General features: G+C 32.6%; 4 protein-coding genes and 1 long non-coding RNA gene across 8 annotated transcripts; 2 read left to right on the plus strand and 3 right to left on the minus strand.

The window, feature by feature from the left end:
• Positions 1 to 9,422: 9,422 nt before the first annotated feature.
• On the minus strand, positions 9,423 to 9,788 carry LOC131625098 (uncharacterized). The gene has a single exon (XM_058895994.1). It carries the CDS (start codon positions 9,786 to 9,788, stop codon positions 9,423 to 9,425), a length of 366 nt encoding a protein of 121 aa, XP_058751977.1.
• Positions 9,789 to 32,936: 23,148 nt separating this feature from the next.
• On the plus strand, positions 32,937 to 35,077 carry LOC131625139 (uncharacterized). 2 transcript variants are annotated; one of them, XR_009290747.1, is made up of 3 exons: positions 32,937 to 33,542; positions 33,630 to 33,670; positions 33,916 to 35,077. It is a non-coding gene; the product is annotated as an uncharacterized LOC131625139 (long non-coding RNA). The 2 variants fall into 2 exon arrangements; XR_009290746.1 differs by lacking the exon at positions 33,630 to 33,670 and having other exon boundaries at positions 33,916 to 33,988; positions 34,191 to 35,075.
• Positions 35,078 to 39,237: 4,160 nt separating this feature from the next.
• On the plus strand, positions 39,238 to 39,895 carry LOC131625140 (protein CYSTEINE-RICH TRANSMEMBRANE MODULE 1-like). The gene has a single exon (XM_058896032.1). The coding sequence runs from the start codon at positions 39,305 to 39,307 to the stop codon at positions 39,539 to 39,541; it is 237 nt and encodes a 78-aa protein (XP_058752015.1). The 5' UTR covers positions 39,238 to 39,304; the 3' UTR covers positions 39,542 to 39,895.
• A 716-nt stretch (positions 39,896 to 40,611) lies between these two features.
• On the minus strand, positions 40,612 to 42,255 carry LOC131625099 (uncharacterized). Its single transcript, XM_058895996.1, has 2 exons — positions 41,719 to 42,255; positions 40,612 to 41,478 (listed from the first exon to the last, which is right to left on the minus strand). The coding sequence occupies exons 1-2, from the start codon at positions 42,253 to 42,255 to the stop codon at positions 40,612 to 40,614; spliced, it is 1,404 nt and encodes a 467-aa protein (XP_058751979.1).
• Positions 42,256 to 47,191: 4,936 nt separating this feature from the next.
• Positions 47,192 to 55,618, minus strand: LOC131625141 (eukaryotic translation initiation factor 2 subunit gamma-like). 3 transcript variants are annotated; one of them, XM_058896034.1, is made up of 9 exons: positions 55,364 to 55,618; positions 54,933 to 55,051; positions 50,072 to 50,133; positions 49,685 to 49,797; positions 49,496 to 49,598; positions 49,155 to 49,382; positions 48,838 to 49,056; positions 48,333 to 48,593; positions 47,192 to 48,227 (listed from the first exon to the last, which is right to left on the minus strand). In XM_058896034.1, the coding sequence occupies exons 2-9, from the start codon at positions 55,036 to 55,038 to the stop codon at positions 47,919 to 47,921; spliced, it is 1,401 nt and encodes a 466-aa protein (XP_058752017.1). In that variant the 5' UTR covers positions 55,039 to 55,051; positions 55,364 to 55,618; the 3' UTR covers positions 47,192 to 47,918. The 3 variants fall into 3 exon arrangements, with proteins under 3 accessions (XP_058752017.1, XP_058752018.1, XP_058752016.1); XM_058896035.1 differs by having other exon boundaries at positions 54,933 to 55,064; XM_058896033.1 differs by having other exon boundaries at positions 54,933 to 55,048; positions 55,364 to 55,617.
• Between the last annotated feature and the right edge of the window lie 7,752 nt (positions 55,619 to 63,370).

Here is a 63,370-nt window from a genome sequence, read left to right on the forward strand (position 1 = left end):
TAGTACCTTGACGAATTCCGTGCCGCTGGATACCCGAAACTTAAGTTGGAAGAAATAAAAGAGGATTTGTGTCATTTTTATATTAAGCGCTTTTTCATGTAGGATTTGTGTCGAATTGAAGTACTATAATATTATTGATGTTGTAACGATGTATATATATAATTTTGGATATTATAATGGTATTATATTAGTATATATATATATATATTGTCTTACTGATGGCTGAAATAATATCGTCGAAAATAAATTACAGGTCGAAAATATTACAGGCTGAGAACATATTACAGGTCGAAAATATTACAGGTCGACTGGGAGGATTAAATTACAGGCTGCACATTAAAATACATCATTTAGCTACTAAAGCGCTTTTTAGAAAGCGCTCTTAAAGGCCCACATACTAAAGCGCTTCTCTTTAAAAGCGCTGCCAAAGATTAATAAAAAAGCAAAAAAAAAAAAAAAAACGCAACATACTAAAGCGCTTTTGTAAAAGCGCTCTTATAGGGGGAGCTATCAGAGCGCTTTTTCTGGAAAAAGCGCTCTTAAAGCCCACCCTATAAGAGCGCTTTTACAAAAGCGCTTTAGTATGTTGCGTTTTTTTTATTTTTTACTCTCACAGGGGGGCCTATCACAGCGCTTTTCTGGAAAAAGCGCACTTAAAGGGGGGCCTACCAGAGCGCGTTTTCTTGAAAAGCGCTCTTAAAAGGGGGGCCTACAAGAGCGCTTTTTCCAGAAAAGCGCTCTTATAGGGGGGCCTACCAGAGCGCTTTTAAAAGCGCTTTCGTAGCCTATGCCAGCGCTGGCTTTGGCAGCGCTTTAAAGCGCTGTTAAAGGCCAAAAAAAGCGCTCTTAAAAGCCTTGCGCGTTGTAGTGTCTAACATAAACATCTTCCAATCTCTCATATTTTATTGAAGTGGAGCTTAGAGATGATTAGCTAGAGTTTGGTGAAGACAATGTGCTAGATTGAGAAATTCGGTATATATTTTATTGATGTGTGCATTCTGTTTTGACAAATTCCACAAATTGAACCAAATCATAACAAGTAATGAGCATAACATAAACAATGACAACATTAAATATAGGTATATTATATATGTATTGAATCAATTTGATTTTACATTCTAAACGACAATACATACAATGACACTAGGTCGGGAAGAAGGTAGCGACCGCATTCATCAAAGCATTATCTTGGTCGGTAACAATGACACTAGGCATATTCTTTTGATCAACCAACAAAGACTTACATATTCCCAAAGCCTATGTAAAGTTATCTTCTTTCTCACATTCCAAAAAAGCAAATTCAACCGAATATGTCTTGTTTGTGGAGGTCACACCAACAATTTCTAGAAGCGGAAGCCTATACTTGTTGGTCTTGTACGTCGAATCCATTACAAGAACGGTTAGAAATGTGTCAAACAACTTGATACTTTCGGGATGAGTCCAAAATATGTCACGCACCGTAACTTTGTCTTCACACGTTCGGAAGCTTGAAACGTATTGGTTATCACCCAAAAGTTTCAAAAGGTGTTGCATTTCCGACCTCGGACCCATTTTCATGACTTTAAGATTGTACCGTCCATTGCATACCTGCTTGATATTTGAAACACTCTCCGGTTTTTTTCGCTTCAAATCGACAAGTATGTTTCTCGGCGCCACTTTGATTGTCGATAATTCCGAAATAACATCCTTCTCTTTGCGAGACAACCGACATGCAATTGGATGTCCGTGTAGCTTAGTTTCCAAGGCATGATTATGAACTCCACAAATGACGCTAAAATGCCACAAATCATCAATCCTACGAGTTACACGCAACTTAAACGGACACGCACACTTTCTCGATCCCGTGTCATCGTGTTTTAACACCCGGTTTGTTGGTACATACTTCCCACCCTTCTCACAATTCAATACAACAAAAGCTTTCCGTATACTACTTCCATTGCCGGACCTTAATATCACAATGCCAAATCCAAGTTTACTAGCTTCACTTCGGACTCAATCAAGCAATTGTTCACGACAAGCGAAACTCATATCATTTGTAAATTGTTGTCGAACATCCACCACAACGGTAATGGTTTTAACATCGTTAACCGGCTCTTTAGGCCCGTTATCAACGCTGACCTATTCCCGAACTTATAACTCATCGACGACAATATTGTCCGGATGCACCATACCTAACATATGCACAAATACAAAAAAATTGTGTTAAAGCTATTTTTTAAATTTCTCCCAGACCTTATTTCGGAAGTGCATTTCCGAAATTTGTTAGGTGGTTTATTTCGGAAATGTACTTCCGAACTGACACAATTTTCTTCATCTTCAAATCAGCAACAATGTAATGGAATAAGAGATTAAATGAATAATGTTTACCTCAAATTGTAGCTTTCTATGCTCCCTTTATTATGATCAACCGCTCGAAACTTGATTTGGGGACGAAAAATAGATTGAAAATAATGGAGGTTTTGGAGAGGGTTTATGTTTTAGTTTGGAGGAAATTGATGAAATAGTGAAGGAGGAAAAATGTTTATGAAGAGTTTTTTTCGGAGATGCATCTCCGAAAAAACACATGACAGTTAAAATCCAACGTTTAATTTGAAATTTAAGTGCTTTCGGAGATGCATCTCCAAATTCTAAAAAATCTGAAGAAAAAAAATACTTCGGAGATACATCTCCAAAGCAAGAGTATTTTGGGGCCACAGAGGGGTCTATAAAGAAATTATCTTTAATAAATTTCAAAGTGACTTTTGGACCTGTCACCCCACACTTATATATGACACTCCTCAAAGATAATGAAAATACTAAAATAGTTCAAACTCAAATTTTTTCATTTCACGAAAGTAAAATATCGATTTTTTTAAATTCATAGGTAGATCTTGAAAATTTGGAAGTGATATCAGAAATTTCGCAAGAGAGTAAGAATTTTCGGTGATTTTGAGATATTTACGGTACAAAATCACGAAAATTTTCGGAATTTCTTATCGGAAACTTCAAAATTTTTGGTGCTTTTTTGATATATTTGTATCGGAAATTTAAATTTTTTCGATATTTCAATTTTTATTCAAAAATATCGGAAATTGTAGAATTTCCAGTAGTTCATTTTTTTTTTTAAATTTTGGAAATTCCATAATTTTTCGTAGTTATTTTTTAACTAATTTTTTTTGTCTTTTTTATTTGTTTCAGTAAGGATCAGGGGTAAAGACGGTATCGTTGCAGGAAGGTTGATTGATAGGGCGGAAGCTCAGGTCCGGAGGGAAGAACCAGAGGCTTCCCAACTACAGGCTGGAACACATCCTCCGACCGATTCTCACATAACACGGTTGGCTGAGTAGGCGCAGTTCTGCGCATCCTGACGCCAGATTGCTAGAGTTGCTACTACTGTCAACAAAATCCTGATCGTTGAAATTTTTTGAATGAATACACTACAATATTTCAAATGTATTAAATTTCCGGTACATAATAGTACATTTGAAATTTTTAGTAAAAATTTAATCATACCGAAATTTTCAAATATACTACCAAAAATTTTAACGTATCAAAAATTTCATATGAACTACAAAAAAAATTAAGTTTTCATTACAAAAAATTTCATTCGAAAAAATTATTCGAATATCACCACGAACATTTTTAGAACAATGAAAAATAGAAGGGTGTTAGATAAAATTTTGGAGTGGTAAATAAAAATCTCGACTTCTTGCAACAGTACTTTTTCTTTAAGCCCTTAGGCCTCATTTGCCTAGCCTATGGGCCTGTGTTAGACAAGGTAGTTACATCAACAGAAACTTGTTTTAATCTCTAACATACATTATCAATGTAATATCAAACTCAATAATAATAAGAGGATTGTAACAAATGCAATCCGAAGCTTTTGAATGAAAAGTTTAACAATGTACATTCTCTATTGTCGGTTAATATTTTTTATTTATTTATACCGAGTTTATTTAATAAATAGTGAAAAGTAGATTATTTATAAATAACTTATTCTATAGTATGTCCAATATATATATATATATATATATATATATATATATATATATATATATATATATATATATATATATATATATATATATATATATATATATATATATATATATATATATATATATATATATATATATATATATATATATATATATATATATATATATATATATATATATATATATATATATATATATATATATATATATATATATATATATATATATATTGGCGGAGCCAAGACCCCAGACCAGCGGGTGCAAGATATTTTTACACGTTTTCAGTGGATTTAAATAAACATTTTTGTAATTTAAAATTATACATGATAAATTTGATTCGAGGATACTTAATTTATAAAAAAATACTATAATAATATTTAATAAATATTTAGTTATTACTTAAATCGATTACAATCAAAAATAATATTTTACAAATTTTATTTATTATAAATTATATGTATACTGATATTTTCAAATTAATTAAATCAAATTATTAAGTAATTTATATATATTTAATTTATATTTTAAATCAAACATACATAACTTAGGAATGTAGTTTTTTTTTTTAATTATGTTTTTGACAATTTCTTTGATTTTGAGATAAATTTAGTTGAGATGCACAAAAATAAAAAAATTTGATTTGCCATGTTATTGAAATCTAGCTCTCTGTTTGACTCAACTAATATATTAATTAATAGTGAATTTTTTTAAAAGTTTCAAATGAATTTTTTTGTTTAAATAGTTATTCTTAAAACGTTATTTTAGGTATTTCATGTATTTATGGAAAAAAATGGATATCAAATTTTAAAAAATCACTTAATTTTGAAACTATTTCAAATAGATTTTCATAAAAACATTAGCAGCGTATTCGAGAATGCTGTAGAAAAGTTTCCAAAAAAAAAAAATTATGGGGACTATGAGAGAAGGAGTACAGTGCAACAAAGAATGGTACTTTGATTCTGGCTGTTATACGCATATGATGGGTAGGAAGAATTGGTTTGTCAAAATCTATCAAGCCACAAAGAATAACGTGAAATTCGCAGATGACACCACTTTAACAGTTGATGGGATCGATGATGTTTTGATCATGATAAGGAATTGTGGACATTCCTTAATCAAAAATGTATTGGACATTTATGGAATCAAATGTAACCTTCTAAGTATTGGCCAATAACTTGAGAAGGGTTACAAGATTCACATGGAAGACAAGACTTTGTGTGTTATGGACGCAAACAGGGTTTTGGTCCTTAAAGCTCCTATGACTACTAATAGAACTTTCAAGATTTAGTAGAAGGTGGTGGAGCATAGGTATCTTGCTACAGCGTCATATCAAGATGAGTGGTTGTGGCACTATCGTCTTGGGCGTCTCAATTTTTGAGATCTCAATGCGTTGCAAAAGAACAGAATGGTAACTGAGTTTCCATACATCAACTTTCCAACTGAGATTTATGCAGAGTGTGTGCAATCAAAGCAACACAAGAGTAAATTCAGCAATGATGCAGGCTGTAGAACCATGCATGACCTTGAGGTGGTGTATTGTGATGTATGTGGGTTGATTCAAGTTTATTCGTGTAGTGACATTAAGTACTTTGTCACTTTTATTGACGATTATAGTGGAGAGCTATGAACATACCTAATCAAGAGAAAGAATGAGGTGTTTGAAGTCTTTAAGAAGTTCAAGTTCATGGTTAAGTGACAAAGCGGCCACAAGCTTAAAGTTCTCAAAACAGATGTTGGAGTCGAGTATGTCTCAAATGAATTTGGGAAATTTTTATCATGAAGAGGGGGTAATGCATGAGGTTGGACCGCCCTATACACCGCAGAAAAATGGGGTTGCCGAGAGGAAGCACAGTTGATTATGTTAAAGGGGAAGAACTTTCTGAAAGAGTTATGGAGAGAAGCGGTATCCATAACTTCCTATTTGTTGAATGTGTGTCCTACAAAGAAGTTTGAGAAGATAACATCGAAAGAGACATGATCTAGATTCAAATAGAATCTAAACCATTTGAGAGTTTTCAGTTACGTGGCATATCACATGTTCTGGGTCAACTTAGAAAGAAGTTGGATGACAAAGGGGAGATGATGATACATGTAGGGCATTACCCTACTCGAGGTTACAAGTTGTAAGATGTTGAAAACATGAAGATTGTGATTACTCGGGATGTCATAATCGATGAATTAAAGCAGGTGAAACTTCCTATAACTGGTTACAAACAATCGTTGACCGGTCACATTCAGACGTTAACCGGTTACAGGAAAGCGTTAATCGGTTACACACACGATTTTTTGAATTTTGGAGAATTTGAAATTGCAAAAAAGTCAAGTGTCAAAGCCAAAACAGATGGAAATGTGAGACGACCAACTAGGCAAAGAGGTTTGCCTCGAGACTCCAAGATTGTGAGATATTTCGCAACAACAAAATCAATGATGATGGTGATTTCTTCCATTTTGCACTTATGATCGAATCCGAGCCCATTAATACGGAAAAGGCCTTGAGTGATCAAAATTGGACTTGTGCTATAAAGGAGAAGCTGGAATTGATTGAGAAAAACAATACTTAGGAGTTGGTTGATCTACGAAAAAGAAAGAAGCCGATTGGAGAAGACAAATCCCAAAGGTGAAATAATCAAGCATAAGGCTCGATTAGTTACAAAGGGATTCTTGCAAAGAGTAGGTATAAAATCTAACGAGGTATTTGCATCAGTTGTTAGGATCAAAATCATAAGGCTAGTTGTTGGCATTGCGAATAACAATAATTGGTCTATCTTTAAAATGAATTTGAAGTTCGCGTTTTGAACGGTTCACTTGAAGAAGAAGTGTATGTAGAAAACCCCCTGATTTTGTTGTGAAAAATCAAGGGGGGAGGTTCTACAAGTTAATAAAAATGCTATATGGTTTAAAGCAAGCTCCAAGAGCTTGGAATAAATGGATATATGGTTTTCTAGTTACGGTTGGCTTCAAGAAACGTGTGTCAGAGTATGAAGTTTATGTGAAGACGTACGCAAGTGAAGGTGTGATCATTATTTGTCTATACGTAGAAGATTTGTTGATCATGGGTAGCAACAAGAAGAGTATTTCTAAGTTCAAGAGTGAGCTTATGAAATTTTTTGAGATGAGCGACCTCGGTATCATGACATACTTCCTTGGCATAGAGTTCCACAAGTAAAAAAGGGGACTATTTATGCATCAAAGGAGATATGCTATTGAGATATTGAAGTGTGATATGGAGCATTGTAATGTTGCTATTACACCAGCTGAACCAAGGTTGCAGTTGTCCAAGAATGAAGATGAGATGAACATATATCCTACTCAATACATAAGGTTGATTGGATCATTACGTTACTTGTGCAATACATGACAAGATTTGACGTTTAGTGTCGGAATTGCATGTAGATTCATGGAGAGACCTTGTCTCAATTGGTAGCAGTCAAGAGAATCCTATGATACGTTAAAGGGTTAATTGGCAGCAAAATTCTCTTTCCCGCAACGGATACGAGAAAAAATGCAATATGCTTGATTTTATCGATTCCAATTATTGTAGAGATAAAGATGATAAAAAAATCTACAACTGGATACATCTTTATGTTCGATGGAACACCAATCTCACGGTCTTCGAAGAAGAAACCGATAGTTGCGCTTTCGTACTGTGAGACCGGGTATATTGTTGCTTCGTTATGCGTGTGCCAAGTCATATGGCTATTGAATCTATTGGAAGAGTTTGATAGTAATGAGGGTGAGACTGTCATACTCTTGGTTGATAGTATTTCAGTCATAAATCTTGCTAAGAACTCAATTGTCTATGGGAAGAGCAAGCACACTGAGACGAAGTTTCAACACTTGAGGAAGCTTGTTAGTGAAGGCAAGTTAAGATTGAGATATTGTAGAAGTGACGACCAAGTTGCTGATATGTTGACTAAGGGAGTCATAAATGATGTGTTCAAGAGGTTAAAGATAAGCACAAACATGGAGAACTTGGAACACTTGAATTAAGGTGGTTTGTTGGATAAAAATTTAATAATTCAATTGCTGTAATCGATTAACACGGGGGGCGTAACTATTTACAGCTGGAGAATAATCACTTCTGGAGACCTGAAAAAGTTGTTTTGAGTTGTGGTAACAGGTTATACAAACACATTAACCAGTTACAACTGTTTTGTATAGTTTTCTATTGTTCAGTAGTAACCGATTAACATGTTGTGCTAATCGATTACATGCATGAATTTTGGCTTTTTTTCTTTTGTTATTTAAGGTTTTGTTTTAGGTCTCAATTGCTGAATATATTACTTATATAAATGTTTTGGAGACATTTCAAAATTAATGTAATAATGGAATTATATGTTCCAACAACTTTTTATATTATTATTGTAGATATTTCTAAAAATAACATCAATAGTAAAAAAAAATAATTTCACGTGCATTAATGCGTTCCTCCTTCTCAAGAAAGAACATGTCATTTCTCATTTAATTTTCACATTGTATTCACAAGAAAATGTGCTTATTCTAGAGGAACCACCTTAGCCATTAAAGATGATACGTTTGCAGTTTGTCAAATAAGGGAAAGAGTGTTTTGTCTATACTATTTCTTGACCCATTTGTGACACCAAAAATTTTCTTTGCATTTATTAGCCAATTTTCTTTTTTGGGTTCCATTGGGAACACCAACCCTTATCGGTGCACAAAACAAAAAATAATTGATCAAGATGAGTCATTAGATGAAAAATTGTGCAACCATGCATGTGAGTAGAAATGAAAGTTTCAACTAACTTATTGGTGTTTAGTAGAGTAGGTCATGAGTTGATTAGGACTTGAATAAATTAAAAAGGTTAAATCCAAGTCATAAAAGCTAAAGCTGGTTGGGATTGATTGAGTGAAATTTCCCCTAGATAAAGCAAAAGCCAAAAGCTACTATATATTGCACTAACGTGACATCCTAAACCAACACATATGATGAAAATTGTTTGTTGTTTATGCTTTGTGATATTTGACTGCAATATCATGACAATATTAATGTAATTTGTAAATGCTTTGTGATATTTGACTGCAATATCATGACAATATTAATGTAAAATATTATGATGTATTAGAACTTGCTGTATTTTATATATTTTGATTAGTAAACATTATGAAACACATAACCCCGTTGTTGATAAGGTATGAATGGGCCGGACCCATACTTGGGATAAGTGAATTCCACCTAAAAATTTGGGAATTTCTTTATTGACCCCTTAATTTTTTTAGGGGTCTTTGGAGAAATTTCAGTTTTACCCTCTCAGCTTAGAGATGCATCTCCGAATGTACTGTCTTTCGAATTCATCCATTGATGTGTTTCGGAAGTACATATCCGAAATGATGATTTTCAGAAACAAAACCTAAATCCAGAGAAGTTTAACATAAATTTAACATAAATGGTCCAAATTACATAAATATTGAAACATAAATTTAACATTACATATTGTTATAAACGGGTAGCTGAGGACGTTGCAACATTTTAATGACATCTTCAAATCTCCGAATCTTTGCATCGACTTCAAGTGGACCCTTAATGGAGTATCGACGAAAAGTACTCCACATAACCTTTAAATCGTCATCAGTCTTCAGTGTAAACTGGGTGAATTGCACATTTCCTTCAGTGTCAAGTGATGGTGAACGATACTCGAGTTTGACTACCTTCATATTTTCTGTATATTGCAGGAGAGAATTGAGTATGGTAATCAGCTCGGCGAGAGGCGTGTCTTCGGAGAAGCTAAATTGAAGTGGTGGTTTCGCACCATTGAAGTAAATAAAAGCAATGTGAGGATATGTTTGGGTCATCTCTGATTTGTGGTGTGTGATATTGAAGAAATCGTTTGCATACCCTATTTATAGAAGATTTGAAGCAATTTGGACCAAAGAATTCTTATTCTGTGTCAGGGCATGTTTCGGAAATACACTTCTGAATTTACCCTTTATTTTTTTTACGAAAATAAGTATTTTCGGAAATGCATATCCGAAATATTCCCTGAAGATTTTTTAAAACAATTCGCATATGCATTTCCAAATTATGCAGAAGCAGAAACAAAATTTATTTATGCAGAATTAGTACCACGGAAACATAAAAACAACTAAATCGGCAAAAGTAAATAACGGTAAAATGTTGAATAAATATATTATATATGTATTAAATCATATAGAGTTTACATTGTGCACGACAATACATACAAAAATGGTTCGATTACATTCTAAAATGCACCGAAGGAATATTCACTACTTAAATCTAATATTGGTTCTTTCTTCAACTTCTTCCTATTTGATTCTCTCTCAAGCTCCGACAATTTGGTGAACCATGTCATTATTTCCAAAAGTGATCCGGTCAATTTCCGACTCTTTTGTGAAATATGTCGTCCACTCCACTGATGTAGCCGGAATAGGACACCCCAGTTTCAAATAAACCTGAACAAAATGGAGCGATATAATATATCCAATACAAATGATGTGGCCGGAGGGGTCTTGAGATGGGCGACTCCGAAGTGGTAAAAATGTCTCTGAAAAACGATATCTCGTCAGATTGATACACACCCTGTCATGCACTTGCTATAAGATGACTCATTTCAGGGAAGGCATCCACTTTTCAATTGGTGTGGAACCGGTAACACATGGAACAAGAGCATTGTGAATTTTATCAAATCCTTCCTTATTCCCATATAGTCGTGTGTAAGCTTCCCTATGCACCTTCAACTTCGAAATAAGTGGTTGTCGCACAATAATGTGGTTCTTCTCTTCTTTACCAAGTAAACTAGATACGACCCGAAACCCGCAATTACCATCACCCCCCACATATACGATCTTTTCAATGTGTTTGTGCATAAAAAGCGACATCTAATCAATGTAAATAATTGGTGGATTCTTAATCGGAGTTGTACGAGGTGGTTTGGAAATGCGAGCTCCCTTGAAAACACTTTTTTGGAATTTTGGGGTTGGAGATCCGGGAAATGTGAATCAACAACTTCATGGGAAGACAGAGTCTGTTTTGTTGAATTGTCATCATGTGTACTTTCCACCTTTTTAGGGGCACCTTTGATTTTACCGGCTGCGAAGGAGGTTTCAAATCAGTGGTTTCTGAATAGGTAAGTTTCCTTAGCTGTTCTTTAATGTGCAATCTCACAGTGTCACCCGCTTTATAAAATCTATCCACGATCACTTCCAACTCGGTTGTGATTGTTATACTCGTGTACCGTCCTTCGTCGAACCATAGTCATCAAATCGAAGTCTATTTCAATGAGCGTAAGCCCGTAAGTTTACCTAATTTTACATCCACACTTCGAACTATCTGGCCCTGTTGTCTCTGCACGCTTTGCTTCATAAAAAATAAAATTCAATCTCGCTCGGGATATGTTAAGAACCAATTGTGAGTATAGAGTGTTATCTTTGAATCGGTGTTCTACCACGACTATGCTCTAACCAAAAGTTGTTTGAATTTTATTATGTTGGTTTTGAAGCATTTGGTTCACCATGTCCCATTCTCTACACAAATCTCCCTTGCTATCACCCAACCATTTCTTCAACGCTGCATGTGTGGATTTGACTCTATTAGTTGTTGTGTTGCTCGATCTGGTGTCATCATGTGTTAACTTCCAAATTTTTGAAACATATTTTCCACCTCTCTTTCATATCATCGTTACAAATGCTTGCCTTCTACTAGTGCCATTGTCAGACTTTCCAATCATAAGGCCAAACTCGAGTTTGTTGTGATGAAATACTAGATATTTAAAAAAAAAACATTTTTTAAAAGTTGTTTGAAGAAATACCAAATATTTCCCAAATATTCGATAAAAATGCTTTGTTTTTTGGTATTTGAATAAGGAATACCAATTTTTTTTAAAAAAATATTTGGTCTGTGCGTACAAGATCTTAAAAAAAATTGATAATCGCTGAAATGTATCAGATATTTTGAAAATCTGATGTATTCTAAAATATTCGTAAATTTTTTTAAAAATTCGGTAGACAGTAGAAACTTTTGAAAAATTCTTAAGTGTTTGACATTCTTAACAAAACAATTAGATAGTACTATAGTTAAGTCAATAAATATACCTATAATGCAAAATATATTACGATAGCAATACAAAACAAATTATGTTAACTTCCTAACTTCATCTTCCCAATACCTTATACGTCCCGCATATGCTGTTTCCCATACTCTTGCACATTCACTATAGTTCTGTTTCCATTGATCAGTGACAGGAGACAATGGACAATCGGGTTTCAACTGAACCTGAACTCAATGATTGTTGTTAACAAAATCAACTACTGTAATCTTATGTCTACTCGCAACTGTGCATGGAGATAACTGTAACGCCTCAATTTTATTTTAATTAATTACCGTAATTTAATTATGTAATAATTAGCAATTGTGTGATATTATTTGGTGTTTTGATATATTTGAGCTACCTTTAAGTGGGATAGGATAGTGGCGTTAAGCATAAAAAACCTTAATAAAAAATCTCATTTCAATATCTCAAACTTTTTAGTAAGCATCAATTTATTTATTTTTAATAGTATGTATTAAATAAATTAAGTTTATCAGTATTTTAAGTAGAAACACCAACTGGTATATCAAATTAAGTTGCATTAAGAAAATGAAATAAGCATGGGTGGTCCTGTTGAATATAGGCCAAACTTCTCTTGTATGACACAAGAAAACCAAATATTCTCTGCACGCCATAGAAAATTATTCCATTTACATTTTGTACATGCAAATATAACCAAATAATTTTCCCTTTTTCTCTTTTTGGGTACAAAATAGACCAAACCATTTTGTCAAGGGCTTTTGAATTGAATGTTTTGGAATATAGTTGGTGGTAGTTGTTTGTTATTGTCAAATTGAACTAAATATTATTATATTAATTAAATATATAATTCAATATTTCTTTATCCAAGTGTAACTTTTACGACTTTTGTAAGAATTCGGTGGAAAATCTAGGATAAGTTCCAATTAGTAGGAAATCTTCCTCTTCCGAATCCCGGCCTCGACTTTTATAAGCGGGTTCGAGTACCCTTAATACTTTTTTAGTAATGAATTTTGCTTATAAAAAAAAATGTTGTTGGTTGCATTGACCAGCAGTGAGCACTATGTCCAGAAAAAAATTGCAAAATGCTATATAATATATAGTTACATATTATTTATAATGTTAAAAACTTCAATCATTCTTTATAACTTTATTAATATATATGCTATCATGATCTCATTCACAAAAAAGAAATACTTCACTCTTTCTTATGTTAGAATATCAACCAGATGAATCGAGAGAAATGCCAGTGAAAATTTTCAATTTACGATCGAAAGAATTGTATATTTAATAGAAGAGAAAATGGAGATGTAATTCAAGTTTTCCTCTATAAGAGAAGTGTAATTTACTCAAATTTTTTTTGTGAAGTAAATCATCTTTAAATCAATATTTTAGTTTTTTTTTTCTTATACAAACTACTCATGAGTTACACCAAATACTTATTTACTTACAAGTTGCATTAGTTCCATTATATGGGCAAAAAGGAATAGTTTTCATTCTATAATGTAATTTCAAGTATATTAAAAGAATAGAAGCATCTATTTTAATAATACTCAAGAGTTAGTTGATTGGGGAAAACTTCTGAAAGTGTGTTCATTTTAAAATTTAAGATTTGAATTCTGTTAGGTATTAACAATAATTGTGATGACTTCAATTCATATAATGTAGAATTCTGTTTTAAAGTGTCCCCGCTAGTAAACAATGAGACTGTGTCTTCTTATATTAACCGGTCGCAAGACCGAATACTAAACTTTTAAAAAAATAACTATGTAAAATTTTCTTGTTTTGGATTGAATTTTTGTTTGACTTAAATCTAATATCACATCATTGATGTCATTTGCTTTCCGTTATGACTTGGTGACCTTGAAATTGCTCTATGGAATGAGGTTGTGTCTATGGTATGACTCCTTAGTTGTTCTGTGAAGTCACGTCACGTGTGGTGTTGATTCTCAGAGGAGCGCACTACATGTTCTCTTCAATTTTGAGTATCATATCCGCCAAGACTTGAGAATTTTACTGTTGTACCAAGTTATAGACATTGATCAGTAGATTGGGAGCTCTTTGCATGCCTAATTTAGTTTGTCGTTGTTGGATATTCAAGTATTAGCAGTTGCAATATAGGTTATTGCGAAGGTTGGCATTGACAAAGTTATTGCATAGGTTGGAAAAACTTAAAGGTCTAGAATGTTCCCCGATCAACTCTTGGAGGAACAAGATCATGTTACTTAGGAATGGTCTGAGAGGTCAGAGGTCACTAGAACTGGATCATCCTCTACTTGAGGAGGTGGTGGAGCCTTGCTAGCTTCTGCGGACGCAACAACTGTGTGATGTTGAGTGACCGATTTATTAATCTTCGAGGCCACCATAGCTTTGTGATCCGTTCGAGAAAGAGATCAGTGTCTTGCGATAAGAAGATTGGTCATTTGTATTTTAGTGAAGAGATTTTGGTTTTTATGGAAAAGTAGCAAGAATCAATAGTCGATTCCCATAGAAAATGTCATTGTTCCGCCCAGGAAACTAGAGATAAGTGATGAAGTGGTGGAATTAAGCTTAGACACATTTGATTAGACTTCCGATGCAATGGAGAATGATTGGTTGAACCCGCAAAATTAGTACCCAACTTTCAATTCAATAAATTGAGTGAAAATATTTTGAAAGCGATAATAATGAATTGAATATTGAAATGGACAGTGTACTCGGATGTCCATGCTTTGTGTAATTTTTTATAAGTCGCTTTGAAAAAAATTGTGTACCAAAGTATACATCGTTTTACAATATCAATGAATCATTATTGATATTTTTCTATTAGACCTTTAAGTATTTATTATACTCTCCATCTTTTAATTATTTAAATTTATCTTTCACATACAATTATTTACATTTATCTTTCACAAGAACGATTGCATTAATATGTGTGAAAAATTAAAACGACTTAGAGTCTATTTGGCAAGACAGATTTTTGAGCTTATAGCTTATAAGCTCAAATGATAATTTAGACCCATTTGATAACGTTTTTTCATCACGAGCTTATAGCTTATTTTGTTAGTTTATAGCTTATTTTTTAGACACTATTTTAAATAGCGTTATAGCTTATAGCTTATTATTTTTTCTTCCTTTTTTCTCAATATTATTTTATCAAAAACTCACTTTTATCCTTTGTAATTTATTTTCATCAAAAATGAAATTACTATATATTAAATATCTTTTGTGTCATTTTACATTTTACATTTATAAGTTAGTTAACCGCTAATTTTACCAAACATTTCAATTAGTTTATCAGCCATCAGTCTCAACCATCAGCTATAAGCTATAAGTCATCAGCTTAAACTATCAACTATCTTATTACTCAACCGCTATTTTTACCAAACAAACATATATTATAAAACAGAGAGAGTATTTTACTCTATATCTTAAAATTAATTTTTTAATAAAAAACAAAAATAAGAATATATTCTGTAACTTCTATACTTCTTAAAATAACACGAGCAAAAAAGGAAAAGTAGTAGCTTCTATTCTTTGAGCAGACGGAACAGATGATCAGTTGGAAACCATTAGTCAAGGCTGGCAGCTACTACAAAGAAGTTCATTTGCTTTTGCTTTCCCAAAACGCGCTTTTTTTTTATTCTATCACCACCCCACAAACATCTATTTATACAATCTTGTATCCCTTATTCCCCTCATCAACTTAATCACACACACTTTTTATTTTTACTTTACAAAAAAAATCTATAGCAACTTCATCATAACACAATGAGTCACAACATCAATCAACAACAACAATCTCCTGGTATGTTTAATATATATTCATGCTATAATAATTTAATGTTTAATAGTAAGAACTTTTATTTTATTAATCTAACTATTAATTAATATTGTTAATTTTCACCAGTGATTGCATATCCAGCAATGGTTGAGAACAAGAACCAAGTTGCTCCACCACCACCAATGGGTTACCCTACAAAGGATGATCCTCAACAAACTGTTCCAGTCAAAACAACTAGTAGGGGTGATGGTTTTTGGGAAGGATGGTAAGCTTAATATTTATCTATGTGTTTATCTTATTTTAATTCATACTTAATTTTTTTTTTTAAATATATATCTGAAATTTTCTTTGGAATTTTTTGTATTTTTTTTGTTTTCAGTTGTGCTGGATTATGTTGCTGTTGTGCCTTGGATTGTTGCCTCTGATTAGGGGTGATCAAAACCAAACCAACCCAATAGAAAACCGCAAACCAAACCAAACCAAACCGAAACCGCAAAAAACCGCATTTGGTTCGGATTAGTTTGGGTCAGTTTTTACAAAACCGCACGGTTCGGTTCGGTTTGCGGTTTGTATTTTGTAAACCGAACCAAACCGAATCAAACCGCACTATGTTACAACCTAAATTTTACTAACTCACATCCAACCCAAACTTAAACTTATTATACATTAGCATTATGATTACGAACAATTTTCTCATCCTTACACATATAATTTCAGTCCCGATCTTCTAAAATCTCTAATAAGATTATCGCACCTTCTTTGCCACATATATCTTCTCTCTTCTTCTATAATCTCTACTCTCTTATATTCTTTCTTTTTCACCTTCTCATTTTTATGTAAATGTTTCGTATTTCAGATTCGTTTTTATCGCATATCTTCTTCTCTAATCTCTCAACACTTTTTTTTTCTTTTTCACTTTCATTAATCTTTCGTCGCTTCTATTTTTTTGTTTCGTTATAATAATTTTTATATTGTTTTATGCTATTATTTTATGTTTAATATTCCACTTTTGTCTAATTTAATTTTTACATATTAAATGAATAATTGTTGTCAAAATATGACGAGTTTTGTTGTTATTTGATAGTGTATGAATGTATAAATACAAAATTATGTTATCATATATATGTGTATGTATGGCTCAATAAAATATTTGTAAAAAACCGAACCAACCGAACCGAACCAAACCGCATTAGTTTGGTTTGGTTTGGTTCGGATTTTTTTTAAAAGCCAACCGAACCAAACCAAATCGCACTATTTTTTCTCTTGCGGTTCGGATGATTTTTTTCGTCAAAACCGCCCAAACCGCACCGCGAGCACCCCTACCTCTGATTGAATATCATATAATTGGATTTATAGATATTTGCTAGTCCTCATTGTTTTTCACTATTATATTTTTCATGCTTTCCTTCTATTAATTTTGTACCTTACCTAATAAGAATCTTTGTTTTTTATGGAATAGTAAAGACTCATTACCTATTTGTACTAATTACGGATATTTAATTTCCTTTCAATGCAATTAACCATTAGTGTTTTAAAAATTAGACCGAAAACTGAAAACTGAATTGATGAAACTTTCCGTTTAAGGGTTAATTGGTTCAACCGATTACATCTACCATCAAACTGTTTATTAAATAAATTAATAACATGAAACTATAAATTTTATAGATATGTCACAGATACTCATATGTTTACAATTTAATAAAATAAATATTTTTAAAATTCATTACAAATTTAATGCAACAATATGGATCATATAAATTATAACACAACATAATTGTACACTTCATTTCAACCTTCATTTAAGAATAGTTTGAACAAATTAAACTAATTTAAACCAAAGTTAAAATAATAGAGATAATAAAATAAAGGGTTAAATATATTTTTGGTCCCTATAAATATCTCAATTTTGGCTTTTAGTCTCTATAAAAAATATATTGACTTTTAGTCCTTATAAAATTACTTTTGCACTCACTTTTGGTCCTTCTACAGGGACTAAAACTGAGTGCAAAAGTAATTTTATAGAGACTAAAAGTCAATATTTTTTTATAGGAACTAAAAGCCATTTTGGATGGTTTTATAGGGACTAAAAACATATTTAACCCTAAAATAAAAAATAAAGTTCAAATAATTAAGAATACCTAAATAAAATTCAAATAGTTTAGAATTAGACGGTTTTATAAAACCGACTCCGGTTCTTTGGTTCGAACAGTTTTGGACGGTTCAATCCAATTTTTTAGTTTTACTCCGATTTTAACCCACTAATAATTTTAAAAGGTTAACCCAATCAGATACTTCTCCAGTTCCCGATCCAACCAGTTGAACTAACCGATTCGATCCAATTTTTAAAACATTGTCAAGAACCTTATGACATATTTATTTTTAAGGTATTTCATAAAAATAAAAACATAAAAACTTAAAACAATTTATGTTCTCTATTGAGTGACTGGGGTTTTGAATAAGGATTTTAAAGACAGTTTTTTTGTTTAAAAATAATTTATGGAATTTAAAATACTGGTAAAGATTTTATCAATTTTAAATTTATAGGATTTTAAATGAGTTTATAAATTTATAAGATTTTAAATGAGTCAAAGTTTTTAAAGCAATTAGATAATTTATTACAGTATTTTCTAACACTATATTTTTAGCACACCTGTTAAATATGCAATTTCACGTGTTAAGCATGACTATAGAATCAATAGAGTCATAGCTGTGTATAGTTAATAGCAAAGTGTATTCGACAGTGCGTCGAATACAGTCTATATAAGTTTGTTAGTTGGTTAGAGATTGTAAGATGAGTAAGCAGTCTCATTATAAATAGGGAGGTACCCTACACTTGTAAAAAAGATAGGAGTAGGGAAATTTACAATTGAGAATTAAGAGCATAGAGAAACTCTGCATATTTGCTAATCCTTCTTCTTCCCCTTCTTCCAAACCCTAATTTCTATTTTCTTCCCCTTTTTCTCTTTAAATAATTCTTTTCTTCTTAAATCATTGTGCAAACAAATCGTCTTGCAACCAATGAGTGGTTGAATCACTCGAGTGAATAGTGAGGAACGAGAATCGTTAATCAATCAAAAAAGTGATTGAATCTTGTTCCGTCAAGAGCGGTTTCCAACATCTTTTATCAAGAGCATTGGCTGCAATTCTTGGGAAGCATAGAACAATGACTTCTCATCCAAACAAGCATTTTCCAAAAAATATTCTGATCTTGAATGGTATGAATTATGATAATTGGTGAGCAGATGAAGGTTGTTTTCTTCTATCATGACATGCGAGTTATTGTAAAGAATTAAGTAACACCAATTGGCGAAAATTCAATGGAAGAACAAAAGGCTACACATAAAGATTTGAAGAAGAAATATTATAAAGCTCTATTTATAATCTACCAACGCGCTGATCCAGAAAACTTTGAAAAAGTTGGTGATGCACACTCATCAAAGGAAGCTTGGGAGATCCAAGTGAAATCTTTTGCAGGTGCTGAGAATGTGAATGAGGCGAGGTTACAAACTCTGAAAAAGAATGCATGAGTTGATTCAAATGGAATAAACTGAAAGTGTGGCTGATGTCTTCCCCAGGGTTACGAAACCGGTGAATCAAATCAAGATATGTGGAGAAGTGTTGAAATCAAGACCGATAGTTGCAAAGATCTTGAGGTCATTAGCTCCAAAATTTGATAACGTGGTAGAAGTCATAGAAGAATTGAAGTACCTGTCAAGCATTACAAAAGAAGAGCTTCAAAGAACGCTTGAATCTCATGAACAAAGAATGGTTAAAAGATCTGCAAGCAAGGTAAAAGGTGATGTTGCTCTGCAGGAATAATCAACAAAAAAAGGTAAAGGAAGTTGGAACGACAACAAAGTTAGAGGTGGTTACAACAATTCAAATGGTAAAAGTCACCAACAAGAAGGAAATTCGTCAAACCAGAGACAGTCCACAAACCAAAGCAATCATAGAGATGGTGAGGCAGGTAGAGGAATAATTGAGAAGAGCTATATTCAGTGTTTCAACTGTCAAGGTTATGGTCATTATGCCAGTGATTGTACAGAAAATAAAAGGAATAATTGAGAAAAATATGCAAGACTTGTAAAACAAGAAGAAGAAGAAAAAGAAATGTTGTTGATGGTCACAACAAAAGAAGAAGAAACATTTAAAGATCACAGGTACTTAGATTCAGGCTATTCATCACACTTGACTGGAAGAAGAGATTGGTTCATCAACATAAGTCCCTCCATGAAGAACAAGGTGAAATTTGCAAATGACAATACCTTAGTTGTTGAAGGTATTGGCGATGTTTTAATCATAAGGAAATATGGCAAAATGTCTATACTTTTGAATGTGTTGTGTATACCAGGCATGAAAAGAAACTTGCTCAACATATGGAAACTGATAGAGAAGAATTATAAAGTATTAATCAAAGATAAGATAATGAGATTTCTTGACTCAGGTGGCAAGTTAATCTTGAAGGAACCCATGTCTCAGAACAGGACCTTCAATTTGTTGGCCTCCTTCATAGGTGTTGACTAGAGAATCATAGATACTCTTTCCAATAATTTGATCATGAATTTTGAAAAACTCTTTGAAAGAGATAGTGTTCGCCATGATGGATTGTGCTTTATAATGAAGTTTATATTTCCTCTTAATCTCAAGTAAGAGTTCTTTTTTGTCTATATCAACTCCTTGCTTATTTATAATTATATTAGACCATCTTTAAGTATGTCCCAAAGATATATTTCTTCATACATGAAGAAACTATATAACTTATCCTTCCAACAAAAAAAGTTCAACGTCTTCATTTAACAAAGTTGGTTTAGACGCTTATTTTTCATCCATGTTTTCTTAGAGGATCTTTTACTCTTACACGACCGTGTATTCAAATAGAACATTGGTGTTTTGATGCTAACTAACGGTGATAAAAACATAAGAAATTGTGTTAATTTTAAATATTTTTTTATATTCTCACGCACAGAGTAGTAATGCAGCCGAAAGTAAAGAGATTAGAGAAGAATACCACATAAAAAAAATTATATTGATTCACCTTGTTAACGAGACGATAATCCAGCCCCCTTTGTTATAAAAGTGTTTGATGCTATTTCTGATATCATTTTTTAAAGAGTTAAATATACAAAGTCCCTCTATAATGTTAGCGAATTCAGGTTTTAGCCCTCGTAAAGTTTTTTTTTTAAAAACCTCCTCGCAATTTCTAGATACCCTCAGATATATTGAAATTTTTTTAAAGTTAAGTATTTTGCTATTGAAAAACATAAAAATAAAAAATTATTATTTCTAAATAATGTTCTAGAGTTCATTTTTTATTATAAAAATGTATATTTATGCGAAAAATAGATTAAATTGTAATAAATTTTTAAAGAAGAATAGTAAAATTCAAACATCTAACCAGCAATAATTTACTCAATTTTTCTTCCTTTTTTTGGGTAACGAATTTACTCAATTTTTTCTAAGGGACTTAAATTTTCTTGGAAGCACATCATCATTGAATCAATTTTATTTGAATACAAAATAGTCAAAACCTACACCAAATACTTCCTTTCTTTAGCAAAATGCAAGTTGCAATAATTAAGTAGCTTCCATTCTATGATCAGGAGAGACCATAAGCTAATTAAGTTCTTATCTTAGAGGCTGCTTCCAAGAAGTTCACTTATTTCTGCTCACCTAAAACACTTTTATTTATTCCTTCATCACTACGCAAATAACTATATATACACATATTCTATACATTATTCTCATCATCCAATTTAATCAAACACACACACTTTTGACTTTCCTTTACAAAAAAAAATTCAATAGCAATGGATCACAACATCAATCAACAACAATCTCCTGGTAAGTTTTTTTTATAGAAATTGAATATACATAAATCATCCATGATCCATCCATGATTTATACATATTCAAAGTTAAGAATTTTTATTGAATTAATCTAATAATTATTAGTGTTGTTAATTTTGAGCAGTGATTGCATATCCAGCCATGGGTGAGAACAAGCACCAAGTAGCTCCACCACCACCTATGGGTTATCCCACAAAAGATGATCCTCAACAAACTGTTCCAGTCAAAACAACTAGTAGGGGTGATGGTTTCTGGAAAGGATGGTGAGTTTAATCATATCATATGACTACTTTATAATAATATATATTTGTTTATATAATCTTATTTTTTGAATTCTTAAAATATATTTATCTTTTTTTGCAGTTGTGCTGGATTATGTTGTTGTTGTGCCCTGGATTGCTGTCTCTGATTGAATATTATATTATGGATTCATTGTTTTTGTGTTTGTCCTCATGGTTTTTCTATATCTTATTGTGTTCTTTTTTCTTCCTTTACCAAACTAGTATTTTTGTACCTTGTCTAATGAGGATCTTTGTATTATATGGGATGGCAAAAACTTATTGTATCTATTTGAAAGTTATGGATCTTTAACTTTCTTGCATAGTGAATTAATTTGATTTGCTTCTTTCATTTGTAAGATATGTTTCAAGTCAAGTAATGACTATGCAGGCATATATAATATGGTTTTTACTTTTATTAATATCAACACCACTTTTCAACAACTGAAATAATCATTCTTGACATTTAGCTAGCTCATTGTTTTAGAATTGGATAAGAATACCTTTAAATATTTGGATAAGATAAACTTATCCCTTATAGTTAGAGTCAAAAAGAAATATTGTGTTTTATACAATCCAATAATGAAAAGTATTTGAGGATTAAGAATCATAGACACTCGCTTATATATATATTTTTTTTGAAAGTATTTATACATTGAGATTGGTAGGGTAGGGTAGGCTAGATAATGGGTCTCGTGTAATTGGGCATTTGCTCAGTACGGAACAGTTGTCCCTAAGACTTATCGAGCATGCTTGACGCTGGGGAAGTCTTCTAGTGGTCGTGACCTGCCTTTGAGGATGTGTTTCCATACGTTGGCTAGCATGTGTTGCTTTGGTTTTGCCAAAGCATGATGCGGATGCGAGCGTTAATTTCAATCACTTTATTGAAACGTTTCTCCTTTTTTTTTGACGTGTGACCTGAAAATGAATGGGGTGATGTGACACATCTTTCTATGTACTCGATTACATTTCTGTTTGGCTATTTTTCCAAGATGACATTTGACCGTTAACTCACCCATGTTACTTGATTTCGATCCGATCTGTTCGATTGTCTTTGTCTATATAAAGATGGAGAGAGAGAGTGTGGAGAAACTTTTTTGCTATCTTGTAGACTGAGTTTCCCCTGTCTCTTTGAGTTCTTCCCTATTATCTGAGATCATTTTCTTCGGGAGTAATTGTTGTTTCAAAATTTTAAAGTTTTAAATCTTCGATTCTTCAGCCTTCCTCCTTACTTTAGTGCTTTCGTCTTTATATCTCAAGGTATCTTTTTTTCACCTCAGCTGTTATTCAAGCATTTACTATATTTTCGTTACAATGAATGGTAAGCATGTTGTTGTCGAGAGCGATTCAGACGATAGTTCCCTTTTCTTTTTGAAAAGGGGAATGGAGTATGAGTCGCATTCATTTCCTTTTGTTAGTGGATATTTTAAACCGAAAAATCATTATGTTGAGTGATGATTCAGAAACAAAAAGGGATTTCAGGAGGATCTCCTTCAAATGAAATTCTTTCTAGGGATTCTTCAGAGACTCCATTTTCAGCGAAGTTTGACGGGACCAAAACCTTGTCGAGAAACCTATGCCTCCTCTTGTCTTGACCGAGGCAAAAATAGAAGCTTCCCGTCAAAGAAAGTAGAGTTATGGAAACTTTGTTAAAACATATCGAGAGCAACTGGTCATGATCCTAGTGATGGTGAAATCACTCGTCATCTGAAGTACCAGGGGAGGCATGATATCATGTCTTGGATCAGTCCTGGTGATCATCATAAAGCTGGTGTACTGGCCCATAAGGGTCTTAGATTAATTTAGTTAGCTAATGCAAGTTGATACCATTTGGTGCTTGTAGAAATAGTTGGGACTCCTTATGTTTTGAACATCGTCGATGTTGTAACCAAAACTGACATTTGTTAAAAGAGTAAGTATTTCCTTTATCGTTTCCACAGGGATTGATGCGATACTACCGCCGTTCTACAGTTTAGTGTATTTGAGCTAAGGTTGAGTAACATTTTGTAACATTAGATGTAAAGAGCATGAAAAGTAACTAAAGACAATAAAATAGGGTTTGAAAATGACTTGATAAAACTGTGCCAAGATTAGTGTTCATTAGTTTGCTTCGCATGTACTATAATAATCATGTATATGAACCTATTAATGATTAATAAAACCAAGTATCCTCTCGATACCGTTTATCTCTAAAGCAATGTCGTGAATATTATCATATTAACCATCAGATGATCTCGCATGTCGAAAATCAACATGATAATCTTTAAAACTCGATACAAGTGATTATCAACTCACAAATCTATCTCTAGAGTTTGTTTATTGATAGATGAATATCCTTTAGGTAAAGATTTGAAACATATCTCTCAATAGTGATCCAAAACAACAAATAGAACATGAATAACAAGATATTCACCATATATTAATCATTAACCAAGTTCATACACAAAAGATTAAAAGAAATACATATTTACAAACTAACTACCTCTAATCTTGACACAAGAAGATGTTTAGCTCTCCATAGCTATGGAAGCTTCAACAACAAGCAACAAAACAAGATTTGGTAGCATCAAACTCAAAGAAAGATGAAGAAAGATGCTTTGAAATCTTGAAAATACACTTGAAATGATTTTTCTCCTCTCTTCTCCTTTGCCCTAACTTGTGGTATAAAAGTGTGTTATGAAAAGTTGGTGGAAAACCCTCAAAAATATCATCTTAAGTGCCTAAACACATGTGGCTAAAAAGAAGGTCCGCTAAGAGGCCTAGGTCCGCTAAGAGGATAACACAAAATATGTGTTTTGTCTTCAGCTTCCGCTTAGCGGGATGGCTCCGCTAAGGGGACCCAAAATGAAGATTCGCCTTTGCCAGGCCCCGCTTGAAGCGAATTTATGAAACTTTGGAGCATAAGCGCGCTTGTGGTCCGCTAAGCGGACCTTCTGATACAAATCTTCTTCTTTTAGCCTTCAAACCTCCTTCCAAGCTCATTCCATCAAAGCCTTTCATTCCAAGCGTGCCAAAATAATCAATACCTATATAAAGGTTAAAGAAAAGTCATAAAACTTAACTTATGTACAATCTAAACAAAATGTTATTTATTTACATAATATTACACTAAAAGGAATCAAAACTTGGTGAAGGAATTAAAACTTGGTGAAAGAGTTAAGAAATACCACAAAATCTATGAACAAAATATGTACAAATAGGATTCTAACAATATCATGGTTGGTAATCCTCTTAATTGGGTGATTCTACCAGTAGACCTCGAGGAGAGGGTATGCAACACTTTTGGGGTTTGTTCGGTTCCTCTATATGAGTGTCTCTTCACCAGGTTAGGGATATGCTTGCCTTTCTCTAATTTTGAGGTGGTCGCAATCGACCATGTGAAAGTTTCTCACTGGTATTTTCATCCTGGAGCTTGGGCTTTCATGATAGTGTTCTAACTTTGTGTCGAGTACAAGTATTGGAAACCTTCCTTAGGGCTCTTTTTCGACCTTTTTTATGTAGCTCGTACTTCACTGAATGATGCCCGGGATCAAGGATTGAGAGGTTCCTTTAAATCATTTTGTGAGTGTGTGAGAGTTTCCTTAGTAACTTATGAGTTACTACAACATTTTTACAATACTCCGGTAACTCAGACAATGCGTTAGGCATACGAACGACCAAGCGAGCTTTCACACTTCCTCTCTTTCACAACTTTAAAGCTTCAGGTCTCTTGCCAAATTATCTTTGACTTTAGTTCCTAACTAGAATCTTGAATATTCTCCCGAATAAGGTTTGATATAACTTCTAAGTGAGCAACATCATTAGAGAGAGAGAGAGAGAGAAAGCTAGAAAAATAACATTAGAGATCAAAGTCCATAACACATCGAAGTCAATTTCAAAACCACCATGATTAAAATGTGATTCGGTATTAGCTAGATTCTTCTATACCTCCAAGCACATATATCCACATTATTTTGTCATTATTCCATCTACCATAAGGCGTATCACGAGAATACCCCCTCAAGGAATCGTCATTGTCATTCTTCCATTTACAGAGACACCTCCCACAGGTTGATTGGGAGAACTCGATACCTCCATCCCAACCAGGGAAGAAACGATAAAAGAGGTTGAACTAGTAACAGGGTCCACGTTTTGATTCTTCCAGAGGCAAGCACTTATGCGACTTCTGATAGCAAAAGGATGGCACTAGGCATCTTCTTCATTTAAAGCATTGCTTGGCAGTCAAGGGATCGTGGAAGGCATCACTAGAAAAATATAAAAGAAAGTCAGAAAAATTTTATGTTACTTATCAAGGATGATATACCTCTCCTCTCTAATGGAGGCCCCAACCAACAAGTGTGTCTCTATGTACCGCTTTTTTTGTTACTTGGACCCTGCCCTAGATTGTGTGGAACTTTCAACAAGCCCAAGCTTTCCCATAGGGAAATTAGTTTATTCTCCAGATAGGTTTCCTCCTGAGATAAGTTATCTTCAACATAAACATAAAACCCAACCTTAGCTAAGAAATGGATCTAATGCCAAAATTTTGGAAAGTTATCCTTACGTTTGCAGGGCATCATTAGTTGAATGTCACACATACTTGCATGGGCCACCTCACTGAGGGGAGTGACCAGGTAGCACCAGTTATTAAACTTATTCACGCTATCGAAGTAGACCTTAAACACCTTCTAGCCCTGCATAAGGGAGATCAAGCCGTGACCACATGTTAATTCAGTCGAACGATGTTGAACGTTAAAAAGGTGGAAAAAATAGTTAAGATTAGAACATTCTTATTGTACTCACACCAATAATGGAAGACTTTGACATAAGTTGAACTCATCGGTTGTAGAGGGGAAAATCATCAGATGATTCAAAATGCCCACCTCAAAGTCATGAAAGGAATCCATAAATCTATCAAAGAAAACAATCATTCGTGAATAGGGATGATGCACCCCTCATATTTGATGCACACTCTTTTTATACTTTGCAGTAAATCACTCCCCAATTGGAAAGGGGGTACCTTAGTGAAAGCAGGGACCATATTGCTCTTACCATCAAAGATGGATAAATCATCCAACATTTCTTGATCCATCGTCTCCCATCACATTTCGTATTCATGATCCAGATATGTCTATTTTGTAATTAGTGCTAACACACAAAAAATGACGACCATGAGCATAAGCACGAGATCGAGATTCCAACCACCACCTCACTTCATCTTCTGTAGGATCACAATTAAAAGCATGGCGATGCACTTTGGTATAAGTCGAAGTCTTGTGTTCTTGATTAAAATTATCTACAGTAGTGAGATTCATCAATGGCAAAGCAGTAAAGGCAAAACCTCTAGTAACCTCCCTAGGAGTGAGGCTACTAACTTGTCTTCTACCGTCAGCCACATCTACTTCCTACAAATCCTCCTTTGCCGCCTTTTCAAAAAACCATAGTAGAGAAAAAATAAGTACATAAGAGAAACCGCTTGATTCACGACAACATGCATGGAAAAATGTGACCATGTCACCAACGACCAAGATCTCGCATCGAACTCTTCAAAGTGCTTAAGCACCCTAATATAAAAAGGCATCATTACTGACAGTCCTAGGGCCATGCGTCGCAACCCTCTAGTAAAATGTGCAAGTTATAAGGAAGACATTCAATGATCATGTTCCCAATGTTACTAAACTCATAGCTATCTCAATCCCTCCGACTACAGGTCGGACTGGAAGCCCACGCGGCAAAATCCTCATTTAAGCAAGCAAGAACAAGGGCTTGGGAGCAAATATTTTTGGACGCTCATAAGACCTACATATCATTGTCTAAAAAACAAGATCTATGAAAGAAAGCACAAAGGAACAAGTAAGACCTCACTCAAGCTCCCAACACACATTTTCTACCTCCTACCAACTTCCCACATCCAAATCTAATTGAACGGTGATTTGTACAAAAAACCGGATCAAGCGGAAGCGGTTATAACCACCATCTACATATAAAGCCCTTCACACGCCAAGACTCATGGATTCTATTCATTCTCACACTCAAACTACTTTTCACTCATTCACTGATTTGAACGTTTCAGTGTTAACTTTCAGATCCATCTTGATCTGTTGTATCAGAACTGACGCTTCATCTTATTTGAGTCCTACTTCACTTTGTCATCAACTGTTTCTGATTTCTAAACTGAACAATTTTAATACAAAATTTTCATAATCTACACTAAATACTCACTTGATTTAGCAAGTTGTACCAAGTTTCAATAATTAAGTAACTTCCATTAGATGGGCAAAAGAGAAAGAAAAACGTATGTTCCATTCTATATGAGCAGACGGAATAGATGAACGGCTGAGACCATGAGTTAATTAAGTTCTTATTTTAGTTTGAAGGCTGCTTCCAATAAGTTCACTTATTTCTGCTCACCTAAAACGCGCTTTTTTTTTTATTCCTTAACCACTACAAATATCTATATATATACATATATATTCTATCAATTATTTGTTCTTCCTTTTAGATTTTTGTACCATGTCTAATAAGGATGTTTGTATCATATAATATAGTTTTTTGCATAGTGAATTAATTTGTGTTAGTTCATTCATTTGTAAGAATGTGTTTTAAGTCAATTAAATGACTAAGCAGGCACATATAATATGGTTTTAACTTTTAATAATTTAATCAACACCACTTTTCAACAACTAGCTCATTGTTTTGGATAAGAATGCATTTAACTATTTGGATAAGATAAACCTACCCTTGTAGTCAACAAGAAATATTGTTTTTTATACAATATAAGAAATAAAAATTATTTGAAGATTAAGAATCATATTTGAAGATAAGAATGGTACCAGACTCACTTAATTGAGGTTTTAGTTTATTTATTTTTTATTAAAATTGAGATTTTGCCGTCTTGATATTTTTGTTTACATTTAGACATGAGTTATGTAACGTACAAGCAACCATAAATCAATGATAGAAGTAATTATATTTAGAAGTTGTGGTTAATAGCTTCTGAGGTTGTTAGTTAGAAGTTGTCGTTAGTTTTTGAGTTTTAGTAAAAGTTTGTTATGTCTACGTGACAGTTTAACTTTGTTTTAACTTTTCTAGTTTTACCTATGTGACATGTTTTATTGGTTATTTAAACACATTGGTGTAACAGATTTGCATAATTGAATTTTCACCATTGAGAGTTTGTTACGTTTTTTTCTCTTCTATCTCTTCTTCCATCTTCACTGTCACCTTCAACCTTTGTGCACCAACAATTGGTATCTAGAGCTCCGGTTCGATTCACAGAGAAACACGTGTGTACGTGAGGCGTGTGTGATTGGTTTTGTTTCTTGAATTTGCATTGAATTCATGATCGGAATCGTAACAGAATTGTTTATCTTAATTTTGCGAGATCGGGAAACACGGGTGTTTGGTGAGATCTGAGTGAGTTTCAGTGCACAAGAATCTGATGGTGGATATTTGGTAAACTGGTGGTATATGGACACTGGCTCCTCAAATCACTTAACTGGAAACAAACAATGGCTGATTGATTTTGACTCTAGAATGAGGACAAAGATCAGATGTGCTAATGATAAGTACCTTAATGATGAAGGTATGGGAATTGTCAAAGTCAAAGTGAAAAACAGTAAAAGTATTATGATCAAAGATGTTTGATATGTTCCTAGCATAAAGAGAAATCTGATGAGGGTAGGTCAGCTCATTCAAAAAGGTTTCTCAGTAACTATGAAAAATAATCTTTTAAAGTTATATGATTATGATCAGAAGCTGATTATGCAATATGAGCAGGGAAGCAACAGAACATGCAAGGTGAATGTAGAGACAACTGAAATTAAATGCCTTAGAAGGAGCTGAAGGTGACACTGAGTTGTGGCATGAGAGATTAGGGCATCTGAATTTCAAAATCTTAGGGCATTTGAGTTCTAAGAAGTTGGTACATGGCATTATTAAGTATGTGAATCCCGAGAAGTTATGTGAGATATGCATGAAAAGCAAGCAGCCTAGATTTCCATTTGCATCAAAAGTGGCCCCAAGATCAAAATATGCTTTAGGAGTAGTGCAGTCTGATGTATGTGGACCATTTGAAGTATCTTCATTTGGAGGAAACAAGTATTTTGTGTCTTTTGTTGATGAGTTCACAAGGATGACATGGGTATCACTCATCAAGTTTAAGCATGAAGTGTTTACTGAGTTTCACAAGTTCAAGGTGAAGGCTCAAAACCAAAATGGTCAGAAGTTGAAAGTTATCAGAATTGATGGTGAAAGTGAGTATAACTCTACAGAGTTTAAGAGGTTTTGTGAGAAGAATGGAATTGAGCATGAGGTGACTACTCCATACACTCCTCAACATAATGGTCTTGTTGAAAGAAGAAATAAAATTTTGCTTGATATGATAAGGACCATGCTGAAAGAGAATAAGCTCTCTCACGCCCATTGGGGAGAAGATGTTTCCACTACGGCATATGTGCTCAATAGGTGACTAACAAAGAAGTTGAAGGAAACTATTCCTTTTGAGAAGTGGACTGGATATAAGTAAAGTATGAGTATTTTAGGGTACTTGGTTCAGTTTGTTACAAACATGTTTCAAGTGCTACTAGAAAGAAGTTGGATGATAGAAGCAAAGTAACTTTGTTGATTGGGTACTAAGGTACAGGTGCTTATAAGCTTTATTGTCCAATCACTAGTAAGGTTGAATTTAGCAGAATATGAAGGGAATTCCGCCTCTGAAAATGAGTCAAAGTCAGAAGATGACTCTGAAGCTGTATGTGAGTCTGATTCTGAAGGAGGTTTTGAAGATGAGTCAGAAGTTAAAGGTGATTCTGAAGGTGAGTCTGATTCTGATCCTGATTCTGATGATGATCCAGAATCTGGTAGTCAAGCCTCTGGAGGAGGTCAAGAGTCTAAAGGTGGTCCAATATCTGATATTGTTCCAACATCCGAAGTAGATTCTGAACAAGTTCAAAGGCCACGAAAAATCATACAAATACCGAGAAGTTTTGCAAAGTTTGACATGTTGCAAGATACTAATATAGACTCTGAAGGAGAAGTCGTTCAGTGTGCCATGTTAGTAGACTTTGAACCAGTGAGTACTAAAGAAGATCTCAAGAAGAAAGTGTGGTTGAAGGCCATGAAAGAAGAACTTAAGTCTATATAAAGAAACAAGAATTGGGAGTTGACTGAGCTTCTAAAGCATAAGAAAGCCATCAATGTCAGATGAGTTTTCAAAATATAGCTGAAGCCAGATGGATCCATTGGCAAATACAAAGCAAGGTTAATAGCTAGAGGATATCGACAGGAATATGGTTTAGACTATTTTAAAGTGTTTGCGCTTGTAGTTAGACATGAAACAATTAGATTGGTGATTGTTATAGCTATAAATACAAATGAGATCTGATGCATCTGGATGAGAAATATGCATTTATAAATGGTCCATTACAAGAAAACGTATATGTGTCACAACCTCCTGAATTTGTGAAAAAAAATCAGGAAAAGATGGTGTACAGGTTCCTTATATGGACTCAAACAAGCTCCTAGAGCTTAAAATATGAAAATTGATTCATTTTTCAATTACAAAAATTACAGGGGTTTTTCAAAACTCACCTACATAGCATTTTATGAGGTGATAAATAGTCTTGTCTTAATATACAAGTATGAAATCTGCAATTATATCTCTTGCACATCAAAACACCCAACTGCATAAACAAATAGACAATAAAATCATAGAGAGAGATGGCGTATCATATGAGAATGTCATTTTTACGTGAGAACATGAGAATGAATCTGAACCATTAGATTTTAAAATAAATGGTGGAGATTATGTGTCAATCCTTTTTTCTATCTTCTCCATTATTAAAATAAATGATGGAAGAGAGGAAAAAAAAGATAGACACATAATCTCCACCATTTATTTTAAAATCTAATGGTTCAGATTCATTCTCATGTTTTCACCTAAAAATCATATGATACGTCTAATATATATATATATATATATATATATATATATATATATATATATATATATATATATATATATATATATATATATATATATATATATATATATATATATATATATATATATATATATATATATATATATATATATATATATATATATATATATATCATGCTATTGAGAAATATAGATTTTTTTAGGATTGTGCAATAGCATCCGGTTGATAAATACAAAAGTGAGAATGTACGTGCTTGAAGGAAAAATTATATGGAGAAAAATTTTATCAGTCCAACACCTTCACATAAAAGACTTCTTTTCCTATTTTAGCGTCGAAAAATTTCATTAATTGTTTATAGAGAAGTGTTCCAAAATGTTCAAAATTAATTAATAGATTATTTGTATAAGATTATGTAATTTCCTTTATCATATTTAAAACTTTTCTATTTTTATTTATGTTTCTATTCGTGAAATTGCTTGCGTTTAATTTCTATCTGTAACTTATGTTATTATACTAATACTATGAATGTTATATACTGTATTATATATGACATTCTAGTTAATCTAAAACGAAAAAGCAGTCTTTATTAGAGACATTTTTGTGAGACCAAACAATAATAACGAGTTGACTCGACAATATAATCTAGAAAGGCTTGAATATTTTGGAAGCAACGTGTGGTAGTTTAAACTGAAAATTTGTTTGAACTCAAGTCAAATATGTAACGCGCTTATTCAACACGTCATTCGTCTTTTTCTCTTCGAAATTAAGCAACCATATAGCTTCTCCTACTCTATATATACACATTTTTTGCTTCTATACTTTTTCATTCACATAACATCATCCTTCAACTATACTCTTTCATATATATAATTCTAATCAACTTCATCAACAACAACATGAGTAACTTTAACAACCACCAACAGGCACCTATATCATATCCACCACCAGCTGAGGCTAACTCTACTTCTCAATATGTAACTGCACCACCACCTATGGGTTACCCTTCAAAGGATGCTTTGAAGCCTATCCTCAACAAAGGATTCAAGACCATACCACAAGCAGAGGTGATGCACTACGCCAAAATTGGCTTTTAAAAGCGCACCTACAACAGCCCTTATTCACAAAAGCGCTTTCGTAGGTTTGGTTAAAAACAAAATAAAAAACACGCTAGAAAAGCGCTCTTAAAGGGGGGGAAATGAAAGCGCTTTTCAAAAGCGCTCTTATAGGAGGTGGGTATGAAAGCGCTTTCCAAAAGCGCTCTTAAAGGGTGGGTTATGACAGCGCTTTTCAAAAGCGCTCTTATAGGGGTCTTATAGGGGGTGGATATGAAAGCGCTTTTGAAAGCGCTCTTAAAGGGGGGGGTTACGAAAGCGCTTTTAAAGAGAAAGCGCTGGTATAGAGTGGCCTATGAAAGCGCTTCTGAAAAGCGCTCTTGTAGCCCTCATTAAAATAAAATTAATTAACTAACAGAATAAAAATAGGGTTTGTGTTGGTCAAAACACGTTCTTTTCTTCTCCTCAACACAAGAACGACGCCCTTCATCTTCAACAAAACTGTGGCGGCTTCTCTCTTCCTTTGATCGTCTTCCTCTTCTTCTCCGATCAATCACCGGTGACTTAAACCCTCTTTCGATTTCGTTCTCTTTGTCTGACGTGAATCTCCGTTCGTCCGCTTCTTTCTTCACAACAAATCTATCACAATTATCATCTTCAGGTAACTTCCTTCTCCGTTTCTTATCTCAAAGTTTCTAACTTTATATTTATTTCTCTCTTTACTTTTTGAATTATCTTCTGGGTATAGGAAATTTTCATCTAAGCTTCATTGGGTTGTGAAAAACCCAGGTGGGTCTTTTAGTCTTTATGTGAAAAATCGATAATTTATGTTTTTTTCATTCATATATGTGTATTTTACATTGATGGGTTTCTCATGTTTTTGATGATTTAGTTTCCTTTATGTCATGGTTGTGTTAGTTTTGTTCTAAATTAAGGTTTTTTATTGACTTGCTCTTTTTTTTATGGTTGACTAATTGACTTGGTCTGTGTGAAGTTCTGAACTGTGTTTCTGTTATTTTTATTTATTTTTTCAGGGTGTGTTCTTAGGAGAATTGTTTTTAGTGCTATGGAAACTGATGAATGAGGTTTCTGGATTACTACTTTTAGGTTTGTGTTTATGATTTTGATGAAGATGATGGTTGTTCTGAGTAGCTGGATTTTCAGTTATCATGTTTTTGTTAGTTTCTTGTTGCTGATTAGTTCTGGTATAAGCTATGGGACTGAAACTGATATCTTCTGTTTGAAAGCTATAAAAAATTCTATCAAAGATCCGAATAATTCTGTTGTGATGGAGTGTTTTGTTATGCAGATTAAACGAAGAATTCTTTTCGGAATTAAAATCTGAGTTAGGGCAGATTCTATTTGCGGTTAACAAAACCCCGGTTGGTTGGTTTCTGATTTGTGTTTTGTTGGTTATATTTTCTGTTGAACATATTGTTTTAGTGTTTGGCCTTTTTTGATGGTTTTTTCAGGCTATGGAGGATAAATTGGCCTTTTCTAAGTGAATGTGATATTTGCGGTTAACACTAATTACGTTTTTCTATTGTAGGTTGAGCTTCAAAGTTTACTTCTAAGTTTAATGTGAATGTTGTGTAAATAATCACGTTTTTCTATTGTAGGTTGAGCTTCAAACAGTGGATGGATTGGTAAAGGATAGAACACAATGTGCCCCTTCCGATTATGTTCCACAGAATATGAATCAAGTAATGTACCCCGAAGTCGTCTTCTGTGGCAGGATCGTTCGGGGTACAGTTATTTGATTCATATTCTGTGACACAATACAACATAGCTCATGTGACTACTGGTTCTCCACTAAAGCATCAATACAACATAGCTCCAGATAATACAGGAAGCGTACATTGGTTGCATAAGAACTCGGAAGTTGTTTCCCATTTAGTTGTTTTGGTTTAGAAATATGTGAATTGGTTTAGTTGTTTTGGTTTAGAAATATGTATATATGTATTTTGATTTACATTAATGGTATATAATATAATACTTTTTTTGTATATAATCGATATCGATTATAATGGTATATATCGATTTGAAATGATAAATTATAGGTTCATGAAAAAATACTGCCAAAAAATAGTAAATTACAGGTTCTAAAATATTGCTGCCAAAAAGTGCAGGTTTAGAAATAATAAAAAGCATAAAAAAAAAAAAAAACGTAACATACGAAAGCGCTTTTGAAAAAAGCGCTCTTATAGGGGTGCCTACCAGAGCGCTTTTTCCTGAAAAGCGCTCTTAAAGGGGGGCCTACAAGAGCGCTTTTTCCAGAAAAGCGCTCTTATAGGGGGGCCTACCAGAGCGCTTTTAAAAGCGCTTTCGTAGCCTATAGCAGCGCTGGCTTTGGCAGCGCTTTAAAGCGCTGTTAAAGGCCAATAAAAGCGCTTTTAAAGCCCTTGAACGGCGTAGTGATGGTTTCTGGAAGGGATGTTGTGCTGCTCTTTGTTGCTGTTGTGCCATAGATATCTGCTTTTAACTTCTCATTCAATCATACAACATACATAGTATGCTTATTGTTGTTACCACTATTTTTTACCTCTGTTGTATTCTTTGTAGTTTGTAGAACAATAAGGATTTTTATCTCTTTGGATATTATGTATTTATTTGTCCATTTTATACTCTATACTTTATCATGTACTGTATTTTTTGTAGTAACTTTATGTTGTATTTAGTCGTTGTAATATAATTTTTATCAGTCATTTTTTTACCTTAATATATCAAATGCTGCATCAATATAATATAATAGTGATGAGTGATGACTTGTAACACTAGCTATTGGTTTGGTTTTTCAAAAGAATTCAATTAAGCATAAAAGCAATAAATCGAATATCATTTTGTGAATATTGGTTTATAAACAGGTTTTTTTTCTCCTTTATTGAAGCAATGACACAAATGTTTCCTTTATCACCATTTCTTGAATGGATTTATAAACTAGCTTTTTCCAAAAGGTTGATTTAGATACCACTCTTTTACTTTCTCATTTTCAAGAATGTCTAACTTATACCACAAATTTTGTAGAATTTTGTGAGGTTTGTATACAGGTCTTTACGATCTAAATCTACAAAAGGGTTACCATACATTATTTGTAATAAATACGTTTTTATTTCACTTTGTCTGATATTCTTTTGCGTCCTTACGAGATGAACTAAACGCTTAAGACTATTGTGATAGGGTGTGTCACAATTGTTATTTCCGTTGTTATTGTTGTTGTCAACTTCAGCCATGATTATTTATTTTGAGACAAAAAGACACTTCTAGATCTAGCTTCTCGAGTCTTTATTTTTATTCTGTTTTTACAGAGGTTTTTGTTTACAGTTCTTTTGATTTCGTGATTGATTAACAATTGTTCAGTCGAAACATTACCTCGCATAAATTAGTAAAATGTTAATGGGTTAGTGACCATAAACAAAATATATTGATATTAACATATAGACAAAGTTATAAATAAATATACTTAAAATAATAAAAATTATGACATGCTTTTAAAAATTAACATGAGTCTCCGGCAACAGCGCCATTTTGTTGTTGAGCACACATAAAAAATTATAATTATTATATCCTCAAGGACTGGTAGTTTCAAAGACTGTTCAAAAGCTTTTAAGATTTCAAGTAGAGAAAGATTATAAATTTGTTGTGATGCTTGAAAGTATATGACAAAAAATAAATGACAGAAAGTAAAATGGAGATTTTGGTGTTAACTATAAGAAATTTTACCAGGGGTAAATTTTGTCATTGTGTATTTATCATGTATAACCATAGGTCGGTAATATATTCCTCTACCCACCAATTAATATTACCACATGTTGCTCTCATTTGTATCTCCTATCAGTCTTAATTTCGTGAGATCAATGCATTATCTAATAACTGATATTTCAATCTATTAACCAACGCAGAGCATTAAGTTTTGACAATTATAAACAGCAGGACTCTATGTCAATCCTAGTATAGTAGATGTGGATATTGAACCTAACATTATGCCTAGGCATTACTATCTAATAAATAATTATCTTGGATGTAGTAATGACAAGTACCTTTCGAATGTCAAGTCATACCACGAAAATAAGTTTTAGGTAGCAAATCTAAAATAGGCATGGAGAATAAACAGTCAACAATATTAAAGCGTGAATATACTTACATAAAACGTCATGACCTACTTAATACATGAATAAAATGACTACATCTAACCTCCTCCAAAGAGATTTTTAACTAGGCTTACTAATCGTAGTTGTACCGCTTATCTCGCAAAGCTGTGATTCGAAGCTTATCTGCCTTGTCACTTGATCACTACTTTCACCTTCGAGCTCCCGTTCTTATTCTCCTGTTATAGATTAAGGTGAACCTACTTCAATTTGGTACTACCTCACTCCACCAAAACTTCCTTTGAACTGAACTGGAAATCTCTATTTATATGTGTGGATTTAGAACCCTTGATAGGCCTAGTGCCATTGCATCTAGCGAGTCTTCTTACTTCTGAATTAATGAATGTTAGTTGTGCGATAGGTATCCCTAGCCGTATTGCCTCGCTAAGCGCACCATCTCTACACTTAGTGCATAAACCCTTTCTTCACCATGAAGTATTGGAACTTGGAAGTTCCATCTGGCCTCCTGAGCTTGCTTATCGGGCTTGATTTTCAAGTTTTTATCTGGTTTGATCTTTGTGTCTTGGCTTGTGGTTTTCTAGTCCTTTTTACCTATTTTCAGTTAATACTTGCTAGGCAAGTCCAAACAGGTGTTCTATCACTTTTCATAGATAAATTGGGGATTTTATATTAATTGCTTGTAAAATATGTCAATAAAATCCTATGTATTTTACGTAAATTCTCCACTTATCAGATATCGTAGTTACTTGATTTCAGGTGTGCATGTTAGATCTTGAGTATGTTTTTTCGGGACTTAGCTTTTACTTTACGAGGTTTTAGCTCGAAGTTTATTGGATGTCTCTAGGACCTAGCCCACCAAAAGTTTGGTGCGGATTCCTTCTCCTGGGTGAAGGTCGGGTTTGAGCTCGACGTGTGGCGGACCTACTGCGGCCTCTAGAGTGGCTAGCTACCAAAGAGTGGGGTGCGTTGATTATTGCCTTTTCATGGTTTTTCCACTTTCTTTGTATGAGTGTGTTGCGGCGCAAAAAATACCCGAGTGTAATGAGCGCTAGAAATACAACAGAGTCACCACCGAAGTTTATTTATTCCAAAAAGAAAGGGAAAGTGTCGATAAACCTAAATGAACAATAATATGGTCATCGCAATCAAATTCGGATACGAGAGTCGTTTATGCGAGGGGAAGGTATTAGCACCTCTCACATCTGTTATACTCAACGAGAACCGTTTGGTTAGCTTTGCAAATAAAATGTTGGTTATAGTGATAGCGATTGGAGTGGAGACTTGGATGATAGAAAGAGCACTACTAGTTTTGTGTTCTTTATGGGAGATACTACTTTTATTTGAATGTCAAAGAAGCCACCAATAATCACACAGTCAACTTGTGAAGTCGAGTATGTTGGCGCCACATCATGTGTTTGTCATGCAATTTGGCTAAGGAACTTGTTGAAAGAGTTAAAAACGTCACAAGAAGATCATATGAAAATATGTGTTGACAATTAATCAGCACTTGCTTTGACAAAGAATTTCGTCTTTCATGACTGAAGTAAGCACATTGACATTTGTTACCACTTCATAAGAGAATGCATCGAGAAGAAGGAGGTGAAGTTGAAGTATATAATGTCATCTCAAGATTAAGTTATCGACATTTTCACCTAATCACTCAAGTTAAAAAGAAAGAGTATATTTGGAGTCACAAATTAAATTTAAGAGAGAATATTGAAATATTAAACTTAATTTGGACTAACCTTATTATTTGCATTTTGATTTTTTTAGCTTAGTTAATTTGGACTTAGGTAATTTTAAATAATATTATGGTTATAATATTCTCTAAAATATTTTAGAATTTTTAGAGGTGAGAACTCTTTATTAGTATGTCTAGATATTTTTGTAGTAGTTGAGCTTAGATTGCAGTAGAAAGCAGTTTTTTATCCTAAAACAAACAAAAAAAAAAACAGTCTTTATTGGAGACAGTTTGTGAGACCAAACAATAATAACGAGTTGACTACACAATCTAGAAAGGCTTGAATATTTTGGAAGCAAACGTGTGGTAGTTAAACTGAATAATCGTTTGAAAATGATAAAGAATAACCGACATAATGAATGTGTCACAAAGCAAAGCAAATAGCGTCTCAAACTTAAATCAAATATGTAAACGCCGTCATACACTTTTCTTTCCCACGCCCTCTTACGCGTTTATCCAACACGTCATTCCTCAAATCAAACCTATATATACACATTTTTGCTTCTATACTTTTCATTCACATAACATTATCCTTCAACTACTCTTTCATATATTAACTTCATCATCAACAACATCATGAGTCAGTTTAACAACCAGCAACAAGCACCTATATCATATCCACCACCAAGTGAGGCTTATTCTACTTCTCAATATGTAGCTGCACCACCACCTATGGGTTACCCTTCCAAAGATGCATCTGAAAGCTACCCTCAACAAAAGATTCCAGATCAAACAACAAGCAGAGGTGATGGTTTCTGGAAGGGATGCTGTGCTGCTCTTTGTTGTTGCTGTGCCATAGATATATGCTTTTAATTTCTCATTCATTCATACAACATACATATATAGTGTGCTGCTCTAATGTATTCTTTGTAGTTTGTACAAGAATGACATTATGGATTTATTTATCCATTTTTTATGGATGATGATATTTGTTTCACTTGTATTGGATACTTTATACTTTATCATGTATTTTTTTTAGTAACTTTATGTTGTAATTAGTCGTTGTAGTATTAATTTTTTGTGAAGATTTTTTTATCTTATCATGTCAAATGGTGCACCAGTATAATATAATAGTGGTGACTTTTAATACTTTATATTGGTTTGGTACTTAAATTGAATTCATATATTTTTCAGAAGGAATACAATATATTAATTAAATTTTTGATTATGCAATTATATGTCTCCTTTTTCATGGCTCCTTCCATTATTATTAGGCAGGATAAAATCCTTACTCGCAAATATTTATCGGAACCCGTTTCAAGTTTAATGAAAAAATTTGATTTGATTGGATAAGAATATTTCTCTAATAAAAGTCTTCCTTTGATAAACATCCACCAATTAATAGTGAAAGGTATATCAAATAAAAAGTAAAAATGAAAAAAAAAAAAATAATAATAATAATAATAATAATAATAAAAATAAAGTAGAAGCTATTAATCATGATCTTTGGGATACAATCGAACATGTTCCTTTTGCTCTTACACATTTTTGTTGATAGTGTTGTGAAAAACAAACATAGAGATTTATGCTCCATATAGAAAAAAGAAAAGTGTAATATAGTTTAAAAGTCAGATTAATTTTTTTTTTTTGATAAGCAGAATTATATTATTAATAAAGGGAGTACAAGGGGTACTCCAACCCGATTACAAACCGACAAACAGTAAATCTTACTCGACACGAAGGAAATCTAAGGGAGCATGCAACCAATTGTATAAGATGGTGCAATTAGACCTTCTATTACCAATAGCATGCCAAATCCAAGTGACAATTTTAATGTTCAAAACCACATCGTCTAAAATAGGTGTTTCATCATGGAATATCGTCTTATTTCTCACGTTTCATATTGACCAAATTGTTGCCAACCAAATTAAGCAAATCTTCTTCTATTTTACCTTCCCTTTCAAACCTTGAGTAAAAAGAAACAAATGGTTTAATCCTGTTGCTTGTTCCACCATATTCAGTTTCAACCACCCTTGCATATTGTCCCACACCTTTTGGCTAAAGCTGCAATTGAACAATAAGTGTTCCAAGTCTTCATCCTTTGCCGCGCACAGAACACACACTTTCTCCTCATCATTTTGAATAATCTTTCTCTTCACCAATTGATCTCTAGAAGGTAGTCTATTGAGTAAAACTCTCCAACCAAACACCTTGATCTTTGAGGGGATATTAGTCTCCCAAACCATCATTAAGGCCTTTAGAGTCTCGTTTGGCAAGATATCTTCCTTGTTTCTGTCCCGAATCAGACTGTAGCAACTTTTCACCGAGAAGACACCGTCCTGGTTGTGCCTCCAAATGACCATGTCCGTAGCATCTTCTATCGGTTTTGTCATGGCGATGCGCTGAATGAGTTCCAAAGCTTCAACCGCTGCTACTGGATCTGCCAGCAATGACTCTGCTGGTACGTTAACATTCCAGGACCAATTTCCCCTATGAAAAGCGCCCATCTCAGCTATTGAACCATTTTGAAGCCGTGACAGATTGTATACAGCCGGAAATTGATTTTCGAGGTTGTTATTCCCTGACCAAATGATGTGCCAGAATTGAATGTTTGAACCTGACCCGAGCTTGAAAGATATGTTTCCTGCAAAATAATCCACAAAGTTAGTTTTCGACACACTTGCCGTAAGGATGTCTTTCCACCAAGTTGAGAGTTTTCTGTTTGCCCTTTGCCCACGGCCAGCCAACACAGAGTGTTTGATATCGCCATATCTAGCTCTCAGAATACGACTCCATTCGGTTCCATCTTCCTTCAAAATTCGCCACTTCCACTTGCATTACAACGCCCTATTGAAATATCCAATGTGTCTTATTCCCAATCCACCTTCATCTTTTGGCTTGCAAATGTTATTCCAACTCACCCAACTAATGCATCGTTTTTCCTCGTCTCCGCACCAAAGAAATTTGCCTTGAATTTGAATAATCTCTTATATAATCTTCACTGGCGCTCGATAGAAAGACATTATATAAAGTGGAATGGTTGAAAGTACGGCATTTATTAAAGTCACTCTTCCGCCAATAGACAACAACTGAGCCTTCCATATTGATAGCTTCTTCTTTAAGCTTTCAAAAACAGGTTTCCAAGTGATACATCTCCTCGGATTCGCTCCCTCCGGAATGCCTAGAAATTTGAAAGGAATTAAGTTCCTGCAACAACACAGAAATTGAGAAGCGCGGTCCATAAAGTCCTCCTTAATATTGACACCATATATCTTACTCTTGAAGAAATTCACTTTCAAACCCGATAAAAGTTCGAAACCTCTAAATATTGCCTTAATGCTCCAGAGATTCTTCCAACAACCTCTCCCCACCACCATGGTATCGTCAGCGAATTGAAGAAGGCTCACATTAGAATTTTCGCTCACTGTGTATCCTTCGAACTTTCCTATATCTGACGCCCTCTTGAACAAACGAGCCAAACCTTCCGCAATCAAAGTGAATAAGAAAGGTGATAAAGGGTCACCTTGTCTTAATCCCCTTTCAACCCAAAAATCTTTTGTTGGAGATCCGTTCACCAAAATAGACATGGAACTGTTAAAGACGCAAGCTTCAATCCATCCGCACCATTTGTCATATCCACCACCAGGTGAAGCTTATTCTACTTCTCAACATGTAACTGCCCCACCACCTATGGGTTACCCTTCCAAGTATGCCCCTCAACAAAAGATTCCAGATCAAACAACAAGCAGAGGTGATGGTTTCTGGAAGGGATGCTGTGCTGCTCTTTGTTGTTGCTGTGCCATAGATATATGCTTTTAATTTCTCATTCATTCATACAACATACATATATAGTGTGCTGCTCTAATGTATTCTTTGTAGTTTGTACAAGAATGACATTATGGATTTATTTATCCATTTTTTATGGATGATGATATTTGTTTCCCTTGTATTGGATACTTTATACTTTATCGTGTATTTTTTTAAGCAACTTTATGTTGTAATTAGTCGTTGTAATATTAATTTTTTATGAAGATTTTTTTATCTTATCATGTCAAGTGGTGCATTAATATAATATAATGGTGGTGACTTTTAACACTTTATATTGGTTTGGTACTTAAATTGAATTCATATATTTTTCAAAAGGAATAAAATATATTAAATTTCTGATTATGTAATTATATGTCTCCTTTTCCATGGCTCCTTCCATTATTATTATTAGCCATTAGGCAGGATAAAATTCTTACTCGCGATTGAGTATGAATTTGGTTTTTGAAATTTTTTTTAATTATAAAATATAAGAAAAACGTGAATATTTATCCGAACTCATTTTAAGTTTAATGAAAAAATCCAATTTGATTAGATATGAATTTGGTTTTTGAATTTTTTTAATTATAAAATATTAAAATAAATTGAGTAGAGTATTAAAAATCTAACCCACCCCCTTACATGATTTACATGAGACACCAAATAAGTTAAAGAAAATTAAGAAACTCAAAAAAAGAATAGGTGCAAAATGAACAAGTTCAAGATGAGATAGAAGAAAATAAAGAGCCTTTCACAAAAGAAAGGAACGACTCAGATTCTTTCGATGAATCAGAATAAATATTAGTGTAAGTCTCAAGAGAAAACACTTGGTGGCTGAAATAGGTTATATGATTTAAGATCGAACTAATATAAATCTTGGTGAGGCCTTTCTATATAACTCTTTTTATTTTTCGTTACTTAATATCCTTTTCTATTTTTTCATGATCATTCAATCTAAAATCAATGGTTTTCGAAAACTTTTCAAAATCAAATAACATATTCAACCCCTATCCCCTCTTGTATTTACGAAAATGAATTCTCTCATGCCATTAGCTTCTGCCATCCCTCCTGTTACGAATCCAATGGTTAATAATTGATAGAAATTAAATAAAGAAAAATATTTTGTATTGAAAATTGGGAAAGGATATAGATGAGTGGCTAAGAAAATGGTTGAATGGACAGCAGCAGAGAGTACACTGCAGAGGATCCAAATCCTGTATTTACAGTTATTTTGTCAACATTCAGTGGTTTGTTTGGAAGAATAGTTAACCTAGGTATTTTTTCTTCCTTCAAATGTTAACTAAAAAACATAATTCACCCTCATCTCCTCTTATGATTTTGCATCTTCAATATGCGGATAAAACTTTTAATATTTTTTTAGGACCTTTGTAGGATCACTTCTAAAAAGGCTGACTTTTTGAGGTACCAAGTATGTTAGTTTGAGTGGGAGAGTTATGCTTTTAAACTCGGTCTTTAGTTCAATTTTCATTTTCTTTCTTTTTTTATTGATGATCGGTGAAAGTCTAGAAAAATTTGGTGACTTTACAATAGATTCTTTTGTGAAGACATTAAAGTAAAATCAAATATTGCTTGAGTTTGTTGGTCAGACGTTTATAAGCCTGATAATTAGGGAGTTTGGGTATTAGGGACATATGTATAGTTAATTTGACTCTTCTATATAAGTAGAGGAAAAAATGTTTGCATCGTTATAGACTTTGTTGGATATTCTCTTTGTTAAGTATAGAGCTTAAGTTGTATCCTTTTTGTCACTTGTGAGATGGCGGCAACTCAGCAATATATAATTTTTAGATAGTTGGATTGTGTTGAAGTGTAATTGCACATTCAGTATTATTGCGCCTTGTGTTGGGCTTTAATTAATTTGGCCCAATATAAGTTTAGTATACATTACATTTTTTCTTTGTAATGATAGAGAGTAGAATCATTCATTGTAACCGTTTTTCAATTGAGTAAAAGTTAGTTACAATTTCTTTCTTTTCACTCTCTTCCATCATCTTTGTCTTCAACCTTGTGCTCCAACATATAGTATCTAGAGCTCCAATTTAGATTCACAGGAAGGGAAACACGAGTGTACGTGAGGTGTGTGATTGTTTTGATTTAGAATCATTTTATTCACAGTGATTGGAATCGTATGGGAATCACATTTGTTGATTTTGAGGAATTGGGAAACACATGTGTTTGGTAAGTTCTTAGTGATTTCTTGTACAATATCGAAGATGAACGGTGAAAACGGTAGTTTAAATACGAAACTTCCTATGTTTGGTGGAAATAATTGGAATCGGTGGATAATTCAGATGTGTGTATTGTTTGACGCTCAAGATGTGTTTGATCTCGTTAACGAAGGTTACACGTCGGTTGTTGCGGAAGCGTAAAGAAACACGCAACAAGAAACGAGGAAGAAGGATCATAAAGCTTTGTTATACATTCATCAGTGTGTGAATGCAAATTTGTTTGAGAATATCTCTAATTCGACGACAGCGAAGGATGCGTGGAACACACTGGTACGATGTTATGGCAGTGACGCATCAATGAAGAAGGTGAAGCTTCAGTCTCTATGTAAGCAGTATGAGAATAACAACATGAAGAAAAATAAGAAGGTATCCGAATACATCTCCAGAGTGATTCTGATCACTAATGAGATGAAAGCTTGTGGAGAAACGCTCTCTGAATAAGTGATTATTAAGAATGTACTGATTATATTGTTGTAGCTATTGAACATTTTAAGGATCTGAGCACCATGAAAATTAAAGAGCTACAATGCAATCTAGAAGTATACGAGTTGCGTCTAACAGAGAGAACCTCTGAGAGAGAGGTAGAGCGGACTCTGAAGGTGTCTTCTGCTAGGAAGATCCAGAAGTCTTCTTGGTCCAAATTTGATGAGAAGAAACATCAGAAGAGAAGGAAGAAGCTTGACAAGAAGAAGATTCAATGCTACTGCTGTAAGAATTTTGGTCATTATTCTTTTGAGTGCTGGTCAAATAAAGGAAAGAAGTCATAAGAAGCAAACATAGTCAGAGAGTGATGATGAACTTTTGATATTGATGGCTTCTAAGTTTGACAATAGTGAATTGTCAGAATGGTGGTATGTGGATATTGGCTGCTAAAATCACATAACTGAAAACAATCAATGGTTGATAGACTTTGACTCCAGAAAGAGGACAAAGATTAGATGTGTTGGGGATAAGTTCTTTAATGTCAAAGGAATGGCAAATGCCAGAATCAAAATGAAGAATGATAAAAAAATTCTGATCAAATATGTTTGGTATGTTCCAGACATGAAGAACGATCTAATGAGTGTAGGTCAGCTAACTGAGAAAGATTTCTCAGTTATTATGAAGGAAAATCTCTTAAAGTCGTATGATTCACTAGTTTTTACTATAAAAAATTTTGATTCTTTGTTTGAGTTAGTTAGCACCTTAATTCTTTGTTTGAGTTAGTTAGCTCCCTTAAGAAAATCGGAAATGATAACTTGACATTTCTATTGTACATCCACACCGTGTGTGGTATGTTCATATGTTCAAAGCATAAATTTTATTTTTTAAATAATTTTTTGTCTTGACTTTTGTGCAAGAATATTTTTCTCTGTTCATATCTTTGGTGTAAGATACGGTGTATAAAATATAGTGTAAAGATAGCGTAACTCTAAGAAAATGTATAGATTTATAGAGCGGGCTTTGTCTTGGTTTGCCACTTTGTGGTGTGGACTATAAAAATCCCAAAACAATGTTATTTTCTCAAGTTTGACTATTATTATTATCCATGACATGGAGGGTTGAACTATTTTTTCTTCTTGTAAGTGATTTTGGTAAGACGTCTTCCCTCCTGCTCCTTCTCTAAGTAGGCTGCGGATCCATTCTTGTGTTTGAACTTGTAGACTTGTAGTTGCTAATAGGCATGCATTGACTTTTCTGTCCATGGCGGTTGCTTTGTTGGAAGACATTAAGGTGTACTTCCAGGTAGTAGATGCTCTTGATCTTTATTAGTGCAGAAAGAAGTCTTTATCCTAAAACAAACAAACAAATAAGCAGTCTTTATTGGAGACCAAACAATAATGACAAGTTTTCTACACAATCTAGAAAGGCTTGAATATTTTGAAAGCAAACGCATTGTAGTTAAACTGAAAAACTGTTTGAAAAGGATAATAAACAAATAACCAACTTAATCAATGTGTCAAACTAATGTAAACGCCGTCTTACACTTTTCTTTCCCACGCCCTGCAACGCGCTTATCCAACACGTCATTCGTCTTTATCTCTTCCAAACTAAGCAACCATATAGCTTCCTCCTACTCTATATATATACACATGTTTTGTTTCTATACTTTTCATTCCTATAACATCATCCTTCAACTACTCTTTCATATATAATTCTAATCAACTTCATCATCAACATTATGAGTAACTTTAACAATCAGCAACAGGCACCTATATCATATCCACCACCAAGTGAGGCTAATTCTACGTCTCAATATGTAACTGCCCCGCCACCTGTGGGATACCCTTCCAAGGATGCCCCTCAACAAAGTATTCCAGACCAAACCACAAGCAGAGGTGATGGTTTCTGGAAGGGATGCTGTGCTGCTTTGTGTTGCTGCTGTGCCATAGATATATGCTTTTGAGTTCTGATTCAACCATACAACATACATAGTGTGCTTATTGTTTTAGCACTATTTTTTTACCTCTGTTGTATTTTTCCTATTGTATTCTTTCTAGTTTGTAATAAGGATTTTTATCTCTTTGGACATTATGTATTTATTTCTCCATTATTTGTTTCTCTTGTATACTTTGTAGTCTATGCTTTATCATGTATTGTTCTGTAGTGACTTTATGTTTGTAATTAGTCGTTGTAATATAATTTTTTATCAATCATATTTTTACCTTAACATGTCAAATTGTGCATCAATATAATATGATATTGGTGACTTGTGGTATGCTACCCGAATTGAATTTCCTAAACAGATTGCATGTCACAACTCTGGTTTTCCCAAACGGACACCATGTTTATTGTTTCCTATGTTGTTTATGTCCCGGATAGCACCACATAGCATTGGACTCCAAAATTAAGGAATATGTTATGAGAAGAGCATAGGAATAACAAGGACTAGACAGTGTACCAGTCTAAAAATTTTCAACCATTGCTTGGACATGTTTACAGTATGAATTATGAAATAATCAATTATTACTAAGGTGACAATTGAATGAAAAAAAGTGAGGACTGAGACACTTACTCGCATTCTAAACTCAATCAGCATAAGATACAATTTCAACAATAGGTAACCAAAAACAATGTGAAAACAAAAAATTGACAATCTTCTCCATCTCACAAAAATGGTTCCCAACAGTTTTCTCTCTTCCAACATACCTAAACTCATCTCACGTTTTTATAAAAAGGCTGTAGTCCTGTAGTCTGTCTCTTAATCTGTCTTTCTTTCAACTCAGAATGGGGGCAGGAGGGACTTCAAGGGTGATTCCAGCTTGGATTTGGCCCCAGCCGATAAGACGCCAATGCTTCTCGACACGTCTACTTAGAGCAATCTTCTCACCCTTGCTTGTGCACACAGGGGAAGTAAGTTGCAATTTTGCCAAATCGTTCTTCACAGCAACCACTTTGGCACCCGTTGACATAGATCCTATGTTCAACATAAGCATCTCTCCTTTCACAAGCTTTGCAACTTTTCCTTGTCTCTCCGAACCTTTTGTCCGGACACCAAGAAGCCGTCGAAGCAAGAAAAAGTTAACCTGGAAAACAATGTGCATAACAGGGAAATTAAGTGCCAGCTTTCATGATTCATAACAGAAAAAAATATCAATACTCATGACCCTAAGGCATAGTCAGTCGCGTACCTCAAGTTCCACGTAAACTTCGGGAAGTGATCCAACCTCTCCGAGAACTTGACCTACCAACCTGTCAGCACGAGTCAAAGTGGGATCCATTGTTGTTCCAACACCAATTAGGCCACCAGGAACTGCAAACTGAAGCTCATTTTGTTCAGCATATAATGAAACTATTCTGGAATAGATGGGTGTGCATCGGATGTTTCCACTCTCGTCTTTAACAACTATTCCAGGTCGAACTTCAATGAATTGGTTAACCTTTAAAACACCCTGCAAATAACAAATTGTAAGATGCGATTAAAAATAATGTATCAATGTCTAACCACAAAACTTGGCCCATGATAAACGGGTATTTGGTCTCGGCCAATTGAAAACTCATCATAACATATTTAATTGGTTTAAGCAAAAAACCAAAACAGAAAATGGAAATACAAAAATGGTTAATCAAACTAAACAAGTCAGATCAGTGCAAATTAAGCAAGTTATTTGGAATCTTGACCAAAGAAAGACTTACCCTCAGAATGCTTCCACCAGCTACACCTCCTTTTATTTCATCAACCTCATAACCAGGTTTATTGACATCAAATGACCGAATCACTATCATATTAGGTGGAGAAATGAAGTTCCGTTCAGGGATTGGGATCTTTTTCACGATGTACTCACACACAACGTCAATATTATACTTCAATTGTGCGGAAATTGGTACTACTGGTGCACTATCAGCAACAGTTCCCTGGTAAAACACCAAGAAATAGGGGGAGTGTATCAGTTATATTACTGAAAAAGGGATTCGTCTGTATAAATAAATAAACCTCTCGGTAGAAAACTTACTTGAATAAACTTCTGAATTGCTTCATGCTGGTTGATTGCCACATTTTCTTGAATCAAGTCTACCTTGTTCTGAAGGATAATTATGTGTTGCAGACGCATAATTTCCACAGCAGCTAAATGCTCAGAAGTTTGTGGTTGCGGGCAGCTTTCATTAGCAGCAATGAGTAGCAATGCACCGTCCATGATTGCTGCTCCATTAAGCATAGTAGCCATGAGAATATCATGTCCCTACAGAAATTATGAAACGAAAACACTATCATACAAATGTAAAAGAAAGATAGCTAAACACGTCTCAGCATAATCCACAGCCCTAAATAACAAATGATGGTTCGGGATCTTACTGGGCAATCAACAAAAGAAACATGTCTAAGCAATTTCATCTTGGCATTTTCAAACCCTAGTACGTCACACATAGGATTATCTTCCTTTCCACTTCCATAAGCCCTGCCGAAAAGAAGAAAAAAATTATCACATGGCCAAATGTGATGAATGAACTAATGCTAAAATAGAAAATCTAAAATAATACCCACTTGTAGGACATAGGCCTTGGACACCGTTCATCTTCACACTTGTATATTTTTGCATTCGCATAACCAAGCTTGATTGTAATGTTACGCTCCAACTCATTTTTAAAACGAACAGTCTGCAAAACATCCATGGGAAGTTAGAGGTCAACGGTTTAACTATCCATTATCGAAGCTTGAGGAAAATGCATTAAAATTCATATAGCATGATTATCTATAATACTACATCCAAACTGAAAATGCAAAATAAAAGGGTAGGAAATTCAATCAATTAGTTAAACACCGATTACCATATACCATAAATTACATATTAACCAGTTACAATATACAGTTAAGCACCGCCGCCATGCTCAGACACGCCCAAAGAGAGTAGAAAAAAACTTAATATATTACCTGAACACCTGATATTGCTTTCACAACAGTTGACTTTCCATGTGCCACATGACCAATGGTGCCTACAAGGATAAATTTCATAACCCATCAGCATTAACACTCCATCGATGATAAAGAAGCTTGTTCAATTTTAACGGGAAACTGTTAAAGTTTTATTTTCTTTTATGTTAAGTTATTGTTAGTATGGACTAAGTAATGTTACTGCTATGCTACTGTTAGTGAGCAGTTGCTTTTACCTATTCTTTTGCCAATATCCCACGTTTCTAGTGTTTGTTAGTGTGGGCTATTTTTTCTCAATTTCAGTTTCTGTATGGCTATTTAAAAGCTCTTACTATTATTCAATCAAATAAGAAAGATTCTCCCTAAACTATTATTTTGTAAACATGGTTGCTTCACATTTGGTATCAGAGCTCCTTTAGAAGGGGCATGATCAATACTTGAAACGCAGCAGTCCTTTCAAGTAGATGGCAGAAAACAACAGCTTTGTTCAACCATCAATTCCAAAGTTTAATGGTCACTATGACCATTGGGCAATGCTCATGGAGAACTTCCTTCGATCCAAGGAATACTAGAGTTTGATTGAAAATGGGATCCCTGCAGCAATTGGGGGTGCAGAATCAACTGAGGCACCAAGAATAACTGTTGAAGATCAGAAACTCAAGGATTTAAAGATAAAGAATTATCTTTTTCAAGCAATTGATAGATCTATCTTGGAGACAATCTTGAAGAAAGAAACGTCTAAGGACATTTGGGACTCAATGAAGCAGAAGTATCAAGGGACAGCAAGGGTTAAACGAGCACAGTTACAAGCACTTCGAAGGGAATTTGAAATCCTGCAGATGAAAGCTGGAGAATCGGAGAATGAGTACTTTTCTCGAACCCTCACCATAGCCAACAAGATGAGAACTCATGGAGAGACTATGACAGATGTTGTTATTGAAAAAAATTTGCGGTCCATGACTCCAAAATTCAACTATGTTGTTTGCTCTATTGAAGAGTCAAGTGACATTGACGCCTTATCAATCGACCAACTACAAAGCAACCTGTTGGTGCATGAGCAACGCATGAATGTTCTTGTTATTGAAGAGCAAGCAATGAAAGTAACCTCTGAAAACAGAATAAGAGGCCGTGGTTGTGGAGTATTTCGCGGACGAGGAAGCGGTAGGGGCATGTCATACTTTGACAAGTCCACTGTGGAGTGTTATTACTGCCATAAACTTGGACATTTTCAATATGAATGTCCAAGCAAGGAGAGTGAAGCCAATTTTGCAGAATCTCAAGAAGAAATGCTTTTGATGGCATCCATGGAAAATAAAGAATCAGATAAGGATGAGGTATGGTTCCTTGACTCGGGGTGTAGTAATCATATGTGCGGTAAGAAGAACTATTCTCTGATTTGGATGAAAATTTTAATGAAACAGTGAAGTTGATAAGGATGAGTTATGGTTCCTTGACTCGGGGTGTAGTAATCATATGTGCGGTAAGAAGAACTATTCTCTGATTTGGATGAAAATTTTAATGAAACAATGAAGTTGGGAAACAATTCCAACATGGCTGTGAAAGGAAAAGGAAATGTGAGATTTCAATTGAATGGAATCTCACATATCATTACTAGTGTCTTCTATGTACCTGAGCTAAAGAACAACTTGCTGAGTATTGGTCAGCTACAAGAAAAGGGGTTAACAATTATTTTTCAACATGGAAAATGCAAGATTTATCATAAGGAGAAAGGCTTCATCATGGGAACAACAATGTCCTCAAACAGAATGTTCATTTTGCCAGTTAAGCCGCAGTCAAGTGTATCAGCTTGTTTCAACACAATCACTAAAGACTCAACTGAGTTATGGCACTGTAGATTTGGACATTTAGGCTTTAAAGGCTTGAAGATTATTGAGCAAAAAAGGATGGTGAATGGTCTGCCGCAACTAAAAACTCCCTCTAAAATTTGTAAAGACTGTCTTGCGGGAAAGCAACAGAGGGATCCATTTCCTAAGGTGCGCACGTGAAGAGCATCTCAAATCCTACAGTTGATACATGCTGACATATGCGGAAAGAGGTACCTAATTACTATCATTGATGACTATAGTCGTATAACATGGGTGTATTTTTTAGTAGAAAAGTCTGAAGCTTTTGAAATTTTTAGAAGCTTTAAAATCATGTGGAGAAAGAAACAAATACATTCATAAAATGTTTGCGTACTGATAGGGGTGGTGAATTTACATCACAAGCATTTAATGACTTTTGTAAGGAGAATGGTATAAATAGGCAACTGACAGCCGCATATACGCCACAGCAAAACGGTGTAGCAGAGAGGAAAAACAAAACCATTATGAACATGGTTCGTTGCATGTTGTATGAGAAACAAGTTCAAAGGAGTTTTTGGCCCGAGGCTGTAAATTGGACTGTTCATGTGCTGAATCGATGCCCCTGTTGCTGTAAAAAACAAGACCCCTGAAGAAGTTTGGAGCGGTGTAAAGCCAACAGTTGAGTACTTAAGAGTTTTTGGATGTGTTTCGTATGTCCACATACCAGACAGAAAAAGAACAAAGCTGGATAGAAAAAGTACTAGTTGTGTTCTACTTTAAGTAAGAGAAGAATCAAAGGCATACAGGTTGTACGATCCAATTTCTCAGAAGATTATTGTGAGTAGAGATGTTGTTTTTGAAGAAGATAAAGGATGGGACTGGGATAAAAGACACGAGGAAAACATCAAAGGCAATTTAGAGTGAGAAGATGAACAAGATGAAGTTGCCACTACTGCAAGTGCAGAAAATGATACGAGCATCAATGAAGAAAGAGAAGGAGAACTAGATCACTCGGATTCAAACGAGTAAATTGAAGAGAACCAGCTAGTTTCAAATAGAAGAATAATACGACAACATGTTTGGATGAGGGATTATGAAAGTGGAGAAGGACTGTCAAAAGAAGAAAACATGACTAACATGGCCATGTTTGCAAGTGTTGACCCAATTTCATTTGAAGTTGTGAAGAGTGAAAATGGAGAAATGTCATGAATTTGGAAATAGAATCAATAGAGAAGAATGACACCTGGGAGTTGACAAATTTACTGGTTGGTGGAAAGAAAATTGGGGTGAAATGGATATTCAAAACAAAGCTCAATGAGAATGGAGAAATAGACAAACACAAAGCAAGACTTGTAGCAAAAGGATATGCTCAAAAATATGGAGTTATAATGAAGTTTTTGCACCGGTGGCAAGATTATATACAATTCGACTAGTGCTTGCCCTTGCTGCTCAAAGGGGATGGACCGGTTATCAGCTGGATGTAAAGTCGGCATTTTTGCACGATGTACTCAATGAAGAGGTTTTTGTGGAACAGCCTTGCGGATATGAAATCAAGGGCAATGAGCATAAGGTGTACAAGATAAAGAAAGCACTTTCTGGACTGAAACAAGCTCCACGAGCTTAGTACAGTCGCATAGAATCATATTTTTTGAAGGAAGGCTTTGAAAAATGCTCCCATGAACACACTTTTCTAATTATAAGCTTAAATGTTGATGATTTGATATTCACTGGAAATGATGAGTCAATGTATGTTGAATTCAAAAAATCCATGATGGTTGAATTTGATATGACCGATTTGGGAAAAATGAGGTACTTCCTGGGTGTTGAAGTAATGCAAAAGACTGATGGCATATTCATTAGTCAAAAAAGATATGTGATGAAAGTGTTGGAGAAATTTGTAATGGACAAAAGTAATTATGTTCATAATCCAATGGTTCCTGGAGAGAAGCTTCAAAAGGATCAAGATGGCATGAAGATTGATAGTACTTACTACATGCAGATTGTAGGAAGCCTTATGTACTTAACTGCTACCCGACTGGATGTTATGTTTGTTGTTAGCCTCATTAGTAGGTACATGGAGCATCCTACTAAATTACATTTGCAAGCAGCAAGGAAAATATTAAGATACTTAACAGGAATGGTTGATTATGGTGTGTTTTATAAGAAGGGTGGAAATGAAGAGTTGGTCGCGTACACAGATAGTGACTATGTGGGTGATTTGGATGATAGAAAAAGCACGTTGGGATTTGTGTTTCTATTGAGCTCTGGTGCAATATCTTGGTTATCAAAAAAACAGCCTTTAGTATCTTTATCTACTACAGAGTCAGAATTTATAGACGCGTCAACTTGTGCTTGTCAAGCCGTTTGGTTGAGAAAGATTTTAGAGAAGCTTGGACATACTCAAAATAGCTCAACATCTGTTTACTGTGACAACAACTCAGCAATCAAGCTTGCTAAGAATCCAGTAATGCACGGTCGTAGCAAACACATCGATGTTCGCTTCCATTTTCTTCGTGAGCTCGCAAAGGATGGAACTATAGAACTAGCTTACTGCAATACTCAAGAACAAGTGGCTGATGTGATGACAAAACCTTTGAAACTTAATGCCTTTGTGAAATTGTGCAACCTATTGGGAGTGTGTCCACCGCCAATAGTAAACTCATTGTTAGTAACATTCAGTTTAAGGGAGAATGTTAAAGTTTTATTTTCTTTTATGTTAAGTTATTGTTAGTGTGGACTAAGTAATGTTACCGCTATGCTACTGTTAGTGAGCAGTTGCTTTTACCTATTCTTTTGCCAATATCCCACGTTTCTAGTGTTTGTTAGTGTGGGCTATTTTTTCTCAATTTCAGTTTCTGTATGGCTATTTAAAAGCTCTTTCTATTATTCAATCAAATAAGAAAGATTCTCCCTAAACTATTATTTTGTAAACATGGTTACTTCACAGAAACCCGTCAATGTTCTGAATTCTAATGTGATTGCAGCAAATTTCAAAACTATACTTGCAAAAATATAGAAACACAAATAAACCTAAAATCACGATAAAAATATATTACCAATATTGATAGTAGCCTGGCGAGAAATGACTTCAGGAGAAAGAGGATGCAGCTTTGTCACATCCAACTTACTCAGGTCTTGTTCCATCAACCCCTTCCGCGACATTTTGGCAGTGCTGCTTCCAATAAAAACTTAAATAGAGTGAAAACTAATGACCAAATATAGACATTGATTACTCTTTTGCATTGTCACCTAAAATTTTGTGATATCAGGAAAAATTGCACAGAAACCCCTAAAGATTTCAGAGATTTATTATAGATTAATTTCAGAGATTTCAGTTTTGGAGTAAAACCCTACAACTATATGTAGCTAAAAAAACACAAATCAATAGCATGAAGATATCAAAATCCAACAAGCTCAAATACAACAATTCTGAATGATTCATACAAAAAAAAAAAATCACAAACATCAAATGTTGTTAAAGGAATACCAATTAGTGGATTTGAAAGTGGATGAGTAGAGAAGCTACAGTGACCGAATCTCAAAATCTGCGAAGAAAGATGAAAGAATAGAGCTTTGTCGTTTAAGGTTAGAAAGATGGCAAGATTCTCGTCGAAATCGAACTAGGATTGAAGATTGGTCGTGTATGAGATTTTGAGGTTCTTGGGGGTGGCTAGGTTTTTTTTCTTGCGTTTAGGAACAGCAAGAAATGGAATGGTTTTTGGGTGTTGGGTTTTATGGGTTTCGGGTTATTTTTTGGAAATTTATGGGCCAAACATGTACTACAATTGAATCCATGAAATAAATATATAGTGAACTAGTACCGGAAAAAATATTTAAGTAAATAAAATATTTTAGAACTAATTATAATTTACAAATAAAATTATAATTACAAATTTATAAATAATTTAAGTAAATAAAATATTTTACATCTTAAAAGAATTAATAAAAATAAATTTTTTACTATTTATTGTCACGTATTATTTACAATTCAAATTCTTATTTTATCATTGGTATCATATTAAAAAACTTATAATTTTTTTTTTACTTATAATTTTTTTTTTTACTTATTGACAAGGATTATCATCAACGTAAATTTTAATATATAAAATAAATTTTTTAATATAATTGATATATTAGGAACAGTTATTTTGATTTGTCTTATTAATTTAAACATTCAATATATACTCAATTTTTCAAACATATTTTCAAATATTTGGTTATAAATTTCTTTAAGTAAAAAAAATTATTTTAGAACTACTTATAATTTATAAATAAAGTTATAATAACATTATAATCTATTATAATATGTCTTTGTTATTAGTAGTATATATAAAAAAAAATTCAAATAATAAAGTATTTATTATTGTTAATAGATATTAATAGATATATTTATATTACATAAAGATTTAATTATTTGTATTACTTAAAGATTTAAGAATTTCACATGTGTAAGACTTTCCAAACAACTCATTTTCCTTTAATATATTTAATTGATTAATTGATACTATGAGATATGAATGATTTTTATATCAATTTTTTTACAAAATAAATAATAAAATAGATATAGGAATAAATGTACTTAAAATAATTTTAATAAAATGGAGATGAAAAATAATGTCCTTCAAATGTTTTTTATAAAAAACAATGTAGAAAAATAAATTAGTAAACTTATAAATAAAAAATATATTTAGAGAGATAAAATATAAAATGCTTATGTTTAGAAAAATAAAAATATATTTAATTCTATAACTAAATATGATTAAACCTTAAATTTAAAATTTAAAATAAAAAATATTTAATAAAGTTGATCAAAATTAATTGAATAATTTAATATGATTGTTAATTTACATCAAAATTAAAATATCTTCTTAATTGATAAAAATGAGTTCCAAATATAAATAATTGAATTCAATCATTTATTATGAAGTTAAAAAATTATTGAACAATCAACTGTCTTTTTTTTCTTTCATTTATGGGAAACCAATGACTTGGTTAATGCATTGAAATGGTTTGTTATTTAATTTGAAATCAAGGAAAAAAATAGAAAATAAAATATTTAATTAAATGGATGACCAAATTTGTGATAATGTGTAATGAACATTTAATCGAACAACTCAATCATATTAATATTAATTAATGTAAAATTTATAAAAACACCAAACAAATATAATATATTAGAATATTGGTATAAAATATTTTTGGCTTAATTGCAACTTTGGTCCCCTATTCAGTCATTTTATTGATTTTGATCCCCCACTTTAAAAACCACTATTTAAGTTTTTTTTTTTTTAGTTTTTTGTTCAATTTTGGTCCCCTTCAAATTTGGGGTATTTTTTAATGAGGTGGCGTTAGTTTTGCTTATGTGTCAATGCCATGTCATTTTAATAATTTTTTTAATTCATTATTATAATTTCTTAAAATTTTCTTTTTAATAATTAAATATTTTTAGTTATAAAATTTTATATTTATTTATTTATTTAAAAATTAAATATTACATATTCTAAAATATATGTTTGGGCCTAAACTCCAACTTCTTTTTATGTGCAGCCCAATCTCTAATATTACAACAAATCAAGTGTAAAAGTATATTATAAACACTAGTTTTTGGATTTAAAATTTCATTGTGGGACTTAAAGAAACAAGGAAAAGTTTAAAACTTGAATGCTATCCAGAGTCATCTACTTAATATAAATGTAAGGTTGTGATGATGACAACCCTAGACAAAAACCCTAGCCTTTGCTTATGTGTCATCCTCACATATCTCCGTGCTTATGTGTCATCGTCACATAATTCTACCTATTTATAAAATCTCATTTTTAATTTAATACATGAAGAAAATATGTCATCCTCACAAATTAATTATATACCAATATATATTATTAACTCTTAAACTAATTTTACTATTTTATCAATTGGAAGTCACTTTAAATAAAATATTAAATTATTTATATTAACAATAAACATATTAACAAAACACAAATATTTATCTATACTATTATATGTATTATATTATTCATTAAATTGATACGATATAAATAATAATAATAATAATAATAATAATAATAATAATAATAATAATAATATTGAGCCATAGCTATAAAAAAATTATAATAGCGAAGAAATAAAAAAACATATGATTTAAATAGAATGAAGTAAAAGATAAATAAGTTTTTATTTTATAGAATTTATTAATTAATGAAATATATTTTTAATTGAGTTACATTTTGAGAATATATAATACTCAAATTTAATTATTCATATTTTTTTCATAATTATAAACTATACAATTTTCAATAAGAAAATGATTTTTTTAATATTATTTTTATAAATGGAAAATGCTAGATTATATAGCATTACAATACAATTAATTTTTAATAAAACTAACATTACTTTATTATATGTTTTATTTATATTTATGTAAACCACTTTTTAAATTTCTCTCCAATTTTATACATTTTTTTAAAAATAAATATTTTAAAATTTAATTAAATGTTAATAGTATATAATACTCAATTTAATTTATCATATTTTTTATAGAAAATGAGAGGTCGTAACGTTAACAATGTTACACTAAAACACCAATAAATTTTATATTGGTGGTAACTCTTATTGCCAATATATATTATTAACTCTTAAACTAATTTTTCTATTTTATAAATTAGTAGTCACTTTAAATATTAACAAAACACAAATATTTATTTATACTATTATATTATTATATTATTTATTAATTGACAAATAATGAAAATAATAATAATAATAATAATAATAATAATAACTATATTAATAAAAATAATAATAATATTGAGCCATAGCTATAAAATAAAAATAATTGTTTTCTGAATATAAAAGAATAAATGCAATTGTTAAATGAATTTTATAAGAATGAATTTAACATTTAACCGTTAAAATATATAGCATTTAACAGTTACATAGAAGTTTAATAAAAATAAATTCTACAAAAATGTTTAATAATAATGAATTTAAATGTAACTGTTAAACGTTTTTTTATTGACTTTTTTAATGCTATTATGTTCAATAAAATTAAATTGAAGATTTCAACCGTGAGAATAAAAACTTTCTATCTTCCGCATTTTAACTTATTCCAAACAAAATTTATTAACTTACACTTTTTTAGTACGTTACAATTTTTTTATTGTACATTTACTCTCTCATTGAATTCTATGTATCGTAGATAATAATATTTCTAAAGGAGTTCTTTGACAACTTTGCCATTTGTCACAAACCTAGCATGCTTACTATTTAAATACTTTCTATATTTAGATAAATTACTATTAATAGATTGTTATTATTTATACTTAAATTTAAAATTTGAATTTAAATTCTCAATTATTTATTATCAAATTATGAAATTTAATTTTAATAAATATATGACTTCTCGATAGATGTAATACACATATACACATATTTATTTATTTTAGTTAATTTTGACAAAATAATAATTATAGTGAAATTATTATTGGGTATACACATTTTCAGTTTATTATTTTAAGTTAATAATTAATGTTGATAATAATATTAATCAATTAATGAGGCAAAATATTTCCAATTTATTTTAAATTATTTATAAATTTAATTTATCAATAATGAATATTATTAATAATATTAATTGACTAATATAATTATCAACTAATATAATTATCAACTAATATAATTATCAACTAATATAATTATCTTACATTTTCCAATTTATTTTAAATACTGTTAATTTAAATTTTAGTTTTTCAATTTATTTTAGACCGATTGAAATAGTTATTTTTGGGCCTTGGAAATAGATATGTTTTTGCCTAATTATAACATCAGACCATGCGTTTCTTGGGCTTTGCAGAATACAAACAAATTGGAACCTTTCCTTTGTTGAGAATTCCAATCGACCTAATGCATTCCACGCTTTTATGCTTACAGCGGCTACCTTCAAGCATCATTGTAAATTGTTCTTCTCGAAGTAGCCTTCCAATTCCAATAACTCTGATCATCAATATTGTTATTTCCATCCCGATAACAATATGAGTACATTTAATAACATCTTTAACGTTTTATTTTCCTTAGTATGTTTATGATTTATGGTGTATAAATAGGTCAGATTCATTTTTTCCAAAACATGCCTTCTTTTAGTTCCTCTTCTGTTATTCTGCACTTAACGTTTATGGATTATGTGTCAGGAATTTTTCTTGGCTGCCGGAAAACACGACTATGTTAATGACACCACTCCTGCCAAGAAATTCTGGGACATTGTTGTTCGAGTTGTTCGTTTATGGTTTGTACCAGATATGAATTCCAAACAAAATTTCTATGCAATGGAAATGGTTTTGATGGATGAACAGGTTGTTTTTGTTGTTTGGTTTTATTAATCGTGATTCTTTATAATGTTATTCCTTATTCATTATAATATATGATGTGTTTTAGATTTTGATTATCTTTGTTTATGAATTTAAAGGGCGACAAGATTCAGGCTTCGGTTAGGAATAAAGAAAGAACTAGGAGTAGAAGTAGGAATTTTGCCTGCCTGTGTTATCATATTGATTTATTTGTTTTCATATGCTCTTTCTGGAATAAAGAAAGAACTAGAAGTAGGAATTTTGCCTGCCAGTGTTGTTGCGGTGATGGATGAAGTGTACCTTAACTATATAAGTGCAGTAAGTTTATAATATTTTTTATGTTTTTAAGGTTCCAATTAAAGAATTAAATTTTTAAGTATGTTTTTTTACTTAATTATATATAGCAGCCCAGCTTTTGAACTTCATACTTAAAGGTGCATTAAATCCAGCTCATGATAATGTTATTTCTGAGAAGATTAAATCTACATCTATATCGAACAATGGGAGGAGGTAAGTAACTCATTGTTACCTCCTTATTATGTTTTCTATAATGATGAAAATAAGCTAATACTATCATAATTAAAAATTAGTTTAAGCATGTGATTTATATATTTTACGGAATTTGGTGCAGATTGATGTCAGGGACTATATTGCATACATGTTCTTTTGGTAAAGGTTTACAAAAGGAACTGTAACAAAGAGGTAAGTGATTAATAAGTATATTTATGTTTGTTCAAAAATTCTATTCTACTTATTGTTCAAACACGCACACTATAATTCTATTGTAATAATTGCATATTTCCCTTGCTGAAGATATGATAAGGAATTGGGGTTGGGGCCAACAAGTGAGTGGAACAAACATATTGAAAACATAGAACATACATGAAAAGCAAATGTGATCTTCACTAGGTATTGATTTGAAGAAAATGCAGAAGATCAAAAGAGCGAAGTTTGTATTGCATCATTGATGTCTGTAAGAGTAAAATCGTATTGCATGCAATAGTTGGAAGAAAAACTAAACTCCATGTCGGCTGCAAGTACTGGTATATTCTGGTATGTTCTGCAGATAAACTCCATGTCTAGAGAGGCTGCAAGTACTGGTATATTCTGGTATGTTCTGCCGATTGAATTGAAGCTGCGATGTGCTATTTTTGCAGGTGATGTGAATATATGTGGATTGAATTGAAGCTGCACCGTGCTATTTTCACAAGTGATTGAATTTAATTGAATATATGTGTCATTTTGTCACAATCATCTTCCAAATTGTAAATTGGAAAGATCTATTGTACCTATATATTATTACTAATGGAACCTTAGTCTTTAAATACCAAGCTAAACCAAACAACAGATATGTGAATTATGATGAAGATATTAGGAAATACTTTCAAGTTAATAAGATATAACATATATGTGTGTAGATTTTGTAAAGTGTGTTATGACGCTTGAAGGCTTTAAATTATGCACATTTAAAATAACTTTTGATGTAGTGCACATTTAAAATAAACACAACTATTACATTGTTCATATGTACACTTCATATTGTATCCAAAAAAACACTTGCTAGCTATGTGAAGCTTGCTAGCTATGTGAAGTAGTTCTTTTGAATATGTGGTGATGGGAAAATATCTATCTAAAGCCATCAAAGATTTTGATTCAATATTATTGTTACAAAAGATTGCGGAGTATCACCTATTTGATCCCCTAATGCATGTTTAACACATTTAGATTCACTGTTTTGTTTTGTAGCAACAAGAGAAGTCAATCTCCAATCATGAAAGTTAAAACAAAGAAGAACACTGTTATCATTATATATGCTCTACTAATTTCTGTTTCATATTTGTTTAAAAGAGTTTAATTTTAGAATATTTTCAATAATATCTCAAAAGTAAATTTATTTATATATACTAAATAACATAAATTTAATTATTTGATTAAATATATTTTTGACTTAACTAGAGTTTTAATCTCCCTCTTTTACTTTATTTAGAAAATTATTATTTTTTAATTAAAATAGTTTTGACCCCATCTCACATTTTGGTATTAAAATTTGCTGAATTTATTATTTTTTTAATGAGATATAACATACATATTTTATCTTTAAAATTTTTTAAAGTTTTTTTTGGTCTTATAACATATATTTTAGCTGTAAGTACTTATAAAATATATTTTTTCTTATACGATTTTTTTAACCCGTGCCTCGCACGGGTATAGACACTAGTTCATTATAAATACACCTTTAAAAATGGCGTTCAATCTCAATTTTTTTCTATTTCTCTTTTTAGATTTGTTCTCTACATGGTCTCTTTCAAGAAATACTCATTCAATTATGTATGTATACTAAATATTGAATATAGATGTTGATTTTGATTTTTAATCCCTTTATAAATTATAAATTGCAATTTTTTAGCAGCTTTTTAATTTTATATTATTATTTGTATTTATCTTTCTTAATCTTCATATTATCTTGATTGTTGATTAGTTAATATTTAATTTTGATTTGTAATCACTTTTTAGCAGTAATTTTGTAGCAGCAATTTTATTTTTGTATTGTAACTTTTGTTTATCTTTCTTAATCTTCATATTATCTTGACTATTCAAACCATTTTAATTGCATCAACTAAATTTGAAATTATAAAGTTAAATTATACTAATATGCCGATAATAATTATATTTATTTAATATATTTGTTTTTATCATTTTATTTTCAATATCTTTAATATATTTATTCATTTTATAAAAAAAATCATATATAAGATTTTTTTTTAATCAATGAAATATATTTAAAAATTGCTAATATATTGTTTGAGTTTATTTCAGAAGAACAGGAAGGAAAGAAATGTAATTTTGAAATTTTTCTTTTCCATGTCTTTTCCATTCTCCATTCTTATTATATCATATCTTATTATATCATATATATGTGATTTGAACAATTATTATTTTATTATTTTTTGGATTGACAAACTTTAATGGAGGTTTTGACTACTATATTATTTTGGTTTACTTTCTATTTACTATAATTAACCGAAAAAATAAAAAAGGTATGAAATTTTAAGAATTTTTTTATTGTCTTTCTTTTCACTCATCATTTTAATTACATCTTACAAGTAATTTAAACCATTAAAATTTAATTTTTTTGGTTGAAATCACATATTTTT

Source organism: Vicia villosa, unplaced genomic scaffold, assembly GCF_029867415.1.
Source record: "Vicia villosa cultivar HV-30 ecotype Madison, WI unplaced genomic scaffold, Vvil1.0 ctg.000189F_1_1, whole genome shotgun sequence".
In the NCBI taxonomy this organism is placed as follows: Eukaryota; Viridiplantae; Streptophyta; class Magnoliopsida; order Fabales; family Fabaceae; genus Vicia; species Vicia villosa.

Coding starts and splice junctions, on each gene's coding strand:
- LOC131625098 (XM_058895994.1), bottom strand. CDS start 9,788: ATGACCCAAACATATCCTCACATTGCTTTTATTTACTTCAATGGTGCG.
- LOC131625140 (XM_058896032.1), top strand. CDS start 39,305: ATGAGTCAGTTTAACAACCAGCAACAAGCACCTATATCATATCCACCA.
- LOC131625099 (XM_058895996.1), bottom strand. CDS start 42,255: ATGTCTATTTTGGTGAACGGATCTCCAACAAAAGATTTTTGGGTTGAA. Junction 41,479..41,718: donor GAGTGACTTTAATAAATGCC/GTACTTTCAACC, acceptor CGAATTTTGAAG/GAAGATGGAACCGAATGGAG.
- LOC131625141 (XM_058896034.1), bottom strand. CDS start 55,038: ATGTCGCGGAAGGGGTTGATGGAACAAGACCTGAGTAAGTTGGATGTG. Junction 50,134..54,932: donor CCAGGCTACTATCAATATTG/GTAATATATTTT, acceptor TTATCCTTGTAG/GCACCATTGGTCATGTGGCA. Junction 48,228..48,332: donor AAGTTTACGTGGAACTTGAG/GTACGCGACTGA, acceptor ATTGTTTTCCAG/GTTAACTTTTTCTTGCTTCG.